This window comes from Lycium barbarum, chromosome 6, assembly GCF_019175385.1.
Source record: "Lycium barbarum isolate Lr01 chromosome 6, ASM1917538v2, whole genome shotgun sequence".
In the NCBI taxonomy this organism is placed as follows: Eukaryota; Viridiplantae; Streptophyta; class Magnoliopsida; order Solanales; family Solanaceae; genus Lycium; species Lycium barbarum.
In genome coordinates, this window is record NC_083342.1 from 43103348 (window position 1) to 43175436 (window position 72089).

At 37.5% G+C, this 72089-nt stretch overlaps 1 protein-coding gene across 1 annotated transcript; it reads left to right on the plus strand.

The window, feature by feature from the left end:
- Window positions 1-19050: 19050 nt before the first annotated feature.
- LOC132599691 (AP2-like ethylene-responsive transcription factor PLT2) lies at window positions 19051-23020 on the plus strand. The gene is made up of 10 exons (XM_060312967.1): window positions 19051-19171; window positions 19299-19499; window positions 19603-20011; window positions 20194-20276; window positions 20408-20416; window positions 20538-20626; window positions 20740-20813; window positions 21329-21379; window positions 21521-21597; window positions 22220-23020. Exons 2-10 carry the CDS (start codon window positions 19361-19363, stop codon window positions 22927-22929), a joined length of 1641 nt encoding a protein of 546 aa, XP_060168950.1. The 5' UTR covers window positions 19051-19171; window positions 19299-19360; the 3' UTR covers window positions 22930-23020.
- Window positions 23021-72089: the final 49069 nt, after the last annotated feature.

A 72089-nucleotide genomic window follows, 5' to 3' on the forward strand; every position in this document is an offset into this window, starting at 1 on the left:
GTTGGAACCCTCGAAAAATTGAACTGAGATTGTTTAGTCACATATTTGATCAAGGTCAACTCTTAATCTCTAGATAAACAAGTGAGCAGCTCAATCATCCGAAACACTCCCGAGCCCCTCGGAATCTATCAAAAATACTCTCGAACCCTCAAATTTAACCATTTAGTTAGTGTTTTGGATTCGAAAATTGGGGATTTAAGCTCTAAAATTATGAGAATGAGATTCACTGAATTGGATATCGATTCGTGGTTGAATTTGGGTGATTTTCGAGATTTAGGACCTTTAGGCTCTGGATTAACTATTTTTGTGATAAGATTCCAATTTTGACCTCACGGTTGACTTTTTAGACCGAATAATTTATATATTGATATGGGTGTCTACGAACTCACACACTTACATAGATTACATATTTGAACAGATTGGGATCAATTAGAGGTTTTGAGGAAGGCCAAGGCTGCATTGTGAGATTCAGACTCTGAATCTAATGCAAATTAAGACCTTTCTTGACTCTATTTGTGGTGTATGATTGGTAATTGACTAATATTAAGGGAAATTATTTAAAGGGGGGTGGGGGTTCCATACTTGTGAGGTGATGAACAATTGTATCGGTACCGGTGCTAATTTATGGGTAGTTGTTGAAATGTGTGATAGATAGTTGTAATTCAAGAATGTCAAAGCATGTGGCCATTGATGATAGATGATCCTTTTTTACTTGATTGCTTATGTGCTAAATGACTATCTTGATTTAATTGCTTATGTGTATACATCACTCCGGAATCCTTGATTGAGCCTTTCTTTTATACAACACAATTTCTTATTGTGTGCATATTGCATTCATGATTTCATATGATATCTCATGCATATTACACTTGATGATACATATGGCGATCCTCGATAGGAAATAGTTGGGGGCAGAGTGATGAGATCGATAGCCGAATTAGTTGAGTATGCAATGGGAAATGATTCTGCGCGAGTTATGGAGCTCGCGAGTCCGCCATGGGTCACAACTCCCCATTAATGGAGCATGTGTAAGCATTTGTCCATTGAATAAGAATTTGTCCACTGAATAGCATATCATATCATCTTTACTGACCCTTTTCTTATTTGATTTAATTGGAAGACCGATTCGCTTCGTGATTATCTGTTCTAACTGGTTTTTTTTTTTAATAATATCCAGAAGGCATGCCTTCTGGTTTTTTATTAATTAAAAAAGTCTTGTACATCAGAAAAAATAATATAGAACTTGAACCACCTTGATGAATACTCAAATAAGATGGTTTTACACAATGATAAAGAAAATACCACCTACAACAATATATCCTTCTAAGCATGCTGAATCTTCCTTGTTTTAATCCTCAATGATGGAATTTGTGACTTGTCCATGTTTATAATCTTCCTTCCCATGGATGGTAGCTCCTGAAAACTATGAAACTCCAGCAACTCATCATGTTGAAAAGCAGCGTTTGCCAAAAAATCTGCTAATTGATTGCCTTCTCTGAAAACATGCTTGATGTCCATGTTCAGGTGCCTCATTCTGTGCTGCATCAACTCTACTCTCTCCACTAGATGCCAAGGTATTTTCCATACATCCTGAATAATGTTCTTCAATGCCAGTGAGTCAGTTTCAACCTGAACATGCTGTAAATTGTTAGAGTAACAGTAATGAATAGTCTCCTGTATTGTTGCTGTCTCAGCTTCCATGTTAGTAGCTGTGCCTAGTTTTTGAGCCTGAGCATACACAAGATCCCCCTTTTCATCTGTTATGCAAAATACATATGCACTAAGTCCTGGATTCCCTTGAGAGGCTCCATCAGTATTGCATTTGAAGCCATGTTGTGGCAATTCCCCTACCACCTTATAAACATGAAGCCTTGGCTTATATTGTGTGAGCATCTCCACTATAGAAGGACAATATGGTGGAATCCTACTCATCCATGGATATTTCACTTGAACCAACTGATATATGGCCTGCTGAACTTGATACACCATTCTGCTGTATGTAGTATTCCTGCCATGCTTGATAGAATTTCTCCTTTTCCATATTTCCCATACTAGGATAGCAGGAATGGCTTGAAAGATGGTATGAAACTTGTGTGATGCAAGAGCTGTCCACTAAAGTGTTATGACTTACTGCAGGTGCAGCCCTTCTATATTTAAACCTGCACAAGAAGCAAACTGTTTCCAGAGCTTAAAAGCTGTTGGAGATGTTAGAAATAAATAAGACATGGTCTCTCGCTTATGATCCTCACAACACCAGCATCTTGATACAACACTGATATGCATCCTCTTTAGATTATCATCAGTGGAAATTCTTCCTTTCCACAGTCTCCACAAGAAGAAGCTGATCTTTATTGGCATGCCCTTCAAGCATATGAATTTATACACTGATCTAGTTTCTTGTTTTTGCCTTATCTCTTCCCATGCACTCTTAACAGAGAATTGACCACTGTTTTCCCCCATCCACCAGGCCTTATCATTATTAGCCTCCACCAAAGCAGGACTGATATTTTCCACAATGTATTCCACTGTTTCACTTGACAAAACTGAGGTTAATTTCTGTTGATCCCATTCTCCATTCAGAATATATTCCGTAACTTCAGTCTCATCTTCTAAGTTGTGCTCATTATCCATAAAAAACAATGCCCCTTGTCTTGTCCAGTTATCAAACCAAAATGTAGATGTACCTGTCTTGATTTGCCACCATATATTGTGCTCAATGTCTTCCCTTACAGTTACCATTTTCTTCCATGCATGAGATGCATGCCTGTCTTGTGCAATAACAGGATGAAGTTTTTTATAGTACTTGTTAGCCATGAAAGCACCCCATAATGATACTGATGTTCTAAAGTTCCACCAGAGTTTTGCAAAAAGAGCTTTTGAGATATCATGTAGAGATCTGAATGCAAGACCTCCCTCCTCCTTTGTTAAACACATCTTCTCCCATGTAACCCAGTGTTTTCTTTTAACTCCTGTAGTATTACTCCAAAAGAATTTGGCAAAATTCATGTGCAGCTGCTCAATCACCCCTTTTAATGGATTCATAGCAGATAACAGATAAACTGGCATAGTCTGCAGAACATGAGCAATCAAAATATACCTTCCACTAAATGATAGCAGCCTGTTTTGCCAAGACATTACTCTATTCATCACCTTTTTGATTAAACCTTCATAGTACACTATCTTTCTTCTTCCATAGAAAACTGGACATCCCAAGTATGTAAATGGAAAAGTTCCTTTCCTCATCCCAGTTTTCCTTTTTACTCTACCAACAAGAGTTGTTGGGACCTTTTCGTGCAAGTAGAAAGAACTCTTCTCATTATTTACCAGCTGACCTGACACTTTCTCACAGTTTCTTAGCACCTTCATCATCTTTCTCAAAGAAACAGGATCTGCTGAGCAAAATAAGATTGTGTCATCTGCATATGACAGATGATTTATCTGAGGACTCCACTTTGGCATACCATATCCCTTGAATGCTAGATCATCATGCAAGTCATTCAAATTTCTGGCCAAAACCTCAGCAACTATTATGAACAGTGTTGGAGAGAGTGGATCACCTTGCTTCAAACCCCTTGATGACTTAAAAAAGCCATGAGATTGCCCATTAATCAATACTGAGTACCAGTTGTTTGATACCAATCTCCAAACTATATCTATGATAATTTTAGAGAAACTAAACTGCCAAAGCACTTTAGTTAAGAATATCCATGAAACTCTATCATAAGCTTTTGCCATGTCAAGCTTTACCACCATATTGTGTAGTTTGTTTCTCTTATTAATATCCCTGATTATCTCTTGGGCCAATAGTACATTCTCCACAATGCTCCTACCTTTAACAAAACCAGTCTGAGTGGTTGATATTATAGCAGGCAACAATGGAACAATTCTTTCATGCAAAACTCTAGAGATGATTTTATTAGCAAAACTGCTTAGACTGATAGGTCTCAGATCAGCAAAGGTGTTTATATTCTTCTTTTTTGGAATCAGCACAAGATTTGTGTAAGTGATGCATCGTGGCAGTTCTTGACCACAGAAGAAGGCCCTTACCATATTAATTACATCTCCACCTATGGTACTACAACATGTTTGAAAGAAATGGCCTGAAAAACCATCTGGACCACCAGTACTATCTCTATTTAATCCAAACACTGCATTCTTGACTTCTTCATCACTAGGTAAAGCAGCCAAGTCCTCATTCTTTGCATTAGTGATCACCTTAGGAATATTCTTAACCATCTCATAATCACCTGATATTGCTTCATGTCTGAACTGGTGTTGATAGAAAGAAACAACTTCTTGTCCAATATCAGCAATTGTGTTTAACTAGTCTCCTTGCCTATTTTGTATAGTATGACCTGCCAACTTCCTCCTTCTTCCTTTAACATAATTATGAAAAAACTTGGTATTTCTGTCTCCATCGTTGAACCACCTCATGCCAGACTTTTATTTCCAGTGTTCCTCCTCTAAGCATAAATATCTATTAAGATCAGCCTGAGCTTTGTGCAAAGCTTCTCTGTTCAGACTTGAGGGATTCAATTCAAACTGCAGCTCCTTCATGTTGATCACATCCTCCATAGTGGAAATCTATTGTAAAATATTGCCATATGTTTCCCTACTCCATACTGCCAAGGCCTGCTTCACCTTTTTCATTTTAGCATGCAACACAATTAAAGGATTAGCTGCAAAATCCAAACACCAGTTGTTTTCCACCACTTCCATGAACTTTGGGTGAGAAGTCCAAAAATTCAGGAATTTAAAAGGCTTAACTACCACTTCAGTCTGAGAATCACAAACTATATGGAGAGGATCATGATCAGAACCATGTCTAATCTGATGAACAACTTCAGCTGATGGGAATAAATCCATGAACTCCTGATTGCCCAGAATTCTATCAAGTCTCTTGAATATGCAATCCTCCTCTATTCTAGCATTCCACCAAGTGTATCTTCTTCCAGAGAATTTCAGCTCCAACAAACCACAATTATTAACAAAATGAGCAAATTCAGCAGTTTCTGAGTGATGAACTGGAAGACCTCCCAACTTTTCCTCAGGTTTGAGACTAACATTAAAGTCACCCCCAAATATCCAGGGCACATGAACATTAAAGGCCACCTGTCCAATTGAGTCCCATAATTCCTGTCTCTCTGCACCACTGCATTTAGCATAGACACCAGTAACATATGCTTTATACTGTAGATTTATATGAGATAACTTGAGAGTAACATGCTGCACTGAATCAACTATAACTTGTGTTTTCCATTCCTCAGTCCAGAATAACCAGATCTTCTTTGACACATTAACCATTGCATTTTGTATACCTAACCTTCTCCTATATTCTTCAATCACCTCAGGCTCTTGGAAAGGTTCCATAATTGCTATAACTGCATAACGATGCATCATATGTAAACCAGTCAACCTCTGAAAAGAATTATGAGTGTTTACTGATCTAATATTCCAAAATAATAGTTTATCTATCATTGAGAACTGAGAGGCTTGTTTTTATTACTCCTTGTAGTAACTTGAAGTGGCACACCATTTTTCTTTGTCCTTTTACCACTTTTTAAGCTACTAATCTGCTTAGGAGATAAATCTCCATCTCCTGAAATCTACTCTCTATTAGGATCCAATGACTCATCCTCCATTGTGTCTCTTTGCTCATCATTGCCTACCTCATTAGATTTTAACTTTTCAGTATGCATCACTTGGAGTGAAGAATTTCCTGGATCTAAAGTATTAGGATCTTCTCCTTTATCAACATCCTCTCCTTTACTCTCCACTTCAAGCTGATCAAAAGATGCTTCCTCCACAACCAAAGGCTTATCAGGAATCATATTTGTGGACACAGAACTAAAATGTTCTGTCCAACTTTCCACATCTTCTTCATTACCAGTTTTTCCACCCAAAGGATCCTGCCATTTTAGTAATTCTGACCCATTCACTTCTGGACCAAACTCTTGAGTATCAGAATCCTTTACTCCTTCACCATCATGTAATGTCTCTTGGGCTGTCACTTGAATATCAGGAACCACCTTGCCCAAACTATGTTCACCTCCTTTTTTACTTTTTTGACTTTGTTTCCCAAACGATGACTCTACCCATGGCTTTGCTGTCTCTTTCCCTTTTGTTGCTGTTGTCTTAATAATCTCCTTGCTTGAAATTTGTTCTTTTACTACATTTTAATGATCAGTGTTAAGATCATCATGCTCCTCACCATCATTAGCAGCCAAAGCACCAAACATATTATTAGTAGCAACACCTGTAATATTCCCATCATTGTTAGCCTTTACTTCATTATCTCTATTATCTGCTACTGCTTTCCATCCTTGAACTGGTTTGTTATACCCCCCCCCCCCCTTATATCTTTTTCTTCTTTGGGAGTTATTCCTTCTGGTTTCTGTCTTCTTTTGTGTTCTTCTCTCCTCCACCTTCTTTGAACTCTCTCCAGTATGTTGTCCCAGTTTGTGATCATTCTTCTCCATAGAACCATCAATATTATCAGTATCTTGCTTCTTGTGTGTACTTCCTTTCTTGTTACTATCTTCCTTCACCTCTTCTTCCACATCTACTAGATACAATTCAGGATGAAGCTTGAAACACTCAACTTTATTGTGTCCCTATAGCTTACATGTTTTACAATACTTTGGCAGGTGATCATAATTAATCTCAATCCACTTATCAATAATCTCACCAGTGATCTTCTTTCTCATTCCAATATTTAACCTTTGAGGTAAATTTTTCAATAAGTCCACTTCCACTTTAACTTTTGCACAACTAGGCCTGGTTTGATTCTTTGTTGCCATATCCACTTGCAATGGCTTCCCTACTGCTGAAGCTAACGTAAAAAAAAACCTCTTTGATTAAAAGGTTCGGAGGCAAATAAGGGAAAGATATCCATGCAATAGCAATGCTTGTTTCAGCATCAGGATCAAACCAAGGATCCCACTTGAGGGTTCTCATCGGATACCACCAATTTTGATGATTGATATAAAAGGCAGGCTTTGATAGTAGGTTCACATAGTCTTCAACTAGGGTTGGACGAAGCAACACATACTTATTGCATATCAGACCTATCAGACACTCTCTCTTCAATTCACACTGCTTTGGTATAAGTTTACGAAGCTCTTTAATATCAGGCCAACCATATGAAAACTCTCCAAAAATGGCATATTGGAGATTTTCTTGTTTTATCATCTGTTCTATTTCTTCTTCATCCCACAAGAATCTTGGTTCTCCATGCAAGTACGTGATTTTCTTTTGTGATAATGGTGGATAGTTTTGAACTAGTTGTATAGGTTTTAAGGTTGATGCATAGGTTTGTGATTGTAGAAGCTGCATGGGTTGTTATATAGTATTGGGTGGTGTTGCTGATAGCTGGACAACCTCCGGTGGAGGCTGCCAATGGTCGTGGTGGCCGGAAAAAGGATGGAAAATATTAGGGTTTTGCTAAGGTTAGGGTTTCTTTAGAGAGAGAGGCCCGAGCGTTGGTTATTTTGTGTTTTGCATAATTACCCTCTCAAACTTATTTGTTCTAACTGTTGATTCGAATATCTAGTTGATTTATTGAAACTTATTCGTTCTTCACTTATTGGAATATTGTATTTATATTATCTTTAAGCTAATAATCATTAAAATATGGGAGTGAGCCTTTTAGAGACCAACCCTCGCCACTGCTTCAGTTTTATGTCGGTTGACGATGTTGCTAAGTACACGTTGTTTTCACGTACACACTCTACACTTGCTGCATATTTTTGTGTGCAGAGTCTGTTTCTGACACTAGTGGAGTGCGTAGAGTTGCTGACCGCTGAGGCTACTAATTGGAGATATCGGGTGAGCTGATTGGCTTATCCGCGACACCGGACTCCCTCTATCTTTATTTATGATTCTCTCTTTCTATTTTAGGGTAGTTGCACTTGTTTATTCCATACTTGTATTCTTAAATTTAACAGTTGTTGTTCTTATAATACCAGGTTTTGGGTGGTTTTGTAGTACCTTTCGTACTTTATGATTATAAGAGTTGGTTATGACTTGAAATTGATTTTACTTTACCTTTCAGCTAGTTAATTGTTTAAAGTATCTAAAATCGGCTTAAGGTTTGCCTACCGGGTTAGGAATAGATGAGCTCACGACTAGGGTGAATTTTGGGTCGTGACAAGATTTCATTGAATAGATCAGAGACAGATGCAAGACAAGGGTGAATGAAACAGGTCTATGGACATGTTCCATCTCAGACACTGAGAAGATTCAAAGCTACTTAAACCAGGTCCAAGAACATGTTCCAGCTCAGAGTCCTACATCAAGTATGATTTGTGATTTATGGTAAAGACTTGGCGAACAAGTTTGCAGAATTTCTTGCCATAATTATCAAGATACTTCAGACTCCTACAAGGACACTGAAGCCGCGTGAATGCAAGAATCTCAAGACAACTCAAACCCTAACTCTCATAATAGGCCTTGACATGTAGGCATTGAGTTTAGCCAACTTGATGCAAACCTAGTACTACAGATATCTAAGTCCTGCCATGAAGAAGATTTACACACTCATAAAGAAAGAGATTCAGAATATTGAGCAAACACTATCAATATGATATTTGATAGAATTCTGGTTACAGAAGTGCACCCTAATACAACGAAGAGGATTGAAGAATTTGCTTCATAGAGTTTATGTGTTACAGTTCTTGAGTCTAGATCTGTGTATTAGGATTGTTCATCGAGTTGTACCTTTATCAAATTTCATAGAAACAGTTACTATAGGTATAAACGTTTAGTCAAATTCAACTTCAAGTTGGGATAGCTTGAAGTACGCTTAGTCTAAGGAGATTAGTGAGATAGGAATTAGAGTTTAGTTCCTAGGTTACAGAGTTTATAGCTTGAATTTGCAAAGGCTCACCGTTGTAGTGAAGTTTGGGAAATATCCTACAGAGGTGCAGATCGTGATTGTTTTCACCCTTTGTGAGCCGGGTCGTTTCCACGTAAAAATTGGTGTGTCCTTACTTTACAGTTCACTACTATCCCACAAACGCTAGCTTGGAACAGGTAGGGTAACGTGTTCTATCCTATAGGCGAAAATCTGGTATACAATAGGATACATAATTGGTTGTTCATAATATCACAAGAGAACAACATTGAGAGAATATTGGGGAGAAAAGCAACACAAGTTCGGAGGAATCCAATCTTGAGTTCGCCTTCTAAACTCTTTATTTTCTTCTCGTGATTAATATGATTAGTTCTTCTTGTTTATTCTTTTATGTTGATGTTAGCATGAACGACTAGACACCTATATAGGGTTTAGCCAAATCTTTGTATTTTGTTTAGTTTCTTAATTCGTACGTGGTTAAAGTATTATCGTTTTTATTTATTCTAATTGAATAAGAGCGTAGATTTCCTAAGGAATTAGATCATCGAACCAATATAGGTCGCTAGAAATAGTTTATCTCGTCCTGGGAATTTGCCAGAATAAGAATTAAAGCATGCTTAATGATTAGAGATATGAGTTATATAAAAATACGTCTCTGTGTCGGGAGACCATAACGTATGATTAAATGCATTTCAATAAATAAACTCTAATAACTAATCCACTAGAATCAATGAAATTGAGTGAATGCATAGAGGGGGTGAAACCCTAGGTTTTCCTCGCATTGATTACAAATCTATCTTTAATACGCTTTGTTTACTTGTTAGTTTGTAGTTTTAGCTATTAATTAAAATTACAATTAAAAGATAATTGACACTTTTTTCGCATAAATAATCGAAATATGTGTTACCAACCTCATATAATTGCTCTCTGTGGAGTTCGACTCGGAACTAATACTCCGGTAATTGCTGTGACGATCGCTTTACCTTTGGCTAGGGTACCATTGAGCGTTGTCACTGACCGAATAACTGAATCAGTCAATTTTTCTGTTTTTTTCCGACAATCCATTATTTGTTAATTTTTCCTAAAACCGACCGACTGTGGTCAGTTTTTTCGGTTGGTTTTGAGCCTTTTTTTGTAGCGTAAGAAATACATATAGATAATTATAACTTAAAAAACATAGGTACTAAGAATTTTAACATAAGACCTCTACGCCTACTTTTTTTAACTGATGTTAAATATTGTGGCGATAAGATTTTGGATAGAATTACATGTATTTGAAAAGGTGAATATACTTATTTTCAGTATCATCAAAGTTTGAAACTTTTCCTTATAAATAGCCATCGAGTGAGAGGAAGAGAACTGAAAATTGGAAGAGAACGATGCGGGAATATTTGCAATTTTTTGAAAAATGAGGACAAAGTTTATATGTCGGCACACAAAAGGGACACTGTGAATCTTTTTGGATAAATAAAAATGACTATGAGATGAATAAGTTGAATTATGAGTAATTATTTAGACCATATTGACCTGCTCATCTTTAACATAAACACATTTTGAGCGAGTTATGATCCAACTCATTTATTAGCTGATTCATTTTAACCCGCACAAATGTAACTCAACGTACTCATTTAACAACCCGACGAGCTAAAATCACATTTTGTTCCTTCCACAAGGAATTCTAGGAGGACAACAAGATTTCCTTTAATTAAACCTTATTATATATCCCAAGAAAACCACTCTAAACCTAATATACTAAAATCCTGGACCTAGCCCTACAATTCTAACTAGGGAAGATAATTTTTAAATCTAATTATATTAGAAGAGTTAGGAAACAGTGGGTTGCAGCCATGAAATATTTTAGCCTTTTGCATATGCTCCATTTCGAGGAGACACGAGCACTTTCCCGGCGTTTTCTCCCACCAGTCTCCTAAAAACTTTCAATTCTTGCCCTTCTCCTTATGGATTCTTGTGTTAATTAGTATATCTCCCTTCCAAGACTGCCCTTCATTGCCTAGCTCAATTTTTATACTACCTGTTCTTCTTAATCTATTTATTTATGAACGGTTTTATCATTTTTAAGTTGTTAAGATGATCATGAGTTGAAATACTTAAATGATTTAAAACATACATGCTAAATAATTACTGTGGAGCATCAAGCAGAGCTAAATATCGCACATCGAATGGATTATGAAGCCGTAGAAGTGGAAATACATTGCTTACTGGATATCAAGCTTTTGAGGATGTACAACATCATGCACTTCGACCTATTATTGAAGATTGTAGATATTTGTTGCAGGCCAACAACGCCACGATTAGACATATATGGAGGGAGGCAAATCAGTGTGCCGATTTCTAGCCAATGAAGGCCATTATCATGCTTATAAATGAGTTTACGATCTTTAGTTAGTTTATTTTCTATTCTACCAAAAAACAAAAATGAATATAAGTGCATAAATATTTAAAGAGTCAGACAATTATTTGTGAAATGAAATAGCTAATTAGCGACGTGAAATTATTAAACCAAGCAGAGAAATACATTGTATGACAATGTTCAACTGACACAAATTTACATGTAAAAAAAATTATTTCTACCTGCAAAATTATGTCACTATTGGAACAACTTAGAAAATGAAGTGTCATAAAAAAGGGAAGAGAATAGAAGTGTTATCCATGAACAAGTGGCACAAGAGTTGTTTCAAGAAATTAATCGAGTATGTAAGTCAAATTACCATAGTTAATTATTGTTCCTAAAATTTATATATATTGACCTTAGTATCTACGTCGTTTAATAACTCTAATTGTTTAAAAAATTAATCTATTAAGCTAGCGAGATATATGGAGATTTTATGTTAATGTTATATCGCAATCAAACCTTTTCATAATTGTATAAATATATGTTCGTCTAATTGCCCAAACCCAGAATAATTTCTCAGAAACAACAACAATAATTATAGCAGCAATCCAAATATACATGATTATCACAATAATTATAGCAGCAATCCATATATACACGTAATTAAGGAGATCATTGCGTGCTTTTGTCAAGAACTAAAGACTCAGTTGGAAACTTAAGATGGATCAGTAGCTAATTAAAATTGTGAGCTGCCAAACTGCAGACAATGAGTTGGAAACATAAAACACAATTTACGTTTGATGGGATAAGTTCCTCTTCTTCTGATCCAATAAAGTGAAATTCAAAGCTGATTTATTTTCAGTACGTTGGTTTAATTTGAGAAACAAGGCGTGAATTACTGAATTTAATTTCTTAACAAGAGTTTGTCGCCCATGGGGCACCCAAAATCTGGCTAGGGTAAGAAATAGGCTACTAGCATTAGTCATTTGGGAAATTGACACTTTCATAGGAGTATTTCCTTTTCCTCCCTTTTTTCGATGTTTGGGTTTCCCCCAAAGAAAAAAAGGAGACAGGGAAAAACAGGGTCTAGTTTGATTTAATTTTAGTGATTATATTTGACATCATATAAAGAGCTTTGCACGGTAATCCCTCCATTTCATTTCATTTAAGGTGTTCGAGTGACATTGACTCTGAGAAAACGAATAGACTCTAAATTTTGTGGTGCTCAACATATATTTGACTATAAAATTATGTCACTAAAGGTAAAGTAAGAATATTAAAATTAAATTGTTTTAAATTCTTAAAGATTCAGTCTTATTTACTACTAATAAAAAAATATCTCCTCAACAAATTCCATTAGTCTAATGCAGTAATGAGAAAACTAGGAAATTTGTAAAAGATACCACCATTTTTTATTACTCTATAGTTGCACTTTTCAGAAGGTTTTCGATTATTTACAAGAAGTTTCGAAATAGGTTAACCCTAATAAATTACCTCTTCTATTCCAATGTATGTATCATACTTTATTTTTTGTCTGTTCGTAGAAGAATGTCATAATTTTCTTATTTAAAAATAATTTAACTTTAACTTTTCAATTTACTCATAATGACATGATTTATAACCATATAAATTTCTATGATTTTTAGATTACAAGTTTCAAAAGTCTTTTTACATTTATAAATTATGTGCCTAACCAAACACCGTGATGTAAATTAAGAAAGAAGAAGTAAGTGTGATTAAAACTTAACTCTTGAAAATTAATTGCAAGCTAGTTTCCAAGAGGAAAAGAAACCCTCTTTCTCGCTTAACAATGAACGATAATAACAACACAGAAAATAAAAGGAAGAAAATTAATCGTGTTTTAGGGCAACATGAGTCAAAGTAGAGCACGAGAAACTGACACGTGTCATTCACGTTTCTTCGAACCTGGTCGCCAAAACCTGAAACGGCATGGGCGGTCTATCAAAATAATTACTAAAATAAAAATAAATTAAAAAATTACAAAAAAAAAGAAAAAAAAGAAGAAAATTTAAACGTCCTTTTTTTACCCTAAATAGTAGCGAATGTCACTACCTTTTATCACCTTTTCCCTTCCCTTCACATTTTCCAACACTATACATACATGCACTGTTGCAGATATTGAATTGAGACACAACAAAGAAAAAAAGAACAAGCTCGTTCTCAGTAGGAAAAAGAAGCTTCTTTACTGGTAAGTCAGATTTCCGCATAAAAAGATTTTTCTTCTTTAGATTTATCCAGTTCAGTTAAAGGAAATAATTTTCCATTTTGTTAAAGGTTTTAGTAGGGGTTGAAAATGTTTAGGGTTATTGAAATGGTTTTGAAAGGGCTTAACAAAAGGGAGAGAAAGAGGGTCGTGGAGTATATAATATATAAAGCACGTAAGCCAATGAAGCTTTGGCTTTTGCTTATGCTACCCAAAAAAAAAGGGGCTAAGCTTACTATATGTGAATTACTCTAGTATGTAGATCTTTTATATGTAGATGGTCTTTTTTTGTGTCGAATTGCATATCCTAATAGCTAGTGTAATATTAAAGAAAAAAGTAAAAATGAAAGAAAGCAATATGTTTGCAATATTTCCCAATAAGCATAGAGTCTCCGGGTCTGTGTGTTTAAACTTTTACAAGGAGAAATAGAAACCCTCAAAGGAGAGAAAAATCCATCTAGTGTTTTCCTTTAAATATATTGTTTCTACTATTCTGCTTCCTACTTCTTTTTGTTTAATGTCATCTACTAGAGCATCATACAGAATTTTTCCGGTCAACTTTAGGTGTTTAATTTCCTAAAATATTCTTCAGGTGTGAATTTGATTTTTATATTATATATTTGAGTACACCCGAAACTAAAGCTTACACTTTTTAGTACTTAGTCAAAAAAGGGACATTTTGCTTTTAGAAACTGTCTAAGAATCTCTGTTAGACAGCGTGAAGCAGAGTTTCCGAACAATCTAACAAATATTGAATGTCAGGGAGTTCAGTGACTTTTTATTTAAATGGGATTAGATAAAGTAACCATGTGTTAAACTTAGTGTCAGAATTAGAATGGAATTTTTATTTCCCAAATTATGATGTTAAATTTTTATTTTGTTTCAAAACAATGTTACTATACAATATACTGATATTGTAGAAGAATTACTCCCACATGCACTATAGCGGTTCATCTAAAAGTTCATAGAAATAATGTTTCATAATAATACGACGTTAATATAAGTTGCCTATTACAACAGGTTACATTGCATTCATAATAAAAACAATTTATATTGTTAGTATATAGGAATTAAATGTTATTTATAAAAAAATGACATTCACTAAGATTTCCTGAGGCAGAGCTTGCAGATTACCTGACCAAAATAGTCTAGCAGGTCGGCTTTTCATCTAGATATTAGAAATATTGCATATGCTAGTTGCTTAATTAAAGCTTATGCTAGCTTAGTTTATTGTAGGGTTAATTGAACAATGAAATGGTTAATTATTAATGATGCTCTTTGAAATATTGTTTTCTTTTGACTGAGACTAAGCCTGTTAGTGGAAGACAGAAGGCACAGAAACAAAGAGACTTCTGTACAGCAGCATAATCTGCTAGTTTGCAGTCGACATGCACTGCAAAGGCAAATATTTAAATAATTACTAAAAAAAGAAACATTAAATAAAAATAATTTAAATATGTGTTGATCTTTTGACGATTGCGATTTCCAATTAGACGGTCAACAGAATTCTACTTGGAAACCCAAATCAAAATCGGTTCATCTCTCTCCAATTTAATAGTTTCTTTTATAGTTACTACTAATTGGTTTAAATATCGTAGTAGAGTAAGTTTTACTCTTGTGAAGTACTTTTATAATTTAATATGTCGGATATTTCACATAAAGTATTGTTTGTCCGTACACATGCATTAGGGCTTCTATTTCTACTCGGGGATCCACTCCCTGACTGGTTCTTTCATGGCTACACATTTAAAGAGACTCCAATGTTAAACATTGCATTAATTGTTGCATTTCCTTTAATTGCTAATGTGTGTATTTATCTTAATAGTGTAACACATATTTTACATTACTTGTGTATTTTAATCTATTATAGCATGTTAATTACTCCTACTTTTTATTTATAAGACTACCAATTTATGCTTATCACCATAGCTTTCGGATGACTACCATTTTTTAGCAACGAGCGGGCATATCCAATCTTTTTTTTTTTTTTTTTTTAGTTTAAGATGTAGGGCCGACTAAATCTAAATTTGCATCGGAAAGTCACCTACTGGGGGTGTCGTGCTCCCTAACAAAGGATACCCCATTATCTCACTACAAAAAAATTGGTAATTTGTGGAGGTTGAAAGTTGCAATTCGCGGGGGCTTTACCCTGCACTATTTGCTAAAGGAGGCTAAAACCTCCGCGAATTGCAACTTTCACCCTCCGCAAATTACTCATTTCTTTGTAGTGTCTATAATGTGTCAAATCTTTTATATAATCAAAATTTGCAGCATGTCATTACAATTTAAAAAATGGTAGTCCAGCAATTTTTCCATATTCCTTGATTGCCTTTCTACATTTTTTTCTTTCTTTCTATGAATCTATCTAACAGAATATATTATATATGTGTAGTATTGGTCATTATTTGAGAAAACTGATTTCTCTTCTAAAATATCCGCCTTTAATCAAGGAATTTTTATTTACTTCCTACTAGTGCGTTATTTCGAAACATTCCCATCGTTTTGGTAAACGGTATTTGAATACATCTGAAATATATGGTTCTTTTTTTATCCTACTAAGATGTCTTAAAGTGTATCTGCTTTACTTTACTTTACTTCATATTATATTTTGGTAATGTTAATGGTCAGACTAGAAAAAGAAAATAAAAGGGTAAAACTAATATGTCAATAATAGCATGCCTAATTTTATCTCAAATGATACACAGAGCAATATAATGATCCACGGGAGCATTGTATTCGATTTCTATTACCGACATCCGTCTTTCTTGTGTTTCAATTATCGCATTGTTCCGTAGTTATTACTGTTCTTTCTTCTGCATGCTATGTACTGTTTTCCTTTCGCAATATTTCGTTATTGCTATTGCTTTCACTTATATATTTCCTTTTTCAAACTCCTTTGAAATGATTTATTTAAGTCGATGGTCTATTGGAAACCTCTCTATCTCTACGAGGTAGAGACAAGGCCTGCGTATATTTATATTATTGTTGTAGTAGTACAGCAGTGTACTTGTCACTACATAGTGATATGCTACACAATTTTTTCTTTTTCCCTAAGGTAGAATCGAATGACAATTTTTTGGCTTGGTTTTAAAAAAAGAAAGTAATGTTTGACTGGTGTGGATGAATATACAAGTGGTTGCACGAGTGAAAGAAGAGAGAGGTCGGTAACTCTACGTGGGACTTTCAAAATTTTAGTCTAAGGGAGATGATTTGAGTAGTGTGGGAATGCTGGGCTGTGGGGTGTCATGTATTACACTCCACGAGGTATTTAAGAGAGTTCCAATACACCCCAACTTGGATATATTGGTTGAATATTGTAAGGGTGGTTTTTGTTTTGGGGGTACTAGCTAGTGTTGGTGAGGGTTGTACGGAGGGGTGGGGTAAAAAAGAATGGATTCTTTCCGGTTGGAATGGTAGGTAGGGTTGTTCACGATTTTGGTTAAAATCAAAATCAAACCGAAAATTTAATCAAACCGAATAAAAAAACTGACATTTGGTTTGGTTTGGTTTGGTTTTAAATTTTAAAAACCGTTAATATTTGGTTTGGTTATGGTTATATTAAAAAATAACCGAATAAATAACCGAACCAAACCGATAAATTATATACATAAATTTTATAATTATTTATATGTATAATATTCGTTTTTCATAAATAATTATAAATATTTTATACCTTTTAATCATTAATTTGATTTTTGGTCTACTTATTTCACATGATTGTCTAAGGCCCGTGCTTTTAAGAATATGTTCAAGCCCATGTCTTTAAGTCTTTTAACTCTTTATGTGTTAAGTGTAAACCTATTAACAGAAGCTCACGTTAGAGTCTAATATCTTTAACTTAAATTTTTAGCCTTTTTTTGTCAGCCATTTGATTTTAGGTTGTTTCTTCTTCTTTTTTCGAATTTATACCTTTCTTTTTTTCTTGTCTGAATGGGTCCAAAACTTCTAATATTTTTCATATGAAAAAGACAGAGGTTGTAGATTTGGAGGTTCCTATAGAAGATACTTCGGTAAGATCAGCATTTGCTGCAACTCAATCACATGGTAATGTCCTAATACTTCTTCCATGGATAATCCTCCTAAAAAGCAGAAAAGAACAACCCCTTGTAGTCGAGACCCTAGCCTTGGGGATAATGATAGAAAAACATCTGAAGTTTGGGATCATTACAGATTTTTTTTTTTAATAAAATGGGAGAATTGAGGGCAAAATGCAAGTACTGCCCCAAAGTTTGGGATCATTACACAAAGTTTTTTTATTTCATATATTTTAATTTTAATTTTAGATAGTCTTTATGTTTAATTAATATGTATGTTTGTAACAAACAACTAAAAGCTCATATGCTCTTCTTTATTTCCAGGTATGTATATTAAGATGACAAAAATGGTGTAGCCACTATTTAGTTAGTTTTTAGCTTTATATGTAATAGTTTAGCAACTTTGGGTAACTTGAGTACGATACTATCATTAATAGTGAAAATGTTTCTATGGTGTATGTTCCACCTTAAACTATAAATAAAAGATATCGTTTGAACAAAAAAAAAACACATGTCTTTTTCAACTTTTTAATGTTACTGATAAGTGTCATGGCTGCTAGTCATAAACCGAAAAATCCAACCAAACCGAACCAAATCGACAATAACCCAACCGGTGGTTATTATTTTATTTGGTTTGGTTATGGTTTTAGACATTTAAAAACCGACTAAATTGGTTTGGTTATGGTTTTAATCAATAACCAACCCAAACCGAACCGTGAACACCCCTAGGTTTGTCTTAGTTCAAAGACTGAAAAGGACCACCAGCTAGCTTTTGTTATAGTAAGACACTCGTGGCCTTTATTATAATTTATAAGGAGACTTATAGTGTAAAATCTTTTATATTTTCAATCTTTATTCTCAAGTTATTATATTAGATTTACTATAGCTATATATTGTAGACAACTTAACTTGATAGTGTAAAATAATTATATATGGTCAATGCTGTGAGTTAAGTTTTATACATTGATGATGAAAAATATATACAACTTTTAAGTTTTAAGGTAATTATATAGATAAATATCTAAGATTGATAAATATTACTTTATTGGTAAATTATAATTAATCTACTAGTTCCTCCGTTTCAATTTATGTGAACCTTTTTGGAGTACGAGGGTAAAACTTTATAGCTTTGATCTTAAATTTTGACATAAATTTTTCAAGTTTGTAAAAATAAAATTTATATATTTAAAAATTACATAAATAGTACTATAAGTCATGATAATTTTTACTTCAAATTATTTAGAAAAATGTAAAAAAAACGTAGTCAAAGAACTACCTCGAAAACTCCCCAAATAATAATAAGTTCACATAATTGAAACAGAGGGAGTATATTACAGATTAAACTATATTGATAGTGTTAAAAGAAAACTCTATTAACCTTCCCTCCTCTTTAAGTCTCCTCTCTAACAATATTCTCGACTCCTAGCTTTAAGTGTTGGAATGTGGTGAGCACAGTCAGCTTCATTTGAAAAAATTGACCATTCTCTACTAGGTGTTTGACAGAAGAAATCAGTCATTTAAATACATCATAGTTTCTCAATATTTATTTCTCTTTTAGACCTCTTTATTTCTCTCTCTCCTCTCTCTCCCCCTACTATAACCTCATGCTTGGATGAAACATTAATGAAATAAACCAAAGAAAAGGCATAGGGGGAGAAAGTGTGAGAGAGAAAAAAAAAAAAAAAAGTCTCTTCATACTTTTTAGGGTAATTCATTCTTTTGTCAGTTTCATGCTTCTATTGTATATATAAACGAATATATGTGCTACTGATAATGCATTTATGATTTGTTCTTCTGTTTAATTCATTTATTTTCCCTTTTGGGCATGTGCAGGAATTGATCCATCGGTACAAGACATTAAATTCAAGAAATATTCAAGAACAAATTTGGCTCCAATGAATTCAAACAATTGGCTATCGTTCCCTCTATCTCCCACTCATTCTTCTTTACCTCCCCATCTACACACAGCTCAATCTCATCATTTTTCATTAGGGTTAGTAAATGAGACCATTGACAATCCCTTCCAAAATCAAGGTATTAAGACATTTTTAACAAACTCATCCTTGCTCGTTTTCGTTCGCCTATTCAGCATGTTGGAGGGTGACCATCTCATAAGTAATTCGTATTTATTTTGCAGAATGGAACTTAATAAACACACGAGGAAGTGATGAAGTTCCAAAGGTGGCTGATTTTCTTGGAATGAACAAATCTGAAAACCAATCTGAATTAGTCCCTTACAATGAAATCCAAGGAAATGATTCAGATTATCTCTTTCAAAACAACAGCCTTATGCCAATGCAAAATGCTTTAGCTGCTGCTCCTACAAGCAACTTTGATCTTCAAGAAAATGCTTGTAATATTCAGTCTTTGACATTATCTATGGGGAGTGGAAAAGGTTTAACTAGTGAAACAAGCGCTAGTCCAAGTGCCACTGCTACTGCAAGTGCGAGAGCTGAAAATAGTAATACTAGTATTGTTGAAGCTGCACCTAGAAGGTCTTTAGATACTTTTGGCCAAAGAACTTCAATTTACAGAGGTGTAACTAGGTAAATTTTTCTTTTAAACTTAGGGTTCCTTTCTTTTCTTCTTGTTTCTCATCATTTTATTCTTATGACGGTTGTGCTCGTTCTGGACTTGGTCATACCTTTTAGGCTGGTCAAACTCATACAATGCCTTTGTCATTGAGAAACTTTTATTTTATGTTTTTTTTTAATTGGGGGAAATGTAGACATAGATGGACAGGAAGGTATGAAGCACATCTATGGGATAATAGCTGTAGGAGGGAAGGCCAATCAAGGAAGGGTCGTCAAGGTGAAATTTAAATAAAAAATTTCTATGCTATTTTTCTTTAAATTAATCTCTTTTTTTCTTCCATAAATTCATTTTGCTAACTATTTTCTTCTATCATTTTCGGGTTGGCTGCTATTGTTATTCACTTGCAGTGTATTTGGGTAAGCAAGTTAGCACTTTATTTGGTCAACCTTTAATTATTTTCCTTCCAAGTGTTTATTCGATTACTATTACCTAGAACATAATTTTCTCACATTCTTATATTTATTTTTGTTCGAGCAGGAGGGTATGATAAGGAGGAGAAAGCAGCTAGGGCTTATGATCTTGCTGCATTGAAATACTGGGGAACATCTACCACTACAAATTTCCCAGTAATTAGCTTTTACTTAGAACATTAAAATTTAAAGAAAATAATTGGATGAAATATTAAATTAAAAAGATTAGTTATTGTCAGGTTCATTAAAATCTTTATTTAATGAAATAGATTAGCAACTATGAGAAGGAATTGGAAGACATGAAGCATATGACAAGGCAAGAATTTGTTGCTGCAATTAGAAGGTCAGAACTTTTAATAAATTGCTGTTATTATTCCATCTACTGTTACTTTTTTTGCTATAGACCTTTTTTAATAGGAAATAGTCAGACTAATCTAGTGTTCTTTTATAGCAACCAATTATTGGCACTCTAATAGAAGCAGAAGATTTTGGCAGAGGCTGACGATTGTTACTTTGCACTGACAGCTGCTTTTAACTCCATATCTATTTGTATTTACAATTTTTATTGTTTTATTTTATAATTTTTAAGATTTGATTTCCTTACATTGATAATATAATAATTTTATACACTGTTAATCATCTAAAACATAACCGGGCGATTTCCTTAAAGGTGCATGGGTTAGTTACTTGAAGAATAAGACAAATTACTAGCTACAAGAAGTTGAAATACATTAGTAATTAAAAAGATTTTTATACTATCGGTATTTTTAAACCAGCTCCGACTTTAAATCCAAAGTCTGCAAATTAGTAATGAAGTTAAATACATTAGCATGATATTTTTTCTTGCTGTATTTCCAGGAAGAGTAGTGGCTTCTCCAGGGGTGCATCCATGTATCGTGGTGTTACAAGGTATTCGTAGTTTTGTTTTCTTCTTTTTACCAATAAGAACTTTAGCAAGAAAAGAAGAAAAAATATTTTTGTATGTTTACTATTCTTTCTTTATTCTCATCTTTTATCCTTTGTTTTCTCTCATGACATATCTGGGAGCAGGCACCATCAGCATGGCAGATGGCAAGCAAGGATAGGAAGAGTTGCTGGAAACAAAGATCTCTACTTGGGAACTTTCAGTAAGTTATACTAAAACCAACTCTCTCCTAAAATGACTAATAAACATATACTGTACATGCTTCATTAAATTACATTAGGTATAGAGTTTAAGTTTTACATTAGATATATAGAGTTTAAGTTATGTACACTATAATGTAAAAATTCTTTAAACTATCAGATTAAGTTGAATTACTACAGCAAACTCTTCAACTAATATATATGTAACCAGAAAGATAGAGAAATAACCTATTATAGCGGTTAACTCACGGTTATATTTTTCAGGTAATTAGTTCCTCTTTTCATGAGAAGTTACGTGTAATTATTTTCTAGATGACATGATAGTACTAAAATTTATAGAAGCTAAATATAAAGAAAACTGTTGTTACTTTAGAATTTAGCTTCTATACAATGTCAGCTAGGGTAAAGTAATTTTTACTTACCCAAAGGATAATTAACTACAAATGTTGTGATCCATAACAATTAATTTAACAGACTTAGAGAGTAAGGAACGTTAACTAGGTACATTTAATACACCAATAGAATAAAACTTCTTTAACGTATTGGTGTATACAATTTATAAGATCCCTACTTTTAAGGTAGCAAAAATTACCATTCTAATTTGAAGAGAATGTTTGCATGCAGCTACTGAGGAGGAAGCAGCAGAAGCATATGACATAGCAGCAATAAAATTCAGAGGCTTAAATGCAGTGACAAATTTCGATATGAATCGTTATGATGTAAAAGCCATACTGGAAAGCAACACTCTCCCAATTGGAGGAGGAGCAGCAAAAAGGCTAAAAGAAGCACAAGCTCTTGAATCTTCAAGAAAAAGAGATCAAGAAATGATGGCTCTAAACACAAGTTTTCAATATGGAAACTCAAGTTCTTCAAACCCTTTACAAGCATATCCTTTAATGCAACAACCCTTTGATTCTCAACCCTTGTTGACTCTCCAAAACCAAGATATTTCACAGTACAATATTCAAGATTCGTCCTCCCATTTTCACCAGAGTTATCTCCAAACACAACTTCAACTTCAGAATAATTCTCATCAAGTACTCTACAACAATTATCTCCAGAGTAATCCAGTTTTCATGCATGGGCTAATGAACAATGAAGGAAGTTCTAGTGGAAGTTATGGTACTGGAGGGTATTTTGGTAATTCTACTGGACTTGGTGGAATAAGTTCAAATTCAACTTCAGCTAATGGAGGAGGAGGAAATGCTCATGAGGAAGTTGCACTTGTGAAAGTTGATTATGATAACATGCCAGTTTCTGGAAGTTACAATGGTTGGTCAGGAGATTCAGTTCAAGGATCAAATCCTGGTGTTTTCTCAATGTGGAATGATTGAGAAAATAAGTAACAAGAGGTGGATCAAAAAATATTTTGAGAGATTGGTGTTAACATAGATGATGTTAATTTCATATTTTATTTGTTGATGAGCGGTATGTTTGGACCAACTGATCATGACTAATGTTTTATGTGCTTCTTTATTTGGATAGAGTTGATTCTAAGTAAGCTTTATGCAAGGTTAACGTACTAATTTAAGTTCCTTTCATTTTTCTTCTCTTCCGAATGTTGTTTGGTCGTATTTCTTTTTCTCTGATGTTTATTTTGTTTCTATATATTTGCGGCTATTGAATTATAATATTCATGCAATTTGAAGTTATTCGTATAACATTAACCCACCTTCTTTGTTCATTCTCTTTCTCATTTCGACTTTTCTTTAAATAAGTTTAGCGGAATGCTTATTTTGACTTACTTACCAGGTTCACATTTCGTTCTCTTCCAATCGTATGATCTATCACTACAACAAAATATGCTTTTAGTGGCAATTAATTTGCAGCAATAACTTAATTGTCGCTAATTATATTCTACAATCAATTATTACCGACAATATCAAACTTTAGCCCTAACAATAAATGCCGCTAAAGGCTTTACCGATCTTGGATCTAATGACATTAATCAATTGCTGGTAAATATTTTTGTGGCAATAACTATTGCCGCTAAAAGCAAAATATATTGCCACTAAAAGCCTCTTTTGGTGTAGTGTATTCATAAATGAGAAAATAAAAGGTAATCTTCCATGACTGCCTGCTTCCTATTGGAACTAGCCCAGATGATGAAATGGGAGTTCCATAAAGAAATAAGTTCAGGGGCAAAATTAAGGGCCTGTTTGGAAAGCCATCCATGTAATTGGAATTGGGTGTAATTGAGTATAATTACACAGTTTGATTTATTTGTTTGACCAAGTAATTACACAGTTAGGTGGGAATTGGATGTAATTAAGAGGGCGTAATTACACTCTCCAATTCTCAAGGGGGAGGGGGGGGGGGGGGGGGGGGGGGGCTGAGAAATTGGGTGTAATTACACCCTGTTATTCCAGGGTTATTTTTTAGTTTCTTTAGTTTTTGTTTTTTATTTTTATTTTTATTTTTTTTATTTTTTTTTGCATGAAAGCCACCAAACCAAGTTTGACAGTATTTTATTAAAAATAATAAGTTTTCTGTACACAAGTGTAGGAAAGAAAAGAAAAGAAAGTGTCACACCCCGACCTTACTAGGGTGTGATGGGCACCCGACCCTTACCTAGGGCCGAGCGAACCCTCAGACTCTTGCTGCACATAAAGTTACGCCAAACTTTTAAATCAAATCAGATAAAATACATAGCAATTTTTTTTTTTTCAGAAATATTCTTTTCAAAAAATTTCCTTCTCGAATCTTCCAAGCGAACAAATCTGTAGTCATACACAATTCAATACACAACACAGACCAACATATCGGCTGATGGAGCCGCTTACAGACTGACACACCATACCCACGACGCTGTCTGCAAAGCCTCTAACATCATACAGAAACCATAACACATATACTATACCCTGACTTGGCAGTCCTCCAGGAGCAAATGGAGTTCGCCACCACTGCTGAAATATCTTTTATAGTGTCCTTATCTCGTCCGGGAGTACCTGCGCGGCATGAAACGCAGCCCCCAAAGAACAGGGGTCAGTACGGAATATGTACTGAGTATGTAAGGCATAGAATGCAGAAAACAGAACCATAATCGAAACAAACAGTACCAAGGGTGAGCATATTATCCAGATTGCCGAATTACTTACTTCTCAGGCACAGATCATACAGACCAATACCGACCATACAGACCGACACCGACCATACCGACCAATACAGATCATACAGACCGTACAAATCATACAGAGCGTAACAAAATCATACAGAGCATACCAAATGCCGACATACTTACTTTCCAGACACAGATTGCACATACCGATACCAGATGTCAGAAGGAGTGTGACACGTACAGAACGCACAGATAAGGTCATACGTCAGACGGAGTACAGAACGTACTGAATACTCAGATGATGTCATATATCGGACGGTATACAGAACGTACAGATTACTCAGATGATGTCATATACCGGACGAAATACAGAACGTGCAGATTACTCAGATGATGTCATATATCGGACGGAATACAGAACGTACAGATGATGTCATATATCGGACGGAATACAGAGCACACAGATGATGTCATATATCGGACGGAATACAGAACGTACATATGGTGTCATATATCGGACGGAATGCAGACCATACAGAATACTCAGATGATGTCAGAACATACAGAATACTTAGAATCGTATGTCACATATGCGTATAACAGAACCCGGCCCTGTGATAAGGGACGCGGTAAACAGAATCATCATATATCAAATTCATGTATCATATATGCATATATCAGAACCCGACCCTCCAGTGAGGGGTGCGGTAACAGAGCCTGGCCCTCTAGTACGGGACGCGGTGAACAGACAGATCATATGCCATCCTGGCCACCACCCCATATCATCATATCATCATACCATATAACAGAGCCCGACCCGCCTATGAGGGACGCGGTGAACAATGCAGAGGAATGCGCACAATAACAGAACCTGGCCCGGGACGCAGTGAATCATATCGTAGCGGACACACGAGGACATAACAGAACCTGACCCGGGACGCAGTGAAAGATACATTGAGTCATGCACGAGTAGAGTCGTGAGAAACCACATGCATATGAATCAAGACTCGACAGACCAGTGTACTTACCGATACCTGGAGGCTCGGAACAGATTTCAGGTCAATCCGACGTAGTATGAGGAAGTTACGAGCGTTCGAAGTACAGAACGCTTTATAAGCGTTTCAGAAGCCTTTTTCGAGGAATCAGAGTCATAGTCATATCAGACGCCTTCAGATGTCCTTACGAATCAGATCAAATAGAGATTTTGGAACCATATGTACATACAGAAAGATCATGAACGTTTTTGGTACCGGAACCTCTTCGGACACTTCTAAACAATCCGATGTCATATACGAAAGTTAGAGACGCTAAAGCTTACAAAGAACATTCACATTGGATACTCGCATCAGAGTACTTATATCAGAATACTCATAGTAGAATACTTATAATAGAACACTTACATCAGAAATCATGTTTCATAATGCTTATGTCGAATACTTATTTCAGAAGACTCATATCATAATACTTTATCCGGATACTTATATCAAAATACTTACATCAGATTACTTATATCAAAATACTCATATCGAGATACTTGTATCAAAGTTCTTGTATCAAAAACTTATATCAAAATACTTATATCAAGGGGTGAGCAAAAATCATAAACTCGTATCAAGACTGAGTTAGAAACATAATTAGACTCAGAATCACAGAACAGAGTTACCCCAAGGCAGCATATCATATCATATCTTACGTGGCTCTAGGGCATGCCAAAAGAAAGAAAGGTAAGCCTCACATACCTGTGCGACGACCAACTAGATGCGCTTACTTTCCCAAACTCGATAATCTACACACAAAGGAATTCATATCATTATTACTCTCATTATCAATCACTTGTCTCGATTCCTCAAATACACTTATTTATTTTCTGCCGAAATTTCGGCAGCACCTCCCCTGTAAATATACCACCCCCAAGATTCTATCTTGGCAAATTTTAATCAACAACAAATCCGGGAATTTAACCCGACCAAACGATCAACAATACTAGCCATTATATTTCAGCTTCAATAATTAACTCAGAATGTATTCCAATAGTAGTAATTTCTTTCATAATCCGCAAATGATTTCAATTTCATTTTCCATCATGAACTTCACAACACAACAATCGAGATATTAAATAGGATCGATTCACTTCAACTTACCAATTCACCCATCATTCGGCCACAACAACTACATGCATATTTTCATAATTGTTTTTCTCCATTCATTCCTATTTATCACAACGCCAACCAATACCCTACATAAAATTGGTCTAGCTTTCCTATACATCAAGACATATCCACGGACAATACCAAACATCTACGCGGCCATTCACAACATACATAATACACACGTTAACAACATCATTTTCACAATATGAGAAACCATGTACAAATCGTATTCACTTCTAAAACAACACATAACATTCCTCACTTTTACTTGAATCATTAAGCTCCCATGATCATCATAAAATCTACAACAACAACAACAACAACCTTCACTTTTCATCACATAATCCACAACTCAACACTCAATTTACTAAATAATATTAATTAATCAATTCAATCCAACACCATACATATTTTCGGCCAACATACAATACACATATTTTCATTTATCTCCTTAATTTCTTCAACCTACAACATATAGGAACCATCCACAACACACAAAAGAGCTGAATACCATTGATTCATTACTCCAACACCATGTTACATACACGTTACTAAACACACACATACACGGCCAAACACACATAACACCTTATTTTTGCAAACTTCATTCATTTCCACATTCCACAACATCCACAAGTCACACATCACATATGAAAATCAAGATTAAGTCTTACCTTTTCTCCTTATTCTCCTTCTTGGCCAAGGTCATGAATGGTCCAAATGAATTGTTTCCTTATTCCAACAACTCTTCCATGTTGTAGAGAACCTTCTAATTAGTAGAGAAACCAAAAGAAAGGATTTTTTCATGATCAAAATGGAGGGGCAAGCTTCGGCCAGCCCCTCTAGCCGAAGCCTCCAAGTCTCTCTCCCTCTCTTTCTTTCTTGAATTGTCTAGAGCACATGATGTATTTGTCTTCTTTTTCAAGACTTTAGTCCTATATATACATATAGTTTTAGTGGCATGTGAGGGGCACATGCCCCTCTCTAGAGTTTTCTTGAAATTCCATAAAAGAAGACTAATTTGTCATCCTTTTTAATTCTTTTTCTTTTTCATTTCATATATTTTTTTTTTTGTCACATGGCCAATATGGCCCTTTTTAAATTCTCATGAACCTTTTGGTGAAATTCCCGTTTTGCCCCTATTCTTTCCGCAATATTTCCATAAGCCATTTTGCGAATTTCTCTTCTTGCCCTTAGCCTCTTATCATATTTCCATACTAATAATAGTCATAACAACTTATGCATTAATATAATTTTTAAAATTGGGGTTTCGCCCATAACTTCCCACGACGACTTTGAATTATCCAAACGTACAAAATACGGGCTATAACAGAAAGCCAAATGAAACTATCCTAAAAAGAAACAAAAATGCTGAAGTATGAACTACATCCAAAATAGTATGGAGCCTAATCTGCTGCAGATCTTCTGGCCTTGCCTTGATACCATTTCAAACACCTACAAGCTCTCACCAGGTGCTATGGTTCAAAGTCAAAATGAATACATATTCAGGCTTCCAGGATGGAGTAGAAATCCTCCATGTTCCTTCAGATATAACTGCTATCTCCTTGCCTTAATGTTGACCATGGTTTGCCATTGTCTCAGATTGCCTGATTGAAACAATCTTTAGAAGTCATACAAGAGAATGAGCTTAAGAAGCTAATACCACTCTTGTACTCCTGCCAAAGATAGTGTCATACAGGTCCATATGCTATTCATGGCATGTTGAGATGCAAACTTGTTGCTGCTGCTGCTCTCCAGATTGTTATTAATCTCCAGGTATGTGATGGTCCTTAGTTGGTCTAATCCTCATGTATGGTATATGTGACTTTTCTGTATTTAGTATTTTCCTTGCTTTCACAGGAAGTGAAGTAAAATTCTGAAAATGATGATCACCTGCAAGATCAAAAGCATACTTAGTTAAAAAATCAGCCAGTCCATTTCCTTCTCTCAAAACATGCTCCACCCTCACTTCTTTATCCCTCCTCAACCTTGAGATATCATTTATGATCATTGATATGCTCCATGGAGTCTCCCACTGCCCAGTTAAGATCATTTTAATAGTCATTGAATCTGTTTCCAACACTACTGGTTGCAGACTGTGTGTAACACAGTATTCAAGACCCTCATGTAGTGCCCTTGCTTCTGCTATCAAATTGGAACCATCTGGTATCCTTCTTGCTGCTGCATACTGGAGATCACCTACTGCATTTCTAATACAAAAGGCCACAGAACTTGGTCCAGGATTTCTCCTAGAAGCTCCATCAGAATTACATTTATACCATCCTGGCTTAGGAAAGTCCCATTTCACTATCCTGCTTACAATTCTTGGCCTGTATGCTTCAAATATTTGTAGAATTTGAGGTATGCATCTTGGTAAGTTTTGCTACCCTGGGAACCTCATTCTACTCATTTGATATATGATCATGTTTATCTCATAAATCACTTTGTTGATGGACATCCTCCCTCCATGTAGAACTGTATTCCTCCACTTCCATATCTACCACATGGTGACCATTGGAATAGCTTTAAAGATTGGTCTGAACTTTGAGGGACAATCTGTATTCCACCAGACTTAAAGGAGTTGCCTGACTTGTTAAAACTGTGTTGTGATGCCAGCAGCAGTTTTAACATAAGTCCACACTTTTGTAGCAATATTTCCTGTAACAAACAAATGGTCCACAATTTCATATTGCCTGTAATCACAACAATAGCAGGTTGCCTCAGTATCTATCCCAATCCTTCTTACTACCTCTCCAACTAGTATTTTGTACTTCCACAACCTCCAGAAAAAGAAGGATATCTTAAAAGGTACCCCTGATATCCATATATTGTTATAGACATCTGACTTGACTGCTTTGCTCCTCAGTAAATCCCATGCAGTGCCTATAGTAAATTTTCCTGATGCTGTCATCATCCATCTTGGCATATCCCACTCTTATTTTGGTTCATGAAGGTGCAATTCTTCTAGTATATGATCCACAATATCCATAGGAAACAATTGCTGCAATTTTCCTAAATTCCAACCACCCTGCATCATTAGTTCTTTTACATCTTGAACACCCTCATCTATTACAAAATCTTCTGGTATAATGTGATATAGAGCCCCTAGTTTTGTCCAGTTGTCAAACCATACATTTGCAGTTCCACTCCTTGGTTCCCACCATATTTCTTGCTCTATATTATCTCTAGCCTCTATCATAGCCTTCCATACTTGAGAACCTCCCTTCCACTGCACAGTCTGAGGACTGTGCCTTTTGCAATATTTGATCCACATGTAATTTGCCCATAGAGTATTTGTTGTCCTGAATTTCCACCACAGTTTTGCACATAAGGCTTTAGACACATCAAACAAGGATCTAAATCCTACTCCTCCTTCTTCTTTTGGCTTACACAGATTTAGCTAAGATTGTTACGCCCCGGAAAAATTTGCGTTACCAAAGTTTTAGATGGCCTAGTATGGGCCAAATGAAGAGTAAAGCTACACCAGGATCAAGGAGGTTAAGCTTCCGAGGCTTTGGAAGAAAGTTAGGCAAGGTCTGATACAAAAATTTTGGTCTAAATGGAAGAAATGATATGTTCTAGTGTATTAATAATTTTGAAGTAAAACAAAATTTTAAAGAGAAGTTCGGGAAGTCTAGTTTCCAACGCAACAAACCGCTCCTCAATCGGACATCGGGGTAAGGAGATATGGACATTACAAATTGGATGGGCGAGCCAGGAAAATGGTCTGCGCGAACGCGCCAGCAAGTGGCGCGAACGCGCAGAAGGCCAAAGGGCCAATACAACGCGAACGCGCTGAACAAAAATTTGAAAATCAAGTTCGGAATGAAGGTTGTGTTATAAGAAGGTAATAATAGCATATATATGACATTTGGAGACCATATGGTGTAAATTAGTTCATATGTTAATTGACGAAAAAACCCTCGTGGCTGCAAGCTAAGTGGGGCCCACACGTTGGAATTTTAAAAAGGACATATGAAGATACATACGCGTAGTATATGGAAAGTTGAGCAAGTCATAAGAAGGACCCATAAGCCAAAAATTGGCATAAGCCCTCCAAAAGGACAATTTAAGGAAACATTTTCGGATGATCTGACTTCTAGGGGCAAAAACGGCATTATAAGTTTGAAATTTGGGAAAACACCCAGCAATAAAAGTTGTATATAATTGAATTATCTTTCCAACCATAGGTCGTGGGCCCTCATACGACATCGGAATCAAAGGTTATGACCGTTTTACTGAACGAAGGTCCAGGCAGAAAAACAGTGCCAGCGCGAACGCGCCAGAAGGCAGCGCGAACGCGCTGAACACTTTTCCAGCTGCTTCTGGCAGCTTCCAAAACGATCATAAAGAGAGGGAGACCCCCTCATTTTCATCCAAACCCACGAAACCCCCCCCCCCCCCCCCCCCCCCCCCCCCTAAAAAAATCCCAGAAAATTCCCCAACTTCCTACCACCAAATTTTAGCCCAAACCAGGTATAATTTCCCAATTCCAGTCCGCATAGCGTATAGTTTTCACTGCAGAATCATATGGCAGGCGTGTGGTGGCCAAATAATTAGCGAAAAGGTGAAGATACAACAATATTAAAAGGATAAAGGTATGAATCTCTTCTTATTTGTGTTAATACTAGTTTATTTACGAAGAAGACGCGATTAAATAATTGTATACTGAGTTAATTAGTTGTGGAAAGTTGGAAAACAGCATGTGGGCTGTTTTATGGAATATGTCGATATGGAAAGGATATTATTGATGTTGGTATTGTTGTTGTGTTATTGGCTGCTGAATTAAAAATTCGGGCTAGGCATATAAACAAGGGAGATGCTGCCCAAATTTCTGTAGAAAGGTGTTAACTTAAGATTCAATTCCTAAGGGCTTATAATTAATATTTGGTAATTGTGACCAATTGTAAATTTTGAAGGAAATGGGATTTGAGATTGGGCAAGCGTAAGAAGCGCGAAAGGTATGTAAGGCTACCCCATTCCTTCTTTTGGCATGTCTTAGGTATACCAAGTCGATATTTGAGCCCCGGGGGAAATCCTGTTCATGGGAATCCGAATTTGAAATCAAGTACTATTCATTCAATTGAATTGAACTATAAAACTCATATTTTGTTGAAAAGCGATCAAATGTCCGAAACTTTTGTAAATGTAATCGAATCGCTTCGAAACTTCCATGTATGATTCCATGGACCCCAAATGTCCGTGATTCATGTCCGCCACCTCGACTTGACCCAGGGTGGGCCCACAGTCCCCAAGACCTAATTGTGTTGCCCTATTTGGTTCATTTCCGTACAATAGTTAAGGAAAACCTTTGGCTACCGTTCCGGGTTTGTTCTGATTCGTATGCACTCTCCGAGATAAGTATCTAGAAACTCCGATACGAATATACTGATTTGACTATATCGATATAAACAATCCGATAAGTGATTTGATATAAGTGTTTCCCACTTTGATATAATTATCCTAATATGAGCATTTTGATACGAGTATTTCAATATGAGTATTTGATGTAAGTATCTTGTTATAAATGTTCTAATATGAATATTCTGATATGGGTGTGTAATCTGACATAAATGGTCTGGTACGAGTATTCGGATAAGTATTTGATTTAAGTAAGAGAATTGTGTTTCTAAAAGAATTCGGTAAGTCTTAATGTCCCTAACCTTCATGGAAAATGTTCTAAAAGAAGTCTGTAAGTATGATAGCACGTTTGAAGATATGATATGATATGATAAGATATGATATGAGATGATATGACGGTATGTATATGATATGTATGGACCGGGCTGCACGTTCCGCAACAATATGTTATATTATTTATGGACCGGGCCGAACGTCCTCGGCAGTGTATGTGGTATTATGGATCTGGTCGTACGTTCCACGGCAGTATATGTTTATATGGATCGGGCCGTACGTTCCACGACGGTATATGTTATATTACGGATCGGGCCGAACGTACCTCGGCAGTGTACTCTATATTATGGACCGGGCCGTACGTTCCACGACAATATGGTATGTATGTATGGATCGGGTCGTACGCTCCACGGAAGTATATGATATGTATATATATGGATTGGTTATACGAATATGTATATGGAGACATATGACGCCAGCACGTAGGATCTGTGTTTGGGAAGTAATCACTGCGGCACTCTAGATGATTTATTCGTTTTTGGTACTTTTCCAACCTATGGCACCGGTAAGTATGATGTACGTACGAAAAATAAGTATCTTGGTATTCTGACTATTGCACTTACTTTCTTGCATCGTTGTTCCGGTTACGTTTCTATTTTCCGTATTTTATGCCTTGCATACTCAGTACATATTCTGTACTGACCCCCTTTCTTCGGGGGGCTGCGTTTCATGCCCGCAGGTACAGACGCTCGTGTAAGAGATCCGGCGGTCTAGGTTACCTGTTCTACTATTCCGGAGTGTTCCCTTGTCCCGGAGCCCATCTTTTGGTACATACCTTTCTGCCATGTACATGTATGTGTATATTCAGGGGTACGGCGGGGCCCTGTCCCGTCATATGATTATGTTATGTCTATTAGAGGCCTGTAGACATATATGTGGGTCGTGGGTCGCTGTTGTCCGGTTACGTATGCGGTTTGCTCCGACAGCCTCAACGGCTTGTATGTATTTATGCTTTGGTCTGATGTGTATGATATATGCGACTGTTTCGGAAAAAGAAAAAATTTGTGTTAATTGTTATATGTTAAACAAGAATGAGATATGACTATGTTGGTTGGTAAACAGGTAAGTACGGGTGCCCAGCTCGGGCACCAGTCACGGCCCACGGGGTTGGGTCGTGACAAAGATGACCAGTGTCTTCTTCTGCCTTTCTCACTATTATTCCAGAAGAATCTTGAAAAGATTTTGTGCATATCATTGATAACACATTTTGGAGGTTTGATGGCTGACAACAGATGTATTGGCATACTCATTAATACATTATTGATCAGAACAGCTTTTCCTCCAAATGATAGCAATCTTCCTTTCCAAGTCTGCAGCCTATTCTTGACTTTCTTGATCAGATCATTGTAATCAGCCTTCCTTTTCCTTGAATGTGTGACAGGACAGCCCAAATATGTAAAAGGAAAAGTGCCTCTTTTAAAACCAGTAATAGTCTCCACCTGTTGTATCAGCCCATTAGACACCTTACTGTGTACATGAAAAGAGCTCTTGCCTTTATTTATAAGTTGGCCTGATACCTGCTCATATGCTTGTAGTACCTCCATAATTAACTGCAAAGATCTAGCATTAGCAGATGAAAAAATTATTGTGTCATCTGCATATGCTAGATGATTCAGATTTGCACTCCATTTGGGCATTCCATAACTTCTAAATTCATTATTCTCAAATAAAGAGTTCAATGCTCTAGATAAAACTTCAGCAAATAAGATGAACAAGGCAGGAGAGAGAGGATCTCCTTGTTTAACCCCCCTGGTGGAATGAAAGAAACCATGTGCTTGACCATTAAGGAGTCTAGAGTACCAGTTATTTGCTATCAGCCTCCAAACCATGTCTATGAAAATTTTTGCAAATCCCATCTTCCTTAAGACTCTGATCAAATAACTCCATGATACTCTATCATATGCTTTAGCCATGTCAAGCTTAAGTACCACATTAGCTGGTTTTCCTCTTAGTCTAATGTTAGTCACAACTTCTTGAGTTAGTAGGACATTTTCAATGATACATCTGCCCTTAACAAATCCAGACTGGTTAGGAGATATCAGAGAAGGTAGAATTCCTTCCAGCTTATCCTGAACTACTCTAGAAATCACCTTGTTGATGAAATTGCTGAGACTGATTGGTCTCATATCAGCAAAAGTCTCAATGTTGTTCTTTTTTTGGTATCAGTACAAGGTTGGTATGTGTGACTGACTTAGGAAGAGTTTGGCCATCAAAAAAGGCTTTCACCAGGTTGTATACATCAGCACCAACAATGTCCCAACACACCTGATAAAAAATTCCAATCATACCATCTGGGCCACCAGCACTATCTGCAGATAATTCAAATATAGCCTTCTTCACCTCCTCTAAAGTTGGCATGCTTACCAGCTGATCATTAGTATCCTGATCCACCATACTAGGAACATGTTGTAGCAATTGAAAATCTAAAGGGTCAACCTCTTGAGAAAACTGCTGTTGATAAAATCTACAAGCTTTTTCTGCCAACAGTGACTCCCCTTTTATCCAAACACCTTGTTGATTCTGAATTCTTTTGATCTGCAATCTCTTTCTCCTACCATTCACAATACTATGAAAGTACCTTGTATTTCTGTCATCCTCAGCAAAACTAGTCATATGTGACTTTTGTCTCTAAAATTCTTCCTCATAATGAACATATTTTTTCAATGCTGCTTGTGATTGCTGCAGCACCATCCTATTCACAGGAGTAGGATCCCCTTCAAAACATTGCTCCTTAATTCTCACCACCTCTTCCCTTACTGTTAGTTGCTTGAAAATATCACCAAAATTTGCCTTACTCCAAGCAGTTAAAGCAGATTTCACATTTTTCAATTTCAGCTTGAATCTGATAAAATCATCCCCTTCAAAATTTGTGATCCATGCCTGATTAACCACCTCCAAAAAGGACTCATGTTCTGTCCAGAATTTTAGAAATCTGAAAGGCTTCCTCATGTGATGTGAAGATTCACCACAAGTAAGTAGTAAAGGAGCATGGTCTGAGCCAGTTCTGGATAAATGTTGCACCTCCATATATGCAAACCAATCTTGTAGTTTTGAGTTTGCAATCATTCTATCCAGTATCTTGAAAATACAGTCACTGCCTGCCCTCCCATTCCACCAAGTAAACAGACTCCCCTTATAATTTATATCAAACAACTCACATGAATTAATACAAAATGCAAAATCCTCATATTCATCTGGGAATACAGGTAGACCACCAATCTTCTCATCTTCATTCATAATGACATTAAAATCACCACCTACCAACCAAGGCAATTCCATTTGATCAGCCAAACTATACAAACTATCCCATAAACTGATTCTTTCCAGTTGATCACACTTTGCATAGACCATGGTTACCATAAGTGACTTATCCCATTCTTGGAAAAACAGCTTTATAGTAATCTGTTGTTCCTGATCCTACAGTATCTCCACATCCACATTATCATTTACAAAGAACCATATTTTACCATTGCAGTTGTAGTGGGAATATGTCATGCCTAATCTCCTTCTATATCCCTGAATACGCCTATAGTGTTGAAAAGGCTCCATTAAAGCTATAATGGAAAATTTGTGATGTCTGTGCAGCATTTGGACTCTGTGAAAAGATTTTTGTGTGTTCACAGATCTGATATTCCAAAAGAGTGTCTTCATCATCATTTAAAAATAGGTTTACAACCTCTCCTTGGTACCACTCTTATGGGAATAGTATCTGTGTTTACCTGTTTCTTTCCTTTCTTAGAGCTTTTCTGCCTAGATCTTGGTGAGATGTCAGCTTCTTTGATCACATTATTAAAAACCTGCTCCACAGAAACCTCTTCCTCACTTTCATTGAATTTGTTCTTGCCCTCATCATATTGCACCTCAGCTCCCACATTAATATTATGTGAGATCACATCATGCAGTTCCTTCAAAGGAGATTGTTTTCTCTGATGAATCAGTGGCTGAGCATTTTCCATTTCCACTTGTGCCACTGCCAAATCCTTGATCACTTCCCTATGAGGAGGAAATGAACCAATGCCATTGTCATTAATTGAAATTCTCAACTCTCCCTCTTTCATTGTATTATTAGGACAAAATTCCTGGACCTGATCCAATGATGGAAGATTTGATGTCTGACCTGTGTCTGCAAACTCCAAATCCCCTTTGGCATTTGTCAAAATATCAGCCTCATTCTGCATTTCAACCCCACCTGATTCTATACCATGCACCTCATTAACAGTTTCCATCTGTTCATATGTATCATCACCATCTGGAACCTTTTCTATCTGCTCCATACTAAATCCTGAGGCATGTCCATACTTAGAAAGAAAATTCTCCTCAGCAGCACTGACACCCTCATTAATCATGTGTCCAACAGTTGCACTTGTGTCTTCTAAATCCTTGTCAGGATCATTTGCTTCAACACCAGTTACATCCTCATGAATAATGTACCCCACACATGCAGTTGTGTCATCTAAATTATTGTTAGATTCAATTTCCTCAACAGCAATGAGACCTTCTTCAACCATATCTCCCTCACTTTCATGCACATCTTTTGTTGTCTGACCTATTTCATTTGAGTCCATCTTCGTTTCTGAAATTTTGCTGGGATCATCTCTATCACTGACTGCCTCACTTGATATTAAATGCTGAACATTCTCCTCCATTCCTTTGTCATCAACAGACTTACCCTTTTCTACCTCCTTGACCTTGTCACTGTTCCCTTGTCCTCTACATTGTTATCAACTTCTCCTTCTATGATTTTTTCTAACACATCAAAATTATTATGTGTAGAAACTGCAATGAAACTCTTGTTCCCAGTCTCAACAGGCATCTTAGTTTTGTTTTTTCCATTGTCATTTATTCCAGCATAAGTAATAACCTTCCCACTTGATAGAACTTTAGGGACATATGTTTGGACAGGATATCTCCATCCCTGCTGTCTTTTGCTTTTTCTACTGTAGATGTTGTAGCCATGTTTGATACATCCCCCTTCTCATGCTCTTTCTCCTCTTTCTTTGCATCGTCATTTATGTTTGCCACCAGTTCAGGATGCAGTACTCGATAGTCATCATTTGCATGACCTTACAACATGCATTCTGTGCAATACTTTGGCAAGTAATCGTATTGTATGCACACCTTTTCCACCCTAATCTCCTTAGTCTTCTCATCTTCGATTTCCATCAGCACAAACTTAGGTAGATCAGATAGCAAATCCACTTGAACCTTAACCCTTGCGCAGTTAGGTCTAGTTTTATTTATGGTGGCCATGTCCAATACTAAGGGTTTCCCAACTGCAGATGCCAAAGTAAATAAAGATTCTTTCACAAAATACGTGGGAAGTAGATTTGGGAAAGAAATCCAAGCGATGGCTATTGACGTTTCTTCTTCAACCTTAAAGTTAGAATTATAAATTAATGGCCTCATTTGATACGTAAAACCATCCTTAGATTTCAACCAAAAAGCACCCTTCGAGGACATATTAATGAAATCCTCCATGAGAGAACATCTTATCAATAAGTGTCTATCTCTCAAGAGACCAATATCACACTTTCCCTTCACGCCACACTGTTGAGGGATAATAGTTCTTAATTCTTGCAACTCCGGCCATCCATAAGAAAACTTACCAACAATGGCATGTTGTAGGTTTTCAATCTGCTCCATTCTAGACACTTCAGCAGTTGTCCAACGCACCACAGGAATACCCTCAACATACGATACCTCCTTCATTGGTATGGGATCACAGTTGGCTTTGATCGTGGGAACTGTTCCATGCACAAGGGTTTGAGCATAATTTGGAAAAGAAGAAGTGGATGGGAGAGCTGGTTGAATATCGTGGGATTGCGGGTGAGTGAGGGGAGGATAGTGTAGAATGTTCATTGTTGGTGAAGGCTGACCAGCCGCCGGTGACGGCTGGCCAGCGGCCAAGGTGGCCATGGTTTAGTTAGGGTTTAGTAGCTAGGGTTGCATGGGAACGTAGGAGAGAGAAGAGAGCTTTTTTTAACCAAACATTTTTTTTTCAAGACTTAGGGTTTATACCCAATTTGGGAGTTTTTCATTTCTTTTCTTTATTATTTTATTTTATTTGTATTATTTTAATTTTTAATTATTTAATTAAATATATTTTTATTTTTATATTATTTATCTTTCATTTCCTTTCTTCTCAATCCCAACCTTTACTTCTTGTGGTTCTATATAATTGTTCGTATTTTTTTTAAAATTTTATTAATTTAGCATAAGCATGAGTCATTAACAAACCTGGCATATAATGAGTGACGTTATTAAAGTAGGATTTCGTTATGAATGAGGTTATAGACTTTATTTTTCCTTTCGTTTGAATGATATTTACTTAAGTCACGTACGTTGGAACTTACTTATATAGTGTTAACTCTTTCTTTTGGATTTTGAATTTAGGTAAAATTTTCAATTTTAATTGCTCTAGTAGTATTGGCTTGTTATTTCACATTGCATGTTGTTATTTCACAGTTACAGTTGATAGATTTTTTTTGTCAAATATTTGAATAATGTTATGACATTATATTTATAAATATTATTCTTTTTGTCAAACATCCCATCCATGATGTTCTCACAAAAAAAGTATGCTTTTAAGTTTTATAATTAATTAAAATTAAAATATTATTAATTTGAAATATATATATATCAATTATTTTTTACAATATTAGTTACAAATATATGCTTATTAATTAATATATTTTGAAGAAACAATGTGTTATTAAATAACTAATTTAATATCATTTATAAAGGCACATATTTTTTAATATTAATTTTAAAATAAATTTTATTTTTAAATTAAATAAACTGTGTAATTACACTTGTGCAACCAAACAACACGCTTGTAATTACATTGTAATTATATTATGACAAACAAACAGGCCGTTGTAATTACAATACTGTGTAATTACTAGGCTGTGTAATTACTACTCTAGTAATTACACCAATTCCAATTACCAGGTGGCTTTCCAAACAGACCCTAAATGGTAATAAGCACAGTTAGTTAGAGTACGTCGGTTAGATATTAACTTAATTAGGTAGCTGGACAGTTAGTTAAATGCACTGAGTTAGCATTGTAATAGCTTAACTATTACATTCTTCACAAATCGATCCAATCTTCTCTCTTTCTCTATTGCTTTCTCCATGGATTCAATAGTAGATTCGGGTTGAATGAATTTGAAATTCATCATGATATCAAAGTGAAACAACCATAATTTTGAATTCAATTAATCGATCCAAGCAGAAAAATGCAAAGAAGCTGTGAAATTGCTTTGTGAAAGTGAAAATGGCGACCACAAAAATCGATCACACTCATGCTTTGTTTCTTCATCCTTGGGACACAACTGGAGTCCAATTATCCCTATGCAGCTAACAAGATCTGAGAATTACTCTGTTTGGAGCAGCGCTATGCGAATCCAACTGCTTGGCAAACAAGTTAGGGATTGTCGATGGTTCGCCGAAAAAGGAGGATTTCACTGCAGATCTGGCACATCAATGGGATCACTATCAACAGAATTGCACACAGGATCGTCTATGTAGAAGATGCGAAGATAGTTTGGGAAGAACTAAAGGAGAGGTTCGATAAGGTGAATACCTCTCGAGTCTATCAATTGCACAAGGCTATAATGACTTTAGTTCAAGGAACTGATAGCATATCAACTTATTTCTCGAAGCTTAAGAACTATTGGGCTGAATTTGAAAGTATGATACCGCCTCCTTGCGATTGTGCTAGATCTAAGGAGTTCACACAATATATGCAGAAGCTAAAGGTGATGCAATTTCTAATGGAGTTAAATGAAAACTATGAACAAGCAAGGAGCCAGATACTGATGACTAGTCATGCTCGTGATATCAACAAAGCTTACTCAATTTCGATAGAGAGGGAGAGTCAAAGATCCATTGCTAGTTCATCTCGTCGTGGGAAAAGGAATTGAGTTGACAACCTTGGTGGCTGGAAGAGGAAACAACTACCAGAAACCAACAAAAATTTGGGATCTAATATGTGATTTTTGCAAGCTCACAAGGCATACAAAGGATGTATGTTAAAAGCTAATTGGTTATCTGGAAAATCTTAAAGGAAAACGAAGGAGAATATCAACACTATTTTTACAATGTCCATACTGAGAACCATAATCCGAACATCTATAGAGGCAACAATGTGACTGGACAGACTGCTCGCAAAAGAGAAATACCTAGGGCACCTCAGCTCAGTGATGAAGGGAAAATCATGATGATGCTTGATAATGAAACAACTAAAGAAATCTTGGCTAATATGGAAGGTATTTATTTAAATTCATTGACTAAAGTAGAAAAAGTGAAATGGATAGTAGATATTGGTGCAACAAACCATATGGCTGCTAGGTTGGACATTTTGACTGATATTGAAAAGGTTAGGTCAGATCACAATAAGAAAGTTCACTTACCCAATGGAGGAATTACAATGGTGTCTCATTCATGGAAATGCAGGATTACAAAGATAGGCGAGATTGAAAATGTCTTATTTATTACTGATTCTATCAGTTTCAAATGTTACTAGAGAGCTTAAGTATTTTGTGTCTTTTTATCCTGAATTCTGCTTGTTCTAGGACCTCTCCATTAGGAAACTGAAGGGGATTAGTGGAAAGATAGATATCCTATATCTACTGGTTCTTCTGGCATATGGTAGGACAGGCTATAATGCCAAAGAGGCCATAAGAGCTCATACTGCTCAACAACTGAAGGAAGATATATTGTTGTGGCACGAGAGATTGGCTCATGCATCTAGTGGCTCCATGAAGAATATTTTTGGTTATAAACTAGAGGATTGTAAGTCAGTTTTAGTTGATTGTGGAGTTTTTCTACTAGCTAGATATTGTAGACCCCCTTTTCCTGCTAGTAATAGCAAGTCTAACAAGGCGGTTCAATTGTTACATCTAGATATTTGAGGGCCTCTTCATACTGTAACTTTTGATGGAAATAAATTATTTTTGACTGTGGTAGGCGATTTTACTCATGTTACAGATCTTCTTACTTAATCACAAAAGTGATGTGTTGATAGTACTTAGGCCATTCTTTAGGATGTGGCAAACTCGGTTCCAAGCTGTACTTCAGGTTATCAGAACTGATAATGGAAATGAGTTTTTAAACTCCATGATGCAAAAAGTCTTGAAGGAATTGTGGGTTATTCACCAATGTACTTGTGCTTACACACCTCATCATAATGATGTAGCTGAGAGGAAACACATGCACTTACTTGAAGCGGCTAGGGTATTGAGATTCCAGGGGCACATCCCTTTGAAGTTTTGGGGTCATTGTATCTTAGCTGAAACATATGTGATCAATAGGTTGCCTTATGCTATTTTAGAAGGCAAGTCACCTTATGAACTATTATTTTGGGAAACAACTTAAACTTGATCATCTCAAAATTTTAGAATGCTTGTGCTATGCTAGTACTTTGCCCTGAAAGGATAAGCTTGCACCTAGGGCCATTCCGTCAGGGTTTAAGTGATATTCCAGTGTTACAAATGGATACATCTTGTATGACTTAGTCAGGCAGAGGTTCTTTGTCAACAGGGATGTCAGCTTCAAAGAACACACATTTCCATTTAACACCGCCTCCATATCTCCTAGTGTTCCTGTTAAGCATCCATTTCTTTGTTTGGTATTAATCTTGATGATTCCTTTACTACTGTTGTTGACCCTCCAGTTCCCATTCCTCTTACTTTGCCTACTCAAAGTGCGTCACATGGTTCTTTCCCTACAAGATCAGCTATACTTGAGGTTCAACCTAGTGTAGTCCATTCAACAGATATTGTACCTCATAGTCTAGTTCATTATCCTACACTATTTGCTGAACCTTTGAGGAGATCTCAGAGACAGACAAAGGAGCCTATTTGCCACTCAAATTATGTGACCAAAAAGACTACCAGTACTGTCTTATATCCCATTGCCAACTCTATTTCTTATGAGAGGCTGTCTCTTACATATCAAGCTTTTTTGGGTGTTTTCTCTTCTATGCAAGAGCCTAGAACTTATCAAGAAGCTTTTAAGGATGCCAGGTGGGTTCAAGCCATGCATTATGAGTTGAAGGCACTTAAATATAATCACACTTGGGAGCTGGTTCCACTGCATAAAGGAAAGTTGCTATATGTTGTAAACAGGTTTATAAGGTAAAGCTCAAAGCTAATGGTGGTATAGAAATATTCAAGGCTAGGTTGGTGGCTAAAGGATCTAATCAGCAGGAAGGACTTGACCATCATGAGACTTTTTTTCTCCGGTGGTCAAGATTACCACCATGAGACCTATCTTTTCTTTGGCTACTCAGCATAATTTAGAACTGTCTTTTCTTTGGCTACTCAACATAATTCACACACTCATCAGTTAGATGTATATAATGACTTTCTTCAAGGTGACTACCATGATGAATTCTGCATTGATCTTTCTCAGGATTTAACATCCGTGGGAATCTAGTGGTGTTGTTTGCGGACTTGTTAAATCTATTTATGGGTTAAACAGGAAAGCAAACATTGAAGTTTAAAGCTATCAGAAGCACTGGTCCATTCAGGCTTTGTTCAGAGCAATTTAGATCATTCTCTATTCACAAGGAATAATAGAGTGACATTACAATAATTCTAATATATGTGGATGACATGTTGGTAACAGGAAGTAGCCTGCAACTCATTGAAGAAGCCAAAGCACATCCTTACATCAAGCCTTTAAAATTCAAGGATCTTGGTTGTCATGACCCAAATCACGGGTCATGATAGCACCCACACTAACCCCCCTGGTGGGTGGACCATCCGCTTAATCAACATTTTATCAATATAAGAAGTAGGTAGAAATAGTAAATACCAACAATGGAGAGTCTTTAACCATACATAATACTTAGGTGCGAAAATACAAGACATAACCCAAACATATCTGGTTTGAAATATAGTACAAAATCCACTATCATAAACAACTCTAAAGAATACTATGAGCTCGTTTGGATTGGCTTATAAGTTGCTTATAAGCTGTTTTCGATTTTTTTGAGTGTTTGGCTAGCCAGCTTAAAGCTATTTTGTGCTTAAAATAAGCCTAAAAAAATAATTAGGCCCGTTTGGCTTGGCTTATCTAAAGCAGCTTATAGCCTAACTTATTTTTTTTTTAACTTATAAGCTGTTTTTAGCTTATAAGCTGCTTTTTTAGTATCAGTACAACACTAGTACTGGTAAGCATCATATGCCGACTAAGATTAGTTAACACATATGAAATATAGAAATCAACGAGTAGAACAGATAAGACAATCAACAGGCACAGTATATCTCGATATTCACCGTCGTAGCCTAGGTTTAAGATTTTAATCCACAAATCTGCCAAGTCTCCAAGAATCCCACAACAACAGGCACAACTCAAATGAATCACCAACAAGAAATCGATAAGGTAATATGCAATGCAATGATAAGAAGCACAATACAGATAGAATGCAATGCAATGTAATGGCCAATATCTTGAACTTGTACACACATGCTATAGGCATTTGTCTCTTTAATAGTCATGACCCATGGGGGACCCGCGGTGTCTATGTACTAGCCACCCCGGAACAGACCTCAGGCTGTGACTCTGCCTTTATATCCTATACAGACCTTAGACTATAGCAATAATCATATGTACTAGCCACCCCGGAACAGACAAAGGGCCGTGACTCTGCCACTATATCTGGTACAGCCCTCGACTATAGCAATGATACCGTTACTTTCTTTTTCCTCTTTCTTTCATTTTCATATCCGTTTCCATAAATCTTTCACCATGTATGAATGTATGAATGCAAGAATTAAGGAATCACTATCTGCTGCTAGTTCTGTTCCACTATCTGCTGTTACTGCTCTCGTTGCCGGTGTGACAGTCTGAGTAGACGGTGCTCCTTTTCCTGTTGTTTTTGGGGTTCACAACCGTGCTATTGAATCTGCATCTAAGGGAATATCACCAGTTCTTGGAATAAGAGCTCTGGGACTTCATGGCTTTGAGGGAGGTTTAGCCTAGCCCTAAGCCTTTTCGGAATAGAATGCTTCTTTGACAGAACTTCAAGAAAGAAGGAGGAAGGCCCTCTTTTCGCCAATGGATCACATGTAATCAATGCCAGTTAATATGATAGGGAATTCATAAGCATCATAATGATAAGTCAATCCTTGCTCGGATTATCAAGACTATCATGGATATATACCAAGTACTCAGTTCCAATTTCAACCAGTAGGACTAGCATAGTCCGCATGATCACAACCACGTTATCAAGTAGTACACATGTCAATAACTGAATAAAGTACGGCGGCAAGCCCAAATAATCAGAAATCATACCAAGCCAGTGGATTTAACACCAAAACCATGCCTGAAGGCCTATCATACTCTCCCCATCGATAATGTTATATCCCGTATTTTTGAATCTCGGAGTATCTGCTGGGGTGGGGCCCACACACCGAGATTTTTTTGGAACATCTAAAAAGTCATATGAATCACATATGTAAAGTTAAACACAACTCATGAAGTACCCTTGGGCCAAATCAAAGTGGAAGCCCTCCAAACGAATATTTTTAAGAAAATGTTTTCAGGTGACCTGACTTTGAGGGGAACAAACGGTATTATAAGTTTGGAATTTGGAAACATACCAAGAAATAGAAGTTGTAGATAATTGAATTAGCTTTCCATCCATAGGTCGTGGGTTCCAAGGTGACGTCGATACAAGGAGATATGAACGTTTTAAGGTCCAAAGGTCAGTGGGCTAGGCCCAACTCGGGACCAACCGAGTTGGCCCAAAAAAATGAAAAGAAAAAATTGGGCCCAACTCAAAGGGGTGGCCGGCCAACAATGGCCCAAACCCATGGTCCTAATTAAATTTTCCATGTGCTAATCATATATAGTAGTCATTATCCTATAGAGGATTCAAGAAAACAACATAAGGAGAAGACAAGAACAACAACTCAAGCCAATTTCGGGTTTGGCCATAGAAAAATCAACCCCCAAAATCTTGCCTCTAAAATTATTTTCTTGTTGAATTCCTACTAATTCATAGTCCCTCTACAACTTGGTGTAGTTGTTTTGGAAGAAGGAGCATTTGGTTCCTCAATTTGATCATATATTCAAGTGAAGAAGATTAGGAAAAAGGGTAAGAATTCATCCCTTTTATTTGTGTTATGAAGTCTTTTTTGTGTTGTAGTATGTGGGAATGAGTTGATTGTATGGAAAAATGGAAGATTTCAAAGTGGGTATGAAATATAGTGTATGTAGCCGTGTGTGTATATTGTTGTATATATGATATGAGTTGAATTTTATGTTGTATTCTAGTTGTGGTTATGATGGAAATTATATTGGGAATGAAAGTTGAATGAATTTTGGTTGAAGTTGGAATGTAGAAGATTATGTCACCTTAGAATAATTTTGTGATATTATGGAAATGAAGTTGTTAAGATGTAAATTATGATTATGGTTGATGAAATTGGAAGATGGAAATATGTTATGAATATGTAGGTTGAAGATTTGAAGTTTTGGGTGAATTATGTTTTGGTGGAAAGTTTGTATATTTTGTATATCTTGTGAATATTTCGTAGAAATGATATGAAATATTTCCAAATTATATTGTGATGATCTAGATTAATGATGAAAGTGAAACCATTGAGTTTAGTTTGGAAATTGAAGTTGAAATGAAGGTTATGACATTATGTTGAAAAGATAGCTAGTTAAGTTATATTGTGGTTATAGTGATTGTTGTTGTTGTTGGGTTGTTGTTGATTGTTTTGGCCGAGTTAAATTCTCGGGGATGCTATGTGTATAGGGGAGATGCTGCCCAAATTTTTGTAGAAAAGCGTTGAATTGAGATTTAAGCCTAAAGCCTTATGGTTAACATTTGGTAAATGTGACCATTTGCAGATTTTGGACGAAACGGGAAGTGAACTTGGAAAGGCGTAAAGTGCGTAAAAGGTATGTAAAGCTATCCCGATTCTTCTCTTCGCATGTCCTAGGTGTACTAGGATTGGATTTGAACTTCGGAAGACATTCTGCCCATTGGAATCCGCAATTGAAAATGCTCTTTTTTCGTTCAATAGAATTGAACTCTCTAAGCAGGCTTTACTGAAAAATTATGCAAACTTCTCCAAACTGCCTAGAAAGTTATGGAATACCCCTAAGACCTCTGTAGGTGACCCCATAAGCTTAATATACGTAATTTGAGCCCGCCGCCTTGTTTGTCCCGAGGCGGGCCCACTATTTCCGATTTTACCCTTATGGTCCTTTGTAACTTGATTTCAAGCAATTTTTAAGGAAACGTCTTAACTACTTTTCCGACTACTAATGATACATATTCTGGATACTATATCGAGTCTCTGTAGAGGTACGATATTTTGTATTACGTTTAGCTCCACTATTCCCGCTTTGCCCTCTTATTGTACTATTGCCTTATTTTCGAATAATATAAAATAAAATGTTTTAACTATCCTTTCAACTACTAAGGAAAATTGTTTGCTGACTCCCTCGAGTTTGGTAAGCTATTTTGGAATATGAAAAAGATTTCAGGAGGATTATTCTTCCGTAACTCATTATGACATATGACATACACTTGCTATGATTCCGTCCGACTTCATCGATTTGATTTGTCATTCGATATGCCTCATTGAGTCTCTGGAAATCTATGATATTTTTATTGCATTTAGTTTCTCACTACTCCATTCGTGGATGCCTCAATGTTTCCCACACTGAGCCCGGGCCGGGATATGTTGTCAAGCGTATTCCACTGCATTGTTCGCCGTGCCTCGATGTGAGGGGGCAGGTATATATGTACATGGGTTTTGGAGTATGTTGTGCCATGTACACACATTCTGATATGCTATGATCTGATATGGACATCTGATATGATATGCTATGTTACGGGGTTATCCCCTACTCTGTTCCGTATGTATGGTGGCACCAGCGTCGGGGGGTGGCCACGTTCTGTTTGTCGAGCCCTTGACAGGGGCCGGATAAATGCTGTATGTTTCTGAACACATTCCTCATGTTTTGAAAATATGCATTTGATACTTCAGATGTCACACTCACTTCTCTGTAAGTCCTGTTTCGGTTATGATCTTGTTCCGTATTGGGACCAGGTACGACATATGTTTTCAACAAATACTATTTATGCTTTATGATCAATATTTTGCTAATCTGGATATTCTGTCCATTTTCTGTACCTTCTGTTCTGATTATAACTTTGTTTACTACGTTCTGTGCTTTACATACTCAGTACATATTTCGTACTGACCCCCTTTCTTCGGGGGCTGCGTTTTCATACCGCGCAGGTACAGAAGACAGATTTGTTGGCCGCTTGCCTAGGACATCTATTCTGCTATATTGGGAGCGCTCTTTTGTTCAGAGCCTGTATATTGGTACAGTTTGCCGCTATTATATATATGTATGCTATTCAGGGGTATGACGGGGCCCTGTCCCGTCTTATGATTATGTTATGATCTATAGAGGTCTGTAGATATACTTGTGTGGGTTCTGTATATGTTCGGGTATGATACGATCTGTGACAGCCTCATCGGCCTCCATGTACTGTGTCGGTTCTTTTATGCTAATTACTAACGTCAAGTGACTTTTATATTTGAAATATTCTATCATTTTGCTAATTTGGGTTATCGGGTACGTCTGGGTGTCCAGCACGGACACTAGTCGCGGCCTACGGAGTTGGGTCGTGACAAAAGTGGTATCAGAGCGGTTTGGTTCTCGGAATGTCTACAGACCGTGTCTAGTAGAGTCTTGTTTATCGGTGTGTTGTGCACCACATCTATAAACAGGAGGCTACAGGGCATTTAGGGTGTTACCTTTCTTTGAATCTTAGATCGTGCGATAGAGCCAGCTGTAGGAAATGAAGTCCTTTTTTTTTACTAACCCTTGATTGGAGCTGGAGAACGGTATCGACGTAAGACAGCGATTGATGATATTGGAAGCTACACAGTACACAGGTAAGCAATGGTATGAAAGACGTATGCTGGGTAAGGTATTGAAGTATGATTGAAACATAAAGTTTAAAATCGTAAGGGAAAGTAAACAGGAAAGTGTAACAGGTGCAGTTTGAGTTGGGCATGTGAGGTAAGCCTCGGCATCTTTGTACTTTTATTTGAAATTGTTAGCCCCGTGTGGCTATGATGCGATATGATATGATATGTATATACGTATATGTGTTGGCCCTGTGAGGCATGGTTGGTATTTCCTGTGTACAGGTTTTGGGATAGTAAGAAATACAGAGGAACCTCTGCCCAAATCTTTCTAGAAATATAAACAGGAAAATAAGATATAAATTCTTAATATGTCTTGAAAGTCGATACCGATAGGGTAAATCTCTTATGTTGGGTTAAAAGTTTAAGACATACCCTCCATGTCGTTCGTAAGAAGCGTTATCCTCATATGGAAAATTTTATCTCGAGAAAGCATATACGAGTAGCGAATTCACAATTTATTTGGAGGGACCAGAAATATGTTCTAACCCCATTTTGTTTTAGCATAGCCCATGTGAAGGGCAAAATATGCGGAAGGGCAAAAATGTCCGACGAGCAAGTTTCCTCTAATTGGAAGAATACAAAACGTGTGACAAGCAGTCGGGAATTGAGTGGTTCGCTCACGACTCAAATATATATATAAACAAATATGGAGGTAATTATGTGAATTAAGTACTAAAAGATTCCGCGAAGTTCGTCGGACTCTAGTTTTCTTTTGTTGGTGGTCGGAAGATGCCTTACAGTAACATTTTATCAGTTTTCCTCGACTGATTGGAGATGGAATTTGTGGAATAAAAACTCCAACTCGGGGGCCGTCTAGAATAATATATATATACATGGAGGTAAATATTGAGGACGGACAAGGGGCGACACGGTAACTATATAGTCAGAAAAGTAAAAGAATTCTCGCTAAGTCGGGGTGGGACCCGCTACGAGAACGTTTTGAAAAGTTGTTAAGACCCCGATTTGCCTTAAATTACGTGACAAAGGCCGTGCGGGGCAATTGGTGTAATTATACCGGCCTTAACGTGCCTAAATTCATTAAAGTTGTAAGGTTAAGCGTGCCAGGGCCAGAGCAAATCTGGGATGGGTGACCCCCTGGGAAATGTACAAAAATTTTCACAAACATAGATATGAGAGACAAATAGGAAATTCGGGATAACCTAAATGGAATTAGGATATGTGGAGAGGTTAGAAACTTTATAGGGGTCCCACGAGCTGAGACGGATTAGATCGGCACAAAGGAAGAAAAAAAAGCAGCGCAACTCTGAAATTAGAGTAAATTTGAACAAGTGATTGAAGACGTATTATAAAAGAAATGGCAGTGATATATATACGTATGTGTAGGGCCCCCCATTTATGACTATGTCGATTGACTGGTGAACCCTAATAGCTAGTGTATTGATATACGGAAAACATTAACTGGACAGAATTTACGATAAAAGGGGAAAGGTATGGTACAGAGGCTACGAAATAAACTGATATTTATTTTGCTACTGGGTAAGATTGGAAGACTCTAATACATCGATGTTGGAAAGAAAAGAGAATAATCGAGTGGAAGGTAAGGGGATCCAAAGGTCAAAAAAAAAAAAAAAAAAAAAAAAAAACGTGATTAAGCAGAGCCTCTAAAAGAGTCGACGGGCAAAGCACGAAGTTAATTGCGAAAAACGAACTAAAATGAAATAGTGCAGGGCAAAGGAAAACTTATGGCATGAAATGATGAATTATGTGAATACCGAGTAATTCGATTGTCGGAAAATAAGACGACAGATAAGGAATGGGTATGAAGGAAGAATGTGATTACCATGAGATAAACGACTACCTTAATTATATTATTTGAGTGTCAGCTATCAGATAAGACTTTGTACTATATAGTTGTGATTCTATTAAGGTTTTGTATGAAGATAATCAAGTTGTAGGTTAGAAAGAAAAGATATGGATATGGTATGAGTATAACCCTGAAGAGGGGGAGCGAATGAAAGTAAAGTAAGTATAAATTAAAACAATTGACATACAGAAGATTGAAGCGATAAAGGATTGGCCTAGGCCTTTGATATCGACTGAAATATGTAGTTGTCTAGAAATGGTCAGATTATAGCCTATGTTCCCTGGTAGCTCAGACCGCACGAGGGAAAATTAATTCGATTATGATCTGGAATTAGCTACGGTGATTCATGCTTTAAAGATATGGCAGCATTACTTACATGGGGTCCGTGTTGATATTTATACGGACCCTAAGATCCTCCTGTATATTCTAAGCCAAAAGGAGCCGAATTCGCGGCAGAGAAGATGGTTCGAATTATTGAAAGATTATGATGTTAAAATTTTGCATCACCCTAGAAAAGATGACGTTGTGGCAGACGCACTTAGTCGTGAATCTATGGACGGCCTGACCGGCGTACATTCAGAAACAAAGAATTGGTCTGTAAAACTCATCAGACAGCTAGCCTAGGAGTCCGTTTGGTCGGTTCTGAAGGTATTGAATTTTTTTTCCGAAAAGTTGCTGAATCATCGATTATGGAAGAGGTAAAACAGCACCAGTTCGAGGATTCTATTCCGGTATGGTACAGAGATACAACCTTTGATAAGGAGAGGACCCAGTTTGAGGTCTCACCTGATGGGGTATTAGTATACAGAGGCAGATATGTATGCCTAATGTTGTAGGGCTGCGACGGCAAATTATGGGCGAAACGCATAATGTTCGGTATTCTGTTTATCCTGAATCCACTAAAAGGTACCATGACCTCAGATGTCTATACTGGTCGGATGGCATGGGACGGGACATCGTAAGGCCCGTTGACCAGTGCCCAAATTGTCAGCAAGTTAAAAATTGAGCATCAGTAACCGGGTGGACTGTTTCAGGAAATGGAAATTCTGACCTAGAAATGGGAGACTATTAACATGGATTTCATTACAGGTTTGCCTCGCACTCCACGGAAGTATGACTCCATCTGGGTTATCGTTGATAGGCTGACAAAATCAGCCCACTTCCTTCCGGTCAGAACTACGTACTCAGCTAAGGATTATGCCAGGCTATATATTAAAGAAATAGTAAGACTTCACGGAGTTCCTATTTCTATTATCACTGACAGAGGTGCCCAGTTTACAACAAATTTCTGGAGATCATTTCAGGAAGGATTAGGGACCCAGGTGAGTCTCAGTACAACATTCCATCCTCAGACTAACGGGCAGGCCGAGCGCACTATACAGACGCTGGAAGATATGTTGCGGGCCTGTATTATTGATTTCAGAGGTAGCTGGGATGATCATTTGCCGTTGATTGAGTTTTCTTATAATAACAACTACCAGTCTAGTGTCCAGATGGCCCCGTACGAGGCTCTGTATGGCAGAAAATGCAGGTCGCCGATTGGCTGGTTCGATGTTGGCGAAACTGAATTAGTCGGCCCAGATATGATCCAGCAGGCCGTTGATAAGGTAAAACTTATCCGAGAGCGACTATTAGCAGCCCAGAGTCGTCAGAAGTCATACGCGGATAAACGACGTCGACCTTTAGAATTCCAGGTTGGTGATTGGGTATTTCTGAAGGTATCGCCTATGAAAGGTGTGATGCGATTCGGCAAAAAGGGTAAGCTTAATCCGCGTTACATTGGGCCTTATCAGATTATTCAAAAAATTGGGAATGTCGCCTATGAGCTAGACCTGCCATCTGATTTGGAAGCGGTACATCCGGTATTTCAAGTATCCATGCTCCGCAAATGTATTGGTGATCCTTCCAGAATATTTTCAGCAGAAGATATTCAGGTGTCGGAGCAACTATCGTACGAAGAGCAGCCGATAGCCATTCTGGACCGCCAGGTGAGGAGGTTACGGAATAAAGACGTAGCTTCCGTTAAGGTGCTCTGGCGGAATGATAACAGGGAAGAGATGACTTGGGAAGCTGAAGAGGAAATGAAGAAGAAATATCCTCGTTTGTTCCCTAAGCCCCCAGGTAATTTAAAAGCTTTGCTTAGTTATATTTAATAATGAATGTGTATTATGTATGCTGCCCATATGAGGAACCTTCCTCAAAATGCTTACACGACCTTATAAGATTAATCTAACATTCGAGGACGAATGTTTTAAAGGGGGGGAGAATGTTATATCCCGTATTTTTGAATCTCGGAGTATCTGCTGGGGTGGGGCCCACACACCGAGATTTTTTTGGAACATCTAAAAAGTCATATGAATCACATATGTAAAGTTAAACACAACTCATGAAGTACCCTTGGGCCAAATCAAAGTGGAAGCCCTCCAAACGAATATTTTTAAGAAAATGTTTTCGGGTGACCTGACTTTGAGGGGAACAAACGGTATTATAAGTTTGGAATTTGGAAACATACCAAGAAATAGAAGTTGTAGATAATTGAATTAGCTTTCCATCCATAGGTCGTGGGTTCCAAGGTGACGTCGATACAAGGAGATATGAACGTTTTAAGGTCGAAAGGTCAGTGGGCTAGGCCCAACTCGGGACCAACCGAGTTGGCCCAAAAAAATGAAAAGAAAAGTTTGGGCCCAACTCAAAGGGGTGGCCGGCCAACAATGGCCCAAACCCATGGTCCTAATTAAATTTTCCATGTGCTAATAATATATAGTAGTCATTATCCTATAGAGGGTTCAAGAAAACAACATAAGGAAAAGACAAGAACAACAACTCAAGCCAATTTCGGGTTTGGCCATAGAAAAATCAACCCCCAAAATCTTGCCTCTAAAATTATTTTCTTGTTGAATTCCTACTAATTCAAAGTCCCTCTACAACTTGGTGTAGTTGTTTTGGAAGAAGGAGCACTTGGTTCCTCAATTTGATCATATATTCAAGTGAAGAAGATTAGGAAAAAGGGTAAGAATTCATCCCTTTTATTTGTGTTATGAAGTCTTGTTTGTGTTGTAGTATGTGGGAATGAGTTGATTGTATGGAAAAATGGAAGATTTCAAAGTGGGTATGAAATATAGTGTATGTAGTCGTGTGTGTATATTGTTGTATATATGATATGAGTTGAATTTTATGTTGTATTCTAGTTGTGGTTATGATGGAAATTATATTGGGAATGAAAGTTGAATGAATTTTGGTTGAAGTTGGAATGTAGAAGATTATTTCACCTTAGAATAATTTTGTGATATTATGGAAATTAAGTTGTTAAGATGTAAATTATGATTATGGTTGATGAAATTGGAAGATGGAAATATGTTATGAATATGTAGGTTGAAGATTTGAAGTTTTGGGTGAATTATGTTTTGGTGGAAAGTTTGTATATTTTGTATATCTTGTGAATATTTCGTAGAAATGATATGAAATATTTCAAAATTATATTGTGATGATCTAGATTAATGATGAATGTGAAACCATTTAGATTAGTTTGGAAATTGAAGTTGAAATGAAGGTTATGACATTATGTTGAAAAGATAGCTAGTTAAGTTATATTGTGGTTATAGTGATTGTTGTTGTTGTTGGGTTGTTGTTGATTGTTTTGGCCGAGTTAAATTCTCGGGGATGCTATGTGTATAGGGGAGATGCTGCCCAAATTTTGGTAGAAAAGTGTTGACTTGAGATTTAAGCCTAAAGCCTTATGGTTAACATTTGGTAAATGTGACCATTTGCAGATTTTGGACGAAACGGGAAGTGAACTTGGAAAGGCGTAAAGTGCGTAAAAGGTATGTAAAGCTATCCCGATTCTTCTCTTCGCATGTCCTAGGTGTACTAGGATTGGATTTGAACTTCGGAAGACATTCTGCCCATTGGAATCCGCAATTGAAAATGCTCCTTTTTCGTTCAATAGAATTGAACTCTCTAAGCAGGCTTTACTGAAAAATTATGCAAACTTCTCCAAACTGCCTAGAAAGTTATGGAATACCCCTAAGACCTCTGTAGGTGACCCCATAAGCTTAATATACGTAATTTGAGCCCGCCGCCTTGTTTGTCCCGAGGCGGGCCCACTATTTCCGATTTTACCCTTATGGTCCTTTGTAACTTGATTTCAAGCAATTTTTAAGGAAACGTCTTAACTACTTTTCCGACTACTAATGATACTTATTCTGGATACTATATCGAGTCTCTGTAGAGGTACGATATTTTGTATTATGTTTAGCTCCACTATTCCCGCTTTGCCCTCTTATTGTACTATTGCCTTATTTTCGAATAATATAAAATAAAATGTTTTAACTATCCTTTCAACTACTAAGGAAAATTGTTTGCTGACTCCCTCGAGTTTGGTAAGCTATTTTGGAATATGAAAAAGATTTCAGGAGGATTATTCTTCCGTAACTCATTATGACGTATGACATACACTTGCTATGATTCCGTCCGACTTCATCGATTTGATTTGTCATTCGATATGCCTCATTGAGTCTCTGGAATTCTATGATATTTTTATTGCATTTAGTTTCTCACTACTCCATTCGTGGATGCCTCAATGTTTCCCACACTGAGCCCGGGCCAGGATATGTTGTCAAGCGTATTCCACTGCATTGTTTGCCGTGCCTCGATGTGAGGGGGCAGGTATATATGTACATGGGTTTTGGAGTATGTTGTGCCATGTACACACATTCTGATATTCTATGATCTGATATGGCCATCTGATATGATATGTTATGTTACGGGGTTATCCTCTACTCTGTTCCGTATGTATGGTGGCACCAGCGTCGGGGGGTGGCCACGTTCTGTTTGTCGAGCCCTTGACAGGGGCCGGATATGATATGCTGTATGTTTCTGAACACATTCCTCATGTTTTGAAAATATGCATTTGATACTTCAGATGTCACACTCACTTCTCTGTAAGTCCTGTTTCGGTTATGATCTTGTTCCGTATTGGGACCAGGTACGACATATGTTTTCAACAAATACTATTTATGCTTTATGATCAATATTTTGCTAATCTGGATATTCTGTCCATTTTCTGTACCTTCTGTTCTGATTATGACTTTGTTTACTACGTTCTGTGCTTTACATACTCAGTACATATTTCGTACTGACCCCCTTTCTTCGGGGGCTGCGTTTTCATGCTACGCAGGTACAGAAGACAGATTTGCTGACCGCCTGCCTAGGACATCTATTCTGCTATATTGGGAGCGCTCTTTTGTTCAGAGCCTGTATATTGGTACAGTTTGCCGCTATTATATATATGTATGCTATTCAGGGGTATGACGGGGCCCTGCCCCGTCTTATGATTATGTTATGATCTATAGAGGTCTGTAGATATACTTGTGTGGGTTCTGTATATGTTCGGGTATGATACGATCTGTGACAGCCTCATCGGCCTCCATGTACTGTGTCGGTTCTTTTATGCTAATTACTAACGTGAAGTGACTTTTATATTTGAAATATTCTGTCATTTTGCTAATTTGGGTTATCGGGTACGTCTGGGTGTCCAGCACGGACACTAGTCGCGGCCTACGGAGTTGGGTCGTGACAGATAACTACATAACATATGTGATTCGCTAATCAAAGTCTAAGAAAGGTAAGCCATAACCTACCTCAATGCCGGGCAGGCGCCACGAACTATCCAACACGAGCATTCCTTTTGCGAAGAGCTTCCGAACGATCGAAGTCTAATCATCAATTTAATCTCTGCTAGAAACCGAGTCTAATGATACCCATGTTACGATAGTATGATATATTGAAAATAACCCTTAAAAAGAGGAACCCTGGCCCACAAGGACAAAATTGGAAATTTAAGTTAAAAATGGTTTACCCAATGCTTAGGAAGTCTAAAAGCCAATTCCCAATCACTAATTAACCTCAAATTATCGTCAATTGCCTCATTAATTGAAAACCCCCAATTTAGAGTAAAACCCTAACTTTCCATGATCATATGCTTAAACAAAATGGGAGATTCATGCTTATCATCTAATTATCCCAATGATTCCATGACTAGATTGAAGAAGATTTCCAACAAACTCATTTAGATTGAACAAAACTCATAAAAATCATCTCTAGGGTTCATAACCCAATTCCCCCAACTAAACCCATAATACTAGCATAGACTCCATACTTAAACCATAATATAATCACAAATGAAGTAAAATAAACTTACCTCAAGAAGAATCACCCCAAAAGCTCCTCAAATATCCCCAATATCTCTCTAGGTTCTCACTTTGTAAATGAAAAGAATAGGTTCGGATTTGAGAATATAAGGATATGGAAACAGCGATTTCCGCGGAACCCATGCCTGCAGACGCGATCTAGTATATGCGGGGAAGTGTCCGCATATGCGGATTCATTATTTTATGGTTCACTTTTACGTGGGTGCATAAAAGCTACTAAGAGGTTGTGGACTCTATTTGGATTTTATATTTTTTAGAGTCGCCACCTTATTTTAAAAAGGAAATTAGGAAAATCGAGTTAAAAGGGTTTAGTCAAACAAGAGGTAAATCCTTTTTAAACTAGAGTTCGAGGTAAGGGTTCCTAGGGAAGGTATTAAGCACCCTAGTATTAAGGATCCATAGATTACAGTTGACCTACGAGCTTCAATGTGTGATTGATTGTAATTATTTGCTAAAATATTTTCTTTCTTGCAAAACTGTCATGTCAATATCATAACTCCATCTTTCAGAAAAATATTTTTTAACGAAAAAAGAGTTCGTTTCTTTTTGGAAAAAATGTTATAAGGGGGTTAAAATCACTTCATTTTCGGATCAAAACACACTTAAGATTTTTCTTAAGTAGAGTTCCTACTAATTTGGTCAAATGTCATGATTTTGTCCTTATTAGTTGTGTTATATATAAAAAAATAAACGGAGTCTATCTCCTTGTGAAAATATAGAATAGGTTTTATATACGTTAAGAGAATTTTACTTATTTTTATTCCATTTTAGATCATTTGGTCAACCATATTCTACTTAAAGCCATCTTATTTCAACTCATAGTTTAAGTGTATTCCTCTTGTTTTTATGCCTTAAGGTTTGGGCCTTGGCCCACAAAGGGTTTTGAGAAAATACCTTAAGTTTAAAAGAAGAGTTGCAAATCCATGTTTGCTTGTATCTTCGAAAAATCTATTTTGGTATATATATCCAAGTTTACAATCTTACAAGTGAAACTTCAAGAATCATTTAAGTCCGGTTTTTATGTTCTCCAAAAGCAGTCCATTTTGCTAAATTTTCTTAAGGACGCTACGACCCAAAAAGGGGTTTTGATTTAATCACAATCATATATACATATAACTTCTGGTTTTTGAATACTTTGCCAAGAGTTTATAAAATTTCCTTCACCGATTTCATGCAATTATTAACTTGACGTGTTTGACCTTGTAAAATCATTTGAAAGTTTTTCCCAACTCTTCTATGTGAAATTCTTAAGTTCTAACCGTTTGGGTTTCAATAATACTATCAATGTTGTTTACATATACAAAATTATACATAGCATATAAATACAAATATACAAAATGAAAGGAAGAAGAGTTAGGCTGGTGGGCATACCTAAGCCCACTAGTTGACCATTTTCACCCATGGTTGGGCCTTCTTTGCTTTTCTACCTTTAAGCGGACTAGATGAAATAAGGAAAGTTGGGCCTATGGCCCAACATATTTGGTTGTGAAATGGCCCAAGTGGCCCACATAGCGTTTCCATGTAAGACAAAGGAGGGGAAAAAAGGAAAATCCGGTTAGAGGATATCTATACTTAACTACCAAGGTAAAAAGGAAAACTTAAGTGTGGAATGCATATAAATCATGTACATGGGTATATATATATGACAAATATATTCAGACAAGTATACAGGCTGTGTAAATCTTGTATATTTCACGTATATATATGAATATCAACATAATGCAAGGCTAAGGATGATAAGCAACTATGTAGCAGTGTAGGCTAGGCATATGTCAGGATATATTGGACACTAACTCATACTCATGCTAAACACTAATCAGTATACTAGAATATCTATGCATGCACAGTTTGGCCTAAGTTCAACTCATAAGCTTTAACAAACTCAGATATACAGACAAGTAGGTCATGTTTTTAAACAATACATAGGATATATCAATATGAATCCCTGAACTTATCAACTTGAAACCTCACAGAATCATACAAGTCCAACCAAATACTCCTCTTTTGAACCTCAAACAATGTCCAAAGGGGACAACACATATTGATAATGCATGCTAAACTTCACCCAAACTAATACTTCAAAATAGAACAAACTCAACCTATAATCCATCATGACATATACTCTTTTATAAACAAAACAGGAGTGAACAAGCATCATTACAGAGGTATAACTATAATCAAACAAGGAACAAATCCAGTTTTGGATCAAACATCACTTGTCTAGTTTTTGGAAGAGTTTGAGGTAGTGTTGAGCTAAAGCTCAACCTCTCTAGAAAAAACCAAATAAAGCAATCCTTGACCTTAAACAGGACATAACCAAACAGTTAGCAAACAAAGGGAAAAGGGAAAGAGTATTGACTCAAATCCAATGTGTGGAAGGGCAAGACAAAGAGAGTGAATGCCATAAGTATCCATGCCCTACCTCCGATGCTCACAAAAGCATTTCCCTTTCCTTGGACATATTTACAATCTAACAAATCTTTAAGCTAATTTAAGGAAAGTCACAGAGAAGAGAGCACACTTCTAGGTAGTGGACTTTAGACACAAACAAGTTAGGATTTTCCCTTCTTAGCATGATTCATGACTGGTCCTATTACATGGCGTCTAGGCTTAGTCATATACTTATAATGCATATAGACATGCATAGGCTGAGACAGTTTTGAACCAATCAAAAATGGACACTTGAGAATATCCTACACTATTCAGAGTGGGCATAAAATAAAGGGATCAAAATGCATACAACTGACCATTATGATCTCACTCTATCAAACTTAAATGGAAAGAAACACATGCTCAGACCAAGGACCTTTGACAGTTTCATTATGGCAGACATGGTATACAACATATTCAAGATTTAACTCACGCTCAGAACATACCAATAGCTGTTTTAGTAATTCAAGTTAGGGAGGAGGGGGGTTTAACTTCAACCTCACATTTAGACAAAACTTAAGGCTGTCAGCATTCTAACACACATCATAAACATGGGATTCAGACATTAGGCTCAGGTCTGGTTCAGGTTAAAAGATCAAAATGAACAAGTTCACAACTACTCATGCATTAATTAAGCCACATCAGGTCAAACCAGACCAAAACAATAATTTCTCAAGATTTGATAGCCCTTGAACCAGTACAGCCAAAGCAACATACACAAGCCTAGCTATAGTTAACTTACACACATATGAAAGAATCACTGATGCCTTAATAATGACCAACTGAGTCCAAATTGAAGCCTAGAGAGGATACCCACAACCCTTAATAACTCAAGACTACATTATTAAGCTATGGTCAAATAGAAATGAAACAGTTCTGAATATGCTAGAATCACCTTAGACAGACAGTTTCTATTATGGGTTAAACTAGAACCAAACAACATCATATGACCATGGTTAGACTAGGCAATGATTAAGCTAGGTTAAAGACATACTAATCAGTTAATCATGACAAAGACCATGACAGGATAATGACTTAATCACATTTAGAATTGAATGCTAAACCAAATATCATTATACTAACATGTTAATCAATAGATATGGACTAAGGAACTAACATCTCACATGCATATTTGCTACTAACTTAATCCAGCATTAACGCATGCTTAAGTAAGGACCAAAAACGAACTACAAAAGCTAAACTAATTTTAACATCTAAATTAACTAGTAATTAAGTAAAAAACGAAACTAAGCATGCTATTAACTAAACTAAACTTAAATGACAGAAAATAGCACACAAGCACTCAAACAAGAAGATCTTCATAAATAAAATGCTAAAGAAAACAAGAAGGAGAAAGGTTTACCTTTCTTTTGCGTAGCCTTGGGTCAAGAATCGAGTTGGAGATCTCTTGGACTCTTCAACCTCGTAGATCAGCTACAACATCAAAGAAAGAGATTAAAATTTTTAACGAAAAACACTTAAAGGTTAAGGAATTTGCAAAATTGCTTAAAAACCCTATGTTTTCAGATGTTCTTGCTCAAAATCCGAACTTGTGGATCTTAATACTTGTTTGTGTGTGTTACTCAATGTGAATGTCTGTGTAATAGTGAAATATGGGGTTCTTTATATTGAGGCCCAAATCTGAAACCCTATTCATGACATTTCGATGTGGGACTTAGTCCATTTTTTGGGATTTCTCTTGAAATCCCACTCAAACTTGACGAACTAATAGGAATCAACAAATTCAAATTGCAAAGAGATAAATCTTATTTAGGAATTTGTACTCGTTTGACCGTGATTCTTGAAAAAGCAAGGAAGAGAGAAGGGTATTACCGTGTTTGGTTGCACCATGGTGGAGACAGGGCAAAGCATTAATTGCTTTGCTCGATTCGGTTGAACCACATCAGAACAAAGAAACATATGCCTGAGACTTTACCATTTCAGGAGAATCGTGACGTAAGAGAGAGAGAGAGAGAGAGTTTCAAGGCGACTAGGGTTTCCCTCATTTCAAACGAGAAAGAGAAAATGAGGGTGTGTTTGGCATATGCTGAACGTATATTTTGTTGTGGAAAGGAAGTTGGGCCGGGTTGGTCCAAATGGGATTGGGCCAAATGTATGTGTATACGTGGTATACATGTATAAATGTGTATACCCCATATACACATGTTCATATAAAAAAGCACAAATGCAAACTTATCAAATAGTCCAAATTGCAAAACTGACATTCAATTGAACATTTCGATTATAGCCAAATTAGAAATGGTAGCCAATTCATTCCTTTCAAATGTGATTAAATGCATAAATTGACTAATTATTGCACTAATGGCCTTAATTTACACGTAGCAAATAAGAGGCTATTTATTATTGTAGTTGTAGTTAAATAAATTTCAAATGTAACCACATTTAAGCACGTGATTAATTGTAATCCATTTTAATCACAAAAATGCAAATGTAGCTTGAAATTGAGAAGCAAAAGGATTATTTCATTTAATTAATAAATGGAGTAAAATATTCATCAATTTGATATTTAATAATTTAAACAAATAATTGACTAATTTTTTTAAACTATTTTCCTGATTAATCTTGACAAATACTTTGATATTAATAGTAAAATACATAAATTATTTTCAAATGACTTAAAATATATATTTGAAGTTATTTGCCAAATGAAAAGGCAAAATATGATCGAAATAGTTTTGTAAAATCATTTTGTTTTATAAAAATGCATATTTCACTCCATTTAAGATTCCAGAACTTCGGATAATTAAATAAAATTATTGGAGGTCAAAAATTAGGTGTCAACAACTGCCCCTTCGGTGTTTCGGGATGGCGGACCTATCCTTGATCATTGAAATTTGACAAACCTTGATTTTTGGCTGACCAATTTCAAAACACTTCTCTTTTGATGCAATTTTCAAATATATGGCCGGAACCTGGTCTCTGGGTTTCCTACATTTCTCAGGTTACATGAAAATTCAGGCCATTTGTAGTTCGCCTCAATTAGACTTCTAAGTGAAAGTTTAAGCAAATTCTGAATTTTCAAGTCACGACTAAGAGATCCAAAGTGGTTTGTTGGAGTGTGAATGACTCTCTGGTATTGAGTCCGCCTACATATCCCTAGTCTTGGGAATCAAGTCACTTGTAGTTCTACTCGATAGGAGAAAAAGGGTATCCCTTATGCGGGAATGCCTTTGTATCTTTTTTGGTGTGTGCCCGACCTGTTGTAGGAATTTTGAAAAGAAAGCAAGTAAGTGTAAGCAAATAAAAATAAGTTTGTGCGGCTGAGCACAGGGTGGAGCAATCTTCCAATTCCTGGCCAGAGAGCTTGACTCTCATGGGCACCTTATCTCGATCGTCTGCGTAAGAAAAAGTTTCACATTAGCTCTGCATGCGTTTGTGTCTGGTTTGATAAGGCTGCTCCTCTTCGTGGTGCCTGCTAACCTGCTTCCATCTGTTGGGGATAACGTTGTGGTTGGCCTCTTGGTCTTGTTCTGCTTGTACCATTCATGCATGGTTTTGGCTTGAACTTTCTTGGGTTTAAAGGTTGACCTTCTTGGCACCGCTTAAACCTAAATGACTGTCTTGGCTGCATGTTTTCGCTTTAGTACTCGGCATGGTTTTGATGGCCCTCTTGGCTGTTTTCTAAAAATAAATGACCTTCTTGGTATTGTTCTCTTTGTTGGACATCCTCCGATCTCTGTTTGCATGAAACGGACCTCCCGGCAGTTTTGTTTTGAATGGCCCTTTTGGCGACTTGTACGAGTAGTCCTATCGGTAGTATGGCCCCCTTGGTAGTATGGCCCTCTTGGCAGTATGGCCCTCTTGGCAATATAACCCTTTTGGTAATATGACCCTCTTGGCAGATGGACCTCCCGGCAGTATGGCCCTCTTGGCGGATGGCCCTCTCGGCAGTATGGTCCTCTTGGCGGATGGCCTTCTCGGCGGTATGGCCCTCTCGACAATATAGCCCTCTTGGTGGATGGCCCTCTCAGCAGTTTGATATGAATGACCCTCTCATCCGTTTGATATGAATGGCCCTCTCGACAGTTTGATATGAATGGCCCTCTTGGCATGTTAATGACAGATATGGCCCCTTTGGCTAAATCCTCTTTCTTTCATCCTTTATATTGACTGTGGCCTCTTTTTGGCCTAATGTTTGCCCTTGTGGCATTTGTTCCATTCATTCCTTTTGGCTAGATATTTGCCCTTGTGGCATTTTAGTCCTTTGTAAGCCCTTTCTAGCTATATATTTACCCTTGTGGTATTTTAGTCCTTTGTTAGCCCTTTCTGGCTAGATATTTGCCCTTGTGGCATTTTAATTCGTTTACAGCTTCCTTAACTCGGTTGTGGTCTGGATCTTCCTCCGATAAGTTGCCTTTACCTGTTATGAACAATAAAGTTAGATAAATGGTCGTCCTACTGACGACACTGGAGACCTATATCAGAAAAATGTTAGTTTCCTATACAATTTATCCGCGTTGTTCTCTTCGATCGCGTCCTGGCTTCATTGACTTGGTCTGCTTTCTTGGGTCCGATCCTCTTGGGTTCGGTAGGTTGAAAAGATGAATTTATCTTAAGGAATATATACTTGTTAATCAAAAGTTTTTTCGTAATTTTGCTCATAAAAGAAAAACGTAAACTTTGAAAATTTTCTAAATTAGTTGTCATGACACGCGCATTTAAATGAGTACTCTTCCGCCCTTTGCCGCGTCTGGTGGTTAAAGCTGCAACTCCTTTGTGTGGATTTTTTGAGACCTTCTCAAAAAATTTTCCCCAATTTAAATCTCACTTCAGCGAACTCTCGCGTTGAATTTGGATGTAAGAAATTTTGAGAGGGTCTCAAAATTTCTGCCCCAGTTTAGTGTTTGACTCAATTATATCTCAGGTGTGAACTGTTGAGGGAAGAAATTTTGAGACTCTCTCAAAATTTCTGCCCCAGTTTGAGATGCTGGATTGTCTGACTCTTTGGTCGGACTTGTTGATGGAATTTTTGAGATCCTCTCAAAAATTCTACCCCAGTTGGGTATGTGTGGAAAATCCTTATGCCAATTCCGACTTCTTCTCGAAGTCTTATCTTTGTGGCTTCCTAGGGGTTTCTTGGATTTTTCTTTTTGTTTGGTATGATCGAGCTTGAAAGAGCACCTACATATCCTATTGCAGCAGGAATCAGGTCGAACGTAGTTCGGAATAAAACAACTGAGTTTTGGGTTTTTACTAATTGTGTGACCGGGTCCCAACACCTACGTATCCCACTATGGGGAAGTCAGGTCATTGCATAGTTCATATTAAAAGGAAATAATTTGGGTTTTCTATCTGTTACAAAATGATTACAAGCAAAAATATAACTATTACAAGCAAATAAATAACTAATATAACTATGAAGACTGTCTTCACGCATAGTACAGCCTGATGGCATCTGAGTTGACTGCTTTGGGCACTCTTGGTCATTTATTCTGCTAGTATCACTGCTCCTCTGGAGAGCACTTTTTGGACTACGTATGGTCCTTTCCAGTTGGGTGCAAACTTTCCTCTGTACTCGTCTTGGTGTGGGAACACTCGCTTGAGTACCATTTGCCCTATTTGAAACAGCTTAGCTCTTACTCTCTTGTTGAAGGCACGTTCCATTCTTTGTCGGTACAATTGACTGTGACATACGGCCACCATCCTCTTTTCATCAATTAGAGCTAGTTGCTCGTATCGGTTTCGGACCCACTCTACGTTGTCCAACTCTACTTCTTAAATGATCCTTAGCGATGGTATTTCTACTTCAACAGGGATGACTGCTTCGGTGCCATAGAGAAGTAAATATGGAGTTGCTTCTATTGAATTCCGAGTTGTTGTTCGGTATCCCAGCAATGCATAAGGCAACTACTCATGCCAATACTTGTAGTATTCAGATTTCCTCCATTGTCCGTTTTGATGGGCTCTGGTATGCCGAAACGGCATATGATATTCTGATGGGTTATTCGAAACTGCTCACGGATGTCCTTCATCAAGTGACCATTCATATTTCTCCATTGTCCGTTATGATGGACTCTGGTATGCCGAAACGGCATATGATGTTGTTTCACACGAAATCGGCTACCACCTTCTTTGTCACTGATTTGTGAGATGTAGCTTCCACCCATTTGGTGAAATAATCTATGGCGACCAAGATGAATCGATGTCTATTTGAGGCAACAGGTTTGATGGGTCCAATGACGTCAATGCCCCAGGAGACGAATGGCCAAGGTGAGCTCATAACGTTGAGTTCGTTTGGCGGGACTCGAATCAGATCTCCATGGATTTGGCATTGATGATATTTTTGCACAAATTTGCAGCAATCGCTTTCCATTGTCGTCCAGTAATAACCAGTTCGGAGGATTTTCTTGCCTAGAACGAACCCATTCATGTGGGGTCCACAGGTAGAAAGAACCTTCTTGTTCAGGAGGAAACCGTTGGCCATTCTTCGGATAGTTTTCTTCTGGTTACTCGAGGCGTTCTCGAGGTATTCTCCTTTTTCCAAATATACCTTTATGTCGACATACCATGGCTTGCCATCGGGCTCTGCTTCCACATGGGGGCAATAAGCATGCTCTTCTATTAAACTTATTTCCAGCGGGTCAATGTGACTGGTTTCAGGATGTTGTATCATGGATGCTATAGTAGCAAGAGCGTCAGCAAACTCATTTTGAGCCCTCGGTGTATGTTTGAAATCAATTTTCTTGAACTTCTTGCTCAACTTCTACGTGATATTCACATACAACAAGATCTTGGCATTCTTGGTAGCCCATTCTCCTGGTACTTGGTGGATCAACAAATCTGAATCACCCAATAACTCTTAGATGTCCATATCCAAAGACATTCCCAGGCCTAGAATACAGGCCTCGTACTCCGCCATGTTGTTGGTGCATTAAAATTTGAGCTTTGCTGCCATCGGGTAATGCTGCCCTGTTCCATAAACCAAGACCACTCCGATTCCTGATCCCTTGTAATTGACCGCACCATCGAAGAACAATCTCCATTCGGAATAGGGTTCGCCTATGTCTTCTCCTATCGTCCGCACTCTCTCGTCTGGGAAATGGGTTCGAAGTGGATCAAAATCATCATCGACTAGGCTTTCAGCCAGTTAGTCGGCCAATGCTTGTCCTTTGATGGCCTTTTATGCTATGGATACAATGTCAAATTCGTTCAACAACATTTTCCATTTGGCCAACTTCCCGATAGGCATGGGCTGGCGAAATATGTACTTCAATGGACCCATCTTAGATATGAGGTGAGTAGTGCATGACGACAAGTAGTGCCTCAGCTTTTGGGCTACCTATGTCAAGGCGCAACATGTCTTTTCCACCAGCATGTATCTTGCCTCGCAGGCGATGAACTTCTTGCTCATATAATAAATTGCACTCTCTTTCTTGCCAGTTTCATTGTGTTGTCCTAACACGTATCCGAACGCATTATCTAATACCGACAAGTATAGAAGCAACGATTCCCAGGCCTAGGAGGTACCAAAATCGGTGGATTGGACAAGTACTTCTTGATGGTGTTGAATTCTTTCTGACACTCTTCCATCCATTTATTCGGTGCATCGTTTTTCAACAGCTTGAGTATTGGTTCCATAATGATGGTGGACTAAGCTATGAATCGTCCGATGTAGTTTAGCCTTCCTAAGAAGCTCCTGACTTATTTCTTAGTCTTTAAATGGGGTAGCTCTTGGATAGCTTTGATCTTTGATGGATCTAACTCTATGCCCCTTCGGCTGACTATGAATCCCAACAGTTTTCCAGCAGGTACTCCAAATGCACATTTGGCCGGGTACAGCTTTAGATTGAATTTTCGGAGTCTGTCAAAGAACTTTTGCAACTACGTAGTGTTCTCTGTGCTTTCTCTAGACTTGATGATGACATCATCCACGTATACTTCATTTTCCTTGTGGATCATGTCGTGAAATATGGTGGTCATAGCCCTCATGTAACTAGTGCCGGCATTCTTGAGGCCAAACAACATTATTCTATAGTGATACACTCCCCATGTAGTGATGAAAGCTGTCTTTTTTGCATCCTCTTCGCTCATCAAAATCTGATGATATCTTGCGAAACAATCCACGAATGATTGTAACTCATGTTTTGTGTAGTTATCAATGAGTATGTTGATGTTTGGGAGCGGGAAATTATCCTTGGGACTGGCCCAATTGAGATCCCGGTAGTCCACACATATTCTGATTTTCTCGTCTTTCTTGGGTACCAACACTATGTTGGCCAACCACGTTGGGTACGAAGTCACTTCCACCACTCCGGACTTAATCTGCTTTTCCACTTCATACCTGATGCGAATGCTAAGATTTGGCTTAAATTGCCTGGTGTTCTTCTTGACAAGAGCGAAACCCGCATTGATGGGTAATCTGTGAGATACTATGCTGATACTTATTCCCGGCATGTCAGCATATGACCATGCGAAAATATCCACGTATTCTTTCAAAAGGTTTATTAGCTCTTCTTTTTTACGTGCTTCCAAATGTGCACTTATCCTAGTCTCCTTGATCGTTTCCTCATCTCCTAGATTGATTGCTTCTATTTCATCTAGGTTCGCCTTTTGCTCATTCTCAAACTGCTCGACTTTCTCTACAAGAGCCTCAGGCAACATTGTCTCTTCGTCGTACTCCTCGTATTCCTCCTGTCCTACGTCATCTGCCTCATTTGTTTTGTGACATGTCATGACATTTAAAGTTTTTTTATTGTTTTTATTACTGAAAAATAAAGGCATAGTGAGGTTAGAGTGAAACATACGCGAAAGTAAATAAAACAAAGGTTATCATAACTCGGGGCTTCATTAATTTTGACTAAGAGAAATAAAACTGTGGTCCTAGCTCGGATCAATTCATCGTTTCTCTATCGAAAAGCAAAGAGCGGGGTAGAGGTCAAGTTGGATAGTTGCTCACCTGGATTAGCATCGCGGATGGTGGGCGCTTCAGTGCACTCTTCAACCACAACTAAACAATCCTCCTCGTGAAATAACATCCCTAACCCTTCTTCTGCTTCTATTATTCGGCATAGGCATCCTCACTGGGAATGACTGGTACAAGTTTGGAATTTTCTTGGGCAGCTTCACAATCCCTTTCTTCTTCCAGTTGGCTTCCACAATCTCATCATCATTGGGAGAATACCCCAACTCGAAGTAAAAATTGTCTTGTGTAATGGGGACAGGCTCTGTGATACCGTGTAAAACCCTCCCGAGACCTCGTCCGGGTTTGAACCTGTTTTGGAGCATAGTGGTAGCGATCATTTTGTAGACTGCTTGCATGGGTATCTGTGCGGAATCTTATTTCTGGGCAGCCCCTACTAATTCCACCACATGGAAATTCGTTCCTTTGGGAGTTTCTTTGATGACTGGCATTGAATTATCTGGGTAATTATGGATACTACCTTCTTTGTGAATCACGACCTCGTGTCCATCCTTTACGAACTTTACAACCTGGTGCAGCAAGGATTGTACGGCTCCTGCCATGTGTCTACATGGTCTCCCTAACAACAGTTTGTAGTTAGTAGTAATTTCCATGACTTGGAACTCGACAATGAACTCAGCCGGCCCCACCTGTATACAAAGGTCAACCTTCCCGACAGGGTCATGTTGAGCTCCATGAAATTGCCTTAAGTTCGTTCGGCTTTGACATATCTTTCCTAGATCATAAGCCATTTTGCTTAGAGTGGATTCAGGGCTTAATATTGAGGTCAGCCCCGCTGTGAACTGGGTCTCGTGTTGCCACTTTGTTCTGGCATATCATGGTGGTATGTAGTGCTTCGTTGTGCGTCATGCCTTCCCTGGGCAGTTCTTCACTAGTGAAAGAGATCTTGTGGTTACCTATGCTATGCGCGACTATTTCGGCCAGGTTTTCACTGCTTGTCTCTGCGGGAACGCGGGCTTCATCTAGTACCTTCATTAAGGCTAGATGGTGTTGAGACGAACTCAATAGTAATGCTATCACAGATATCTGAGCCGGAGTCTTCTCGAGATGTTCCACAATGGAATATTCTTTGGGATGCATCCGGCGCCAGAAGTCTTCGGCCTCGTCCTCAGTAATGGTTCTCTTTTGATTCCTCTCTTTCCTTGGCGCTCCTTGGGTTAATTCTTCGGGAGTGTAACATCTCCTAGATCGTGTCATCCCATGGGCAACTGCCGCTTGCACAACAAATTCTTTCCATGGTGCAATTATCACATCTTGAGATACAAGAGCTATGAGTGGCCCAGGGATTAACCCCTTGAATCGCGGGCTCTCTTGTATTATGAGCGATGGCACTGTTTGCTCTAGGGCTTGGACTAGGTCTCAAATCACAGACTTGCATATGGCCCAATCTTCCTCCCTTTCTATCATGTGGATCATATTGTTTCCATGATTGGGCAAGGGATTGGTGTTTATGTTTGGTGTGGCAGTCTGAAAAGTGATTTGTTCTTGTCAATCAAATCTTGTATCTTATGCTCCATATTGATGCAGTCTTCAGTACTGTGTCCGTTTCCACCAGAATGGTAGGCACATGTTTGATCCATTCCGATGAATCTATTTACTAGATTGACGGCCTTTGGTGAGACCGCTTGGATCATTCCTGCAGCGTTTAATCTCTCGACCAGTTTAGTTCGTGTTTCTAGCAGTGGGGTGAACACGCGGGCAGGGTTATTTTCAAAGTTAGGAGATGACAGGTTTTAGGTATTTGGCGGTCTTTAGTTTTGGTAGTTTGTGGGCGGGTTATTTTAGGGAGCTTTGTAGGCAGGTGTAGGAGCTTGGTAATTTGGATATGGAGCTTAGTAGTTCGAAGGTGATGCTTTGAAGGTCGTTTATGGAGCTTGGTAATTTGGTGGTGGTGTTTCCAAAGTAGGTTGTACGTAGTAAATGGGCACAAGGTTGTATGGTGTGGGTAAGTAGGCATTTGGTGGTGGTGATTGATAGATTTCGACGGGAGATCATAGTTCCTCCCTCTTTTAGGTTTTTGGGGTAGGGGTATGGGAAACATTTACCACATCCTCGTTCTTCTTTCTGGCGAGTCCCACAGTTCTTTGTGTTGCAGCTTAGCTGGCTACGCTTATGATTCTCCCAAATTTGAGACCATCTTCTATGGCCTCCCCCATCTTCACTAGTTCGGAGAATGGTCTCCCGGCCATTGACAGCATTCGATCATAAAAGTCCATTTCTTGCGACCGGATAATGATAGAGACCAGTTCTTCCTCACTCATCTGTGGTTGGACTTGGATGGCTTCAGCCCTCCACCTACTCGCATACTCGCGGTAGTGTTTTGTTGACTTTTGCTTGACCTTCTCCAAGTAGTATCGATCAGGCACTATTTCAACGTTGAATCAAAATCTTTCCATAGAGGATCCCGCCATGTCTTCCCACGTAGCCCATCAACTCATGTCTTGCACGGTGAACCATTCGGAAGCCTGTTCGATCAGACATCGGTTGAATAGCCTCATAATGAGTGCTGGGTTGTTCCTGACACTAACCAGTTGGTCACAATAGGCTAGTGGATGGGATTTGGGATTGCCCATTCCATTGAACATTTCGAATTTAGGCACTTTGAAGCCCTCAGGCAGATCCAAACCTGGATGCATACATAGATCAAAATAGCTTAATCCCGTCGCCTTACGGGTGGCTCTTGTGGACTGTTCTAGCATGTTAGCCACCTTGCGCTCTATTTCTTTGTCGCGCTTATCTTGTTCAGCTCTCCATACCCTTTCCATCTCCTCATAGTGGTCAAGTTCTTGATGATCTGGGAGAACGCACTTTTCGTGACACAGGTATAGAAAGAAATGACTGGGTGTGTGGGATGGCTTTTGGTTGTAGGGGTAGTATTTGCTGTTGGTAAAGAGACGATGTTTAGATGCAAGGTAACGAGGATGTGAATGGGCTAAGGTGTTTTCTATGCTGGTACTGAGTAGGCGGTTCAAGAAATTTAGACAGTGTTGAGTGGTGGTGGGGTGTGATAAGATGTGCTTGGGTTAGTAGGGTGTGGCATTGTTCCAGTGGGGTAGATGGGAAAATGGTCGGGTAATGGTGAGCTTAGAGATGGAAAAGATGGATGATGCCTTCTTGCTTCAGTAGATGTTTCTTTAGCCATTTCAGCACTTGTGACTTTCTCTTGAAGATCAGCAACTTTCTCCAGCAGCATGTTTATCAGGTCCTTAGAGTGCAAGGGTTCTTTTGAGTTCAACAGGGGAGAGTCCCTGATGACGAGTTCATTATGATTGTGCTCGTTTTCCAAAGTACCAGTCATTGTTGCTTTACCTTTGTCTTGTTGGGAAAGGGATGCTAGTGCAGGATCTAGTGAAGTATGCCAGCGTGAAACAACACGGATCAACTTTTTCTATAAGAGAAAAACAACTCAAAAACAAATGTCGTTAGTGCGTTTAGACAATAATTACAAAGCAAAATATCACACGTAATTGGCATATAAGCACACAAAATTCATGTATTTGATTTAAACGTCTAATTGATCCCTTGTTTCGAGGGTTTTGGGTATTTTAGCTCTTTTGAGTCACTTTGGATCTTGGTATGATAGTGTATGGTTAACTTGTTTTGGACAGTCTTCTTGACTCCTGTTTATGCCAAATAATTATGGAAAATATATATTTTATATAATATAGGGACCGAGTCTTACGTAGACTGCCTACGTATCCCTCCTTGGGAAATCAGGCCCCTCCATAGTTCGGTTTACATTGAATTTTTTTTATAAAGATATACTACCCAAAAGTTTCCCAGACCAGGCCCGATAAGGGTTTCCTACGTATCCCTCCTTGGGACATCATGTTAGACGTAGTTTCTTTTGCATATAAATAAGAGGCGGAGGGGGGGAGGGAGTGGAGGGGCTGGGGGAGGACAAACTTTGACAATTACAAGAAAGGATTGTTACACCTCGGAAAAAAAATCCTCCGTTGTTGTCCAAGTGAATGGACCCGCGAGGAGTATGAGTATCCGATGTTTTCATGAGTAAGAAATAACATTTGACGACCCTAAGTAAGATTCCGAAGGCAATTGCAATAAGAGATAGGTTATGCTCCATAATGAATAATTATAGGTTTTGGAACTGTGAAAAGTTGCAGGTTTGCATTCTGGCCAGTTGGTCGTAAAGGGAAATACGGACCGTAAAGTGGTATACGGTCCGTAAACTGCCATGTCGTATTTTGGCTTC

Bases quoted from the DNA above. Each gene is read 5' to 3' on its own strand.
- LOC132599691 (XM_060312967.1), top strand. From the start codon at position 19,361: ATGAATTCAAACAATTGGCTATCGTTCCCTCTATCTCCCACTCATTCT. The intron at 20,627-20,739 runs GTAATTAGCTTT...TTAATGAAATAG, and splicing joins CTACCACTACAAATTTCCCA to ATTAGCAACTATGAGAAGGA. The intron at 21,380-21,520 runs GTATTCGTAGTT...ATCTGGGAGCAG, and splicing joins ATGTATCGTGGTGTTACAAG to GCACCATCAGCATGGCAGAT.